Source organism: Puma concolor, chromosome D1 (assembly GCF_028749965.1).
Source record: "Puma concolor isolate L17-30 chromosome D1, mPumCon1.1.hap2, whole genome shotgun sequence".
Taxonomy (NCBI): domain Eukaryota; kingdom Metazoa; phylum Chordata; class Mammalia; order Carnivora; family Felidae; genus Puma; species Puma concolor.
The window spans coordinates 14,892,402-14,964,490 of NC_141676.1; the positions used below are offsets into that span (position 1 = coordinate 14,892,402).

Below are 72,089 nucleotides of genomic sequence, written 5' to 3' on the forward strand. Positions count from 1 at the left end.
TGGTGCCACAACTTGACCTCGAAAACTTGGGATGGTATGTTTTGCACTTTTGGTGGTGCCCTGAAGAATTGGCTCACTAGCTTGATTTTGTTTCATCTACCTTAGAGACTTCTAGAGGCTGGAAAGACCTGCAGGGCAGATTTTATCAAAAGCATTTGGGGGCGCCTGGGTGGCTCAGTCGGTTGAGCGTCCGGCTTCAGCTCAGGTCATGATCTCGCAGTCTGTGAGTTCCAGCCCCGCATCGGGCTCTGTGCTGACAGCTCAGAGCCTGGAGCCTGCTTCGGATTCTGTGTCCCCCTCTCTCTCTGCCCCTCTCCCACTCATGCTCTGTCTCTGCCTCAGAAATAAATAAACATTGAAAAAAAAAAGCATTTGAGCAAATGTACTGGCTACAACTGCCTGAGGCAAAGTATAAGATAAGGAAAGCAGTACATCGACTGAAAAATTGAGGAAGAATGAGGTTTGGAAAGTAGATACATGTGAGAATAAGGGCTATGAGAACCACCTATGTATATACCAGGGAATCTAGAAAACCATCCGTAGATGCTCAGGGCTGGATGGGTGCTGAGAAATGTTCAAGAAGACACTAAAATATTCACCACTCATGAAAGCAAGAAGTGAAGGCTAAGGCAGAGTTTTAAACAGCCTGGCAAAGTACAGGCATACTTCAGGTATTGTTGACTCAAGTCCAGATCACCGCAATAAAGTGAATATTGCAACAAAGTGAGTCAGTGGCTATTTTGGTTTCCCAGGGCACATAAACATAAATTCAAGAATTGTTATGAAGCTCCATGATCAATGCTGTTTGGTATTGACGAAGAGGTAAACATTGAGACCTTGAAACCAATAGAATGCCCAGAAATAGGCCTAATTATGTGACTTTTTACAAAGTGTCAAGTAATAAAATGGGGAAAGTATAAGATTTTCCACAAATTATACTGGATCAATTGTATATCCACATGAGAAAAAAAATTAATCTTAACCACATACCATGCACAAAAATTAACTCAAAATGAGACAGAGACCTACATGTCAAAGTTAAATATTCATAGTTAAATCCATAGAAATTCCAGAAGAAACCATTTTGACCTAAGCAGTACACCAATATTTATTAGATACAAAATAATAAACATTAATCATAAGAAAAAAATTAAAAATTAGTATTCATCAAAGTTTTAAAACTGCTGCTATTCAAGTAACACCATTTTTTAAATGAACAATCTAAGGACTAGGAGAAAATTTTGTATATATACATAACATATGTATGACAAAGACCTGTACTATATATAAAGAACAATTGTAACAGTGATAAGGAAACCAGATCCCTTATTTTTGAATTATGCAAAGGACTTGAACAAAATTACACAAAACAAGTGTTAAAAAGGTCAATAATATGAAAAAAAAATCTCATCATTAGCCATCAGGAAAAGAAAATTAAAACCACAGCCATACATCACCACACGTCTCCTAGAATGACTCGAAGGAAATACTAACAGTACCAAGTGACAAAGATGTGGAGCAACTAGGACTCTCCACTCGTGTTCTGCTGTCTCGCCACAATTTCAATGTTGCCTAGTATTCTGTACTGACCAGACCATGAGTCCCTAAGATAACTCATTGGGAGCCTTGTAGAGTTTTTATTCACTTCCGTAGCTTCCTGATACATGTGAAAACCAGCTTTTGGAGTCTTGACTTTAAAGGGGTGCATGATCTTATGCCCTCATCGATCTAGCTCTCCAGCAATCCTTAGCAGGTTCCAAAAAAGTTTTATTATTGCCAAGGAGACAGAAGTTCTCTCTGTGACGTGAGTCAAAGGATTAATTACATCACAAGCCCCCACACTGGAATGATGGCATTTTTCCATTCACAGGACATGTGGCTTTCTTAGACACCAAGTTTCACATAGAGAAGGGAACTCTCACATGGTTAGGTTCCAAGTACAAGGAATGCAATTCCCTATTCACAATTGGATATTTGTCAAACATGCCTCTTTAACATGGCTTTAACACAAGGCCTTTCCATCTGAGGAGATAATTAATTCCTGGGAGAGACAGTAGCAGCTACAAGACAAGGTCCTTGAACCTTTATGGAAACCTCTTTAAATATCCATGCAGTGCAAGTTGAAAATGGTTTCTGTTGATCACATTTTCCAGAGCAAGATTCATTATGGTTGGAATGACCCATTTGAATGTGTTTCCTCCATACTTCTTGCCTCTTGCCTACGGGACCAAAGCCATCTGTAGATCTTTTCTCCAAAGTGTTTCAAAAGAATCCATTCTAAGTTCAAATCCCAGGTCTTCTGTAACAACTTTTTGAGGCTTTGGGCTAGAAGGGAAGCTTTTGGCTTATAAAAACACTTCATTAAAAACTGGTAATTTGATATGGAATTATTTGAAGAGTCTCTTTCCAAGCGTCTCATATCTTTCATATTGAAAGTTACTTATCTAGAGAAGGTTACTTTGAAGATGGGATTATTTCCAAAACTCTCCAAACATCAGGAAGATCTATGTCTGTAAGGTAAGTGTTCAATATTGCTGATGTGTCTTAAAGATTGTTACTTCCCACATGTATTAAACATTGTTTCTGTCCCTTCAAACATAGTAATGGAGTATTTTATCCTCACCCCATTTCTTCAAAAGATACTTCGTAAATATCATTTACCTAAGTTGACAGATGAAAACTTTGAACTTCATGGAATTTAAGCCAATTGTAGAACCCAGCTGTCTGTCACCAGACCACTTACAATTGCAGTGAGGTATCTAGTTTAATAATCTAGATTAATCATGAGAGAGAAAAAATATAAATATACTTCTCACATAGAAAAGACTGAAGTATGAATACAAATGACATATATCATCAGCCATTTAGTCCAAGCATGAGTGGAGAATTCTTCTTGGTAACAAAGGCTATGGATAATGGAGTCTGTATGCCTTCTTTAAAGAAGTAAAATTGGAGTTGATTTTTCCTGAATGCTTGAATAATTAAATTATTGCATAATTATCACTCAACATGTCAACCATTCCATTATCCTAGATGCATAAACGTTGAAAAATAGATGAGAGCCCTCTGTGTGTGCAACACTGTGGTAATATGCTCAAATATATTTCCATAATCAATTCTCCTAAAAATCTGTAAGATGGATATTACTAATCTTGCTTTATAGGTGAGGAAACAAAGATGTGACGTGCTAGAAATATACTCCAGATCAAAGGAGATGCAAGTAGAAGAATCAGGATTCTAATCTGGTCTTTTTGATTTTCAAACCAAAACACTTAACCACATGGCAATCCTTTTCAACATTTTGCAGGTGTTTTGCTTTGGAAGTGGATTATAGTAGGGAGAACTAGGTCTGAGGGAGAAGTCCAGATAAAAAGATTTTTCAGTGAATGTAATACCACATTTGATAATTGGGAATTTACACATGTCAGTGTGTGTGTGTGTGTGTGTGTGTGTGTGTGTGTGTGTGTGTGTGTCTATTAATGAAACCATTTTATGTACCCTTGCCTCCAAAGTAGTAATAAAGCAATTATAATTATTGTGGTCATATAAAGAGGAAATTACTAGTTCAATGTTGTTAATTATAAGAAAATAGGGCACAGGTAAGTATTTTAAGAAAAAAATTAACAAATATAATCTGAACTAATCTTGGCTCTGTCCTTAATTAGAATATTGATATTGGCAGGATCTTTACCTTCTCTATGTTTCTATTACATAATGTATAAGACAAGTATTTAAAAAATAGCAGTAATTATCTTACAAGGTTGTAGTGGGGATTATATCAACAGATGTCTACAAAATATTTAGATCCACTAAACATTTAATTTTAGTTAATATTATTGTTATTATTACCATCTACAATAGTCTCTGAGACTGTTTCCTCATCGCAAAATGTATGAGATAATACCAGCCACACAGGATGTTACCAACATTAAGTAGGATCATATGTACAGAGCACTCGTTACAATGCCACAAATATAGAAATCAGTTATTAAGGTATATAAAATTATTAGCAAATGTAATGTTATTGTATTTAGACAACAAGCATTATGAATTATATTTATAGCAGCTTTGGTATGCTCTCTTACATACCCACCACCAATGCCCTGTTCCTCCTATGTCAACTGTTATAAATAGTCTCCTAACTGGGCTTTCTGTCTCTGGCTTCTGTCTCCTTACTGAACCTCACCCCACTTCATCCAAGGCACAGTAAGATCTTTACTAAAATTGTATCCCTTATTCCCCCTTCCTCAAATTCCTCTCCATTTTTCCACTTGTATTTTCAATTTGTGCCAATGGTCCCCCATTTCCTAAGAATAAAGGGAAAGTTTTTTTTAACTTTGCGTTCACAGACTTTACATCATGTTCCATCTCCCTTTTCTTACTTAGCTGCCACTATGTGTATGATGCACTACTTTCTGTTAGGCTTTGTCATCTCGGGTGATTATGTGCACAAATATGGTCTTCTACCTATTTTTTACAAAAGTTTCTCATGTCTACATGCAACAGAATCTTCACCCAGGAGATAATGTAAGTAGTATTCAAGAACTCAGAACTTATCTCAACAACCTCATAAGAATTCATGACTTGGTAGAATCTAGGAATTTATTATTTACTACAGGAAGAAGCTTAATAAATTCAAGGCTGCATTAATCACAAAGGCTTTTTCTTTTCAGGTAATGTAATTAACCATAATATGAAATAATGGAGAATAAGAACAACGTGACGGAGTTTGTTCTACTGGGGTTCACAGAGAATCCAAAGATGCAGAAAGTCATATTTGTTGTGTTTTTGGCCATCTACATCGTCACTATGGTAGGAAACGTGCTCACTCTGGTCACTATCACTGCCAGCCCATTATTGGGGTCCCCCATGTACTTTTTCTTGGCCTATCTCTCCTTCATTGATGCCTGCTATTCCTCTGTCAATAACCCTAAACTGATCACAGATTCACTCTGTGAAAAGAAGACCATCCTATTCAATGCATGTATGACCCAAATCTTTGGGGAACATTTCTTTGGAGGTGCTGATGTCATCCTGCTTACGGTGATGGCCTATGACCGCTATGTGGCCATCTGCAAGCCATTGTACTACATGACCATCATGAATCGGCGGGTATGTGGCCTGCTAATGGGAGTGGTGTGGGTGGGAGGCTTTCTTCATGCAACCGTACAGATCCTCTTTATCATCCCATTACCCTTCTGTGGTCCTAACATCATAGACCACTTTATGTGTGATCTGAACCCTTTGCTGAAACTTGCCTGCACTGATACGCACACTCTAGGGCTCTTCGTCGCTGCCAACAGTGGTTTCATCTGTGTCTTAAACTTCCTCCTCTTGATAGTCTCCTATGTGGTCATTCTGCGCTCCCTCAGGAACCACAGCTTGGACGCAAGGCGCAAAGCCCTCTCCACCTGTGCCTCCCACATCACGGTGGTCGTTTTATTCTTTGTGCCCTGCATTTTTGCGTACATGAGACCTGTAGCTACTTTACCTATTGATAAAGCAGTGGCAGTGTTCTATACTATGATAACTCCCATGTTAAATCCCTTAATCTATACCTTGAGAAATGACCAGATGAAAAATGCCATTAGGAAATTGTGTAGTAGGAAAGCTATTTCAGGGGAGAAATAAACATGCCTGGACACCCACTTTGTTTCAACTGAGGCAACGGTCAAAAGGACATTTTGGATGATCTCAGAGAGGAATACTTACCAAATAAGGAAAAAAATAAACTACTATTAATTATAGATTCTGCAGTGAGTGGAGCAGAAATGTGTGCAAGAGAAAGCAAACATAAACATGGACTATGCTGCAAACTATATCATATATATTATCATATGTATCATATATATTATCATTAATTATATGAATTATAATCATTATCTTTAAATTACAACATATTCTTATTAATAATTCTGCTCCTTTTTATACTTCAGGGTTGACAGTAATGCCTTGTCTATAAAATTATGGCAAAAAAACTACTATAGGGCTGTAAAAGCAAAGGGCCACTTAACCCCTGAGGGGTAACAAAAATTACCCCAAGTTTCCAATTTCCTTGTAGACTTCAGAGCCATTTTGAATTGTTTGTGTCACCCGTTGTTGAAGTCTAACCCATCGTAAAGAATGATGATTCAAATAAATGAACATTTATTATTTGACAGGAATTTCTATTTATTAAATTAAGTCACTCTCCCTATGGTACTTAACTACTTGCTAAAAATAGTTTCTACACTAAGGTTTAATGTCTGGTGCACAATAGATATTGAATGAATGAATAATGGTATAAAGGAAGATGAATAAAGTCAATAAAATGTTGAACCACTAAATAGTACTGCAGATAAGGGACTTTTTCCTACTTTTATCTGATAAAGACTTTTATCTGATAAATCCTAGCTAGATCTCTTAGAGAAACCACAATTTCTTTTAACTCCTGCTTCGCCTGTGTAATGAGAAAGAATTTGAAACTCTGATTCTCAGTGAAGGAGAAAATAGCTTACCTTGATATTCTCCCTGCTCTCAGCAAGATTTCATTATCTTACGATTGTGGGCTGTTTATGTTATTCTTCTCTGATAATTAGTTTACTTCTTGGTAACATCTCATTATGAAAAGGTGTTTTTAAAAATATGTGGCTCCATTTACACACAAAACAACTTTAGGATAAATATATTCCATTTGATCCTTCCATCCCTCACTCATTAGTCAACAGTAATTTCTTGAGCCCAAAGGTACATCAGACACATTGATAATTGCTGGAACTTCAGTGGTGAATAGAGAGGAACCCAGATCTTGCCTTCACAGGGCTTAGGATCCACTGACAGACATCCAGAAGGGAGCAGAAAATGACAACACCATGTTATAAATGGTAAGAGAGTGGCAGCACAGGGTGCTATGAAAGCATGTTTGGGGGACACACGACAAAGACTTGGGGGTTCGAGGAGACTTCCTAGATGAAAACACAACTAAAATGGGATACAAAGCATGAAAGGAAATCATCAGTGTGAAGAGGCATGTGTTGGGATGAGAGTATTCTAGGAGAGGACCCATAACCAAGGCCACTGGATGAAAAAGAATAAGCAGAAAACCTTATCATTTCAATATGGTTGTGACTATTAATTCATCTATTTATTCAATAATGAATTACTGAGCCCCTCCTGTGTGTCAGGTTATAAGCTGGACACTGCGCTTGTAAAAGTCTAATTAGTAAGATGTGAAACTGGCAAATTAGCGACAGAGAAGATCAAGAAGAACCTTGTGTGTTAAAGTTGAATGTCTGCACACGGGGAAGACATTGCGATGTTCTTCCACATCTTTTCATGGCCTGATAGCTCATTTTTTTGCACTGAATAATACTCCATTGTCTGATGTCACACAGTTTATCTCTTCTAACCTACTGAAGGACATCTTGGCTGCCTCCAATTATTTTGACAGCTATGAATAAAGCTTTATGAATAAAGATCTGTGTGCAAGTTTTTTATGTGGACATAAGTTTTCAACTCCTTTGGGTAAATACCAAAGAGTGAGGTTGCTGGACTGTGCAGTAAGAATATGATGGTTTGGGAAGAAACTGACGAACTGTCTTCCCAAATGGCTGCACCAATTTGCCTTCACACCAGCCATGAATGAGAGTTCCCATTGTTCCACATTCCCATCAGCTGCATTGGTGGCAGTGTCCCACATTTTGGCCAATCTAATAGGTGTATTGTGGGAAAACATACGTGAGTCACCCACTTATCCAAAAGGTGCAGATGAATTAATAAAAGAAAGCTCAGGAAGTTGAAACTAATTGGGCGAAGCCTCACAATTAAAATATGACAGGGTCAGAATCTATGCCATGTTTGACTTGACATAAACCCCAGCCCCATCCGTCATTGTGAATTCTCAGATCAAATTAGTGTGTTTTGGTCAACTTATGTTGAATTCTACTTACAACACTGCTCTTATACAAAGTAAGAGTTTATCCCAGGGGCAATGGGATATTGCCCACATTTTCCGAGAAGGGAGCAATAGGATCATATTTGTCTGTTAGAATGCTGTTTCCCTCATTCTGCAACTCTACAGACTCACATTTTACAGGCAGACCCTTTACAGTTCAGATTCAAATATGAATGTCAGATTTCTGGGTGGGATGGAGTGACTGACAGCAGACACACATTCCCACATGAAAAGGTGGAAAAGATGGAAACAGAGAATCGTCTCCAAAGAGACTGGAGAGCTACGAAGGGAAGAAGAACTAGAAGGAATGAGATGAATAATGGGGGGGAGGTGGTAAACACAGAGCTGAGGTGAACAGCGACAACCACATTTACCCTGAGAATTTTCGTTTCTGGGTACAGGATGGAACTGAGGAACCAAGTGTGTGGTTTTTTTTTTTATTTTTTTATTTTATTTTTGAGAGAGAGAGAAAGAGAGAGACAGAACACTAATATTGGAGGAGAAAAGAGAAAGGAGACAGTGAGTCCCAAGCAGGTGAGTTGAGTGGAACCTGGGGTTCCAACTTACCTATAACAAGATCATGACCTGAGCTGAAGTCAAGGGTCAGATGCTTAACTGACTGAGCCACCCAAGCACCCCAAGGTTCTACATTTTTATACACATTTACAGCTACTGCTGAGACATATAGGAATCAGCAGAGCTTTGGTCAGAGACTAGAGAACCTCAAAGATACACCAGTTTTTCCCTCGATTCGTATGTGAAATTTTGAAACCATATAACACAACCAGGAGAGAAATGGACTTCCTTAAAAAAACGACGTAGTGTGTAATTTTGTTACCTTCTTCATTTACCATAATGTTTTAGAGGTTTATCACGTCGTATTATGGTAATTCCTCTTCATTACCGAATAGTATTCACTGCATGGCTCCGCCATATTTTGTAGACTTATTCACCAGTTGGTGGACATTTGGATTGTGTACAGTCAATGGCTACGATGAATGATGCCGCTGTGAACATTCATGTACAAGTCTTAGTATGGAGATGTATTATCGTTTCTCTTGGACTGATACTTATGAGTTGAATTGCTGGGTTTTATGTTAACTGCATATTAGCATTTTAAAAGTGGTGGCGCTATGTTACATTTTTCATGAGCAATGTCTGAGAGCTCCCTGTTTCTCCACAACCTCACTAACACTTGGCATTGTCTGTCTTTTTAAATTTAGCAAAAATTGTTCAAAATATTCTCTTATGGCTCATAATTTCTGTAGGTCTACACAAAGAGTATCCCACTCATTTTTGATACAATTCTTATTTCCATTCTTTTGTTTGTTTCTTTGTTTGACTTATTGCTTGGCTAGGACGTTCAGTATAATATTGAATAATGTCAATTTAAATTGTTGATACTAAGGGGCCTTTGGGTGGCTCAGTAGTGTCTGGCTTTGGCGCAGGTCTGGATCTCAGGGTTCGTGAGTTTGAGCCCCACATTAGGCTTTGCACTGATGGTGCAGAGCCTGCTTGGGATTCTCTCTCTCTCTCCCTCTCTCTCTCTCTCTCTTCCCCTCCCCCCACTCTCTCTCTCTGAAAATAAATAAACTTAAAAAAATGTGTTAAGTTTAAACTGGTGATACTAAGTGTCACTTCTTCCTGATTTCAAAGGAATAAGTTTTAGTATTTCGCAGTTCAATATGTTGTTTGTTCTAAAAGATTTTAGGTGAGGCACCTTGGTGGCTCAGTTGGTTAAGCATCCAACTTTGGCTCAGGTAATGATCTCATGGTTTGTAGGTTCAAGTCCCACACGGGGCTCTGAGTGGACAGTTCAGAGCCTGCTTTGGATCCTGTCTCCCTCTCTCTGCCACTCCCCAGCTTGCTCGCTCTTTCTCTCTCTCCCAAAATAAATAAACATTACAACAATTGTAGATAATTATTTTAAATATTTATAGGGAACACTTTGGGGATTAAGATTCAATTAGGTTTATTTTCAAGTTTTTATTTCAATCCCAGTTAGTTAACATGCAGTGTAGTAGTAGTTGCAGGTGTAGAGTTTAGTGGTCCAACACTTACATACAACACCCACTACTTTGGCTAAGATCAAGTGTAGTTACAGTTAAGTGGAAACAAATCATCTATGGATGCCATAATGTATGGTTTTGTGCTAGAAATTTACCTCTAAGCATTGGTATACTTTCTTTGATAAATCCTATTTTTATAGTTTTATTTTTAGTTATTCTTTAATTTCTCTTATGATTTATTTTCACTTTTCATTGCAAACATTTTTTAAATTACCATTTGTTTGAGATTGAAAGTTGCCTTTATTTTTTGTTTCCTATTTTAAGTGAATTATCATCAGATAAGTTGCTCTGGTGGTGCAGAGAATTTGACACTTGTGGAGAATAAATCTGTGGCATCAAATTAGGTGAGTTCTTTTAAATAACTTATATTCAGTCACAAGCTGATGAGTGTAGCATTTTTATATATACCCAGAGCTGGCTGCTTATTGGTTTGGATCAAATCCTCTATATCTTTCCGCATGCACACACATTCGGATTTGTAAATGCTTCAACGTTGCAAATTCTATCAATGTTTAAGAATTTGAAGAATTGACAATGGCTCTTATCTGAAAGTCTGTTTGGTTTTATATATATACGTGTATATTTGTATAATATGATAATAGCATATATAAAATTTCTTCAAATGCCAACAGCATTTTGACTACTCTAACATTTTCAGCTTTTATTTTCAATCTTTTCATGGCCTAGGGATTAGGTGTACCTTTTGTAAAAAGTACATATCAGCAGATGATAGAGAGTCACCAAAACATGTTTCAAAATGTTCAAAGCAGGTCAACTCATACTATCCATAAATTAGAAATGGCCTCAATGTCTAGCAACAAGAGAATGGATCAGCTGTCACATGTCCATGCAGTGAGCGACAATAAATTAATGAAAACGACCAGAATATAGATAAAGCATGAAGACTGAATCTCAAAAACTTGATAATGAGAAAAGAGACCCTTAGGAGCACAGTATGCACTGCTCTTTCTCTACAGAATCAAACAGTAGGTAATTTTAGTCAACGTTAGAGGTGAAGGTAGTGATTACTTTCAGAAGGTGAGGATTTCACAGAAGTACAAAGAAGACTTGTGGTGTGGTCTACTGGTAACTTGTGACTGAATCTGATTGCTGATTACATGATACTGCTCATTTGAATGATCTACCTACTCTAAACATGAAAATCATTTTTCTTCTAGTAATGAAATTGGTTTTGCTTTGTTTTGTTGGGAGAGGGAGAGGGAGAGAATCTTAAGCAGTCTCCAGACCCAGCACAGAGCCCAATGCAGGGCTCAATCTCAGGACCATGAGATCATGACTGAACTCATGGCCTGTGCTAAAATCAAGGGTCTGATGCTTAAGTGACCTAGCCACCCAGGTGTCCTTGAAATTGGTCATTTTAAGCACATACCCCTTCAACCTTTCGACTGACAAATGTTTTTGTGATGTCTTTTTAAGAGATAACATCAAATCTTGCAATGTTTTCTTTCTTCCCTTAGTAGCTGCTGTGATAGCAATTCACCCAATTTCTCTTTGCTATAAAAACTCTAATTTTATCTCCCTCATCACTTTTGCCTGCTCTTTATGTTTCTTTGCACAGTTCTCCCAAAACGATTGTACCTCCCGCATCGCACTTGCCCAACCTAAAACTCTTTCAGTACGGTAACTATCTTCCTTTTCCGAAAATTCCACTATCCAGTCCCTTCTCTGTTATCATTGCTGTGTTTCTTAGGCAATCTTAAGTGTAAAACTGTTAAGCATGAGGAAAAGACTTTACACTAAAGTTGAAAAGCTTTATCTGGTCGCAGTAGAAAATCTTTTTCAGAAGACTCTTCTTCATTTAGTGACAAGATGACTTCGTTTAGGTATTGTGCCACAAGGTACTTTTAATTAATAAAAGTGCCGCTATTCTCCCCCTTACTGGGAGAATCTCTCCCTGCAAAGCGTTACATTTGTTGTAAGTAAATGAACTTACATCGACACATCATTATCCCCCACCCCAAATTCAGTTTACATTAGAGTTCGTCCTTGATGTTTTACATTCTGTGGCTTTTGACACGTATAATGACAATATCCAAATGAGGTAACATACAGAACAGTTTCACTACCCTAAAGATCCTTTGTGGCCTACCTATTTACCCCTCTCCCTTCCCTCATCCTTGGCATCCGCTGACTGGTCTTTTTGCCGTTTCCATAGTTTTGCCTTTCCCAGAATGTCATGTATAGGTGGTCCCCACTTACAATGGTTGGACTTCTACTTTTCTAACTTTCCCATGGTGCGAAAGTGATACACATGCAGTAGAAACTGTACTTTGAACTTTGAATTTGAATCTTTTCCTGGGCCAGTGATGTGAATTGTGATATCTTCTCATGATGCTGGACAGGGGCAGAGAACTGCATCTCCCAGTCAACCAATCGATCGCGAGGGTCAACCATAAACACACCTGTAACAGGTCTGTGCCCGTACAATCATTCTGGTTTCTGCTTTCAGTACAGTATTCAACAAGTTACATGAGACATTCAATACTTTATTATAAATAAGCCTTGTATTTGATGACTTTGCCCCTACTGTAGGCTAATGTAAGTGTTCTGACCGCAGTTAAGGTAGGCTAGGCCAAGCTATGAAGTTTGGTAGGTTGGGTGTATTATATGCATTTTTGACTTAAAATTTTTTCAACAGATGATGGGTTTATTGGGACATTACCCCGTTGTAAGTCAAGGAAGACCTGTAGTTGAAATCAAACAAAAGATAGCCACGTTACATTGGCTTCTTTCACTTTGAAATATGCATTTATGTTTCCTGCGTATATCTTCTTATCTTAATAGCTCAGTTTTTAGTGCTGAATTATATTCCATTCTCCATATTTCCAATAGTTGATTTATTCACCTACTTAAGGATATCGTTGTTGCTCCCAACGTCTAGTGATTATGAATAAACCTGCAGTGAGTACCCGTGTGCACCCAAAATGCATTTTGTTTCTTCATGTACTTTGTGGTTAGATCACATCTTATTTATCTTTTGCTATTCTCTCTCTCTCTGTCATTTCAGTAGGAAAAGTCTTAAGTTGTGGATCCAGTGACCAACCATGTACTTACCAATTTTAGGCAAATAGCAGTGAGTCAACACTTAAAGTTTAATAGATATAGTTTCTGAAGTTAATGGCAAATGTTGTTAAACTCTGCCCAGTAGGTGGAATACCAGTACGTGTGTTTCAGCATTCTGAATTCTAGACTCTCATTCTGTCGTCACTACTTATTCTTATTGATTTCAATGGGACATGAGGAGAGCTGACCCCCAGGGACCACTTAAAAGCAGATTCTACTCTAAATATTTATTTGTTTGCACAACTGATTTCTACATGAACTAGAGGCTGTATATACGCATGTTGTACATGAAATTTAAGTTAATTCATTTAATTTTAGATTATAACCTTCTTTTTTGGATTTCAACTTCTGAGCTACCCAAGAATGTCTGTCATTGTGTGGTCTGGCTTCTACCTCTGAAGTTTTAATAAAATTATCATTAAAATATTTTCCATTATAATTCACTAATCAATATACCACTGGTTTATTTGCTTTGACCCAATTGTTTTTTTCACGTAGGTTACCCTACATATACACCATAAAACTAACTTAGTTGCCAATTAATTTTGGCTTGCAAGAATTAATAGTTGCTTAGTGATTACTTTAAACTTTAGTCCCATTGCTTTCATTCATTCCATTCACAAGAGTGATGGTTTACCAAATCTATGAGATAGTCCCCACCTTTTTCATTCACAAAGTTTCTCAAAGTTGCGTAGCCAATAAGCTTCTTCACATTAATTGTGTGTTTCCTTTGCAAATAATGTGTGACACCAAACTTTCCTCATCATGGTTTTCATCTCTGAGTTTCTCAGAGTGTAGATTAAGGGATTGAACATAGGAGCAATGATCGTGTAAAATAGAGCAAATATTTTGTCCTCAGGAAAAGTAGTAGGTGGCCTAAGGTAGATAAAGATTACTGGTCCAAAAAATAAGACGACCACAGTGATATGAGACCAACAGGTGGAGAGGGCTTTGCGTCTTCCCTCAGCTGAGAGATTTCTTAAAGTGAATAAGATAATACCATAAGAAACAAATAAGACAAGAAAGGTAACTAAGGCGACCAGACCTGAAAAGGCAATCACAAGGATACCAGTGACGTAGGTGTCGGTGCAGGCAACTTTTAGCAAAGGAAAAATATCACAAAAGTAGTGATCAATTTCATTAGGACCACAGAAGGGCAAACCAATCGCGGTAGAAAAGAGAGGGAAGGCATGGACGGCCCCACCAGCCCAGGCAGCTACGACTAGCAGATTGCATCTTGTCCTGTTCATGACAATCACGTAGTGGAGAGGTTTGCAGATGGCAGCATAGCGATCAAAGGCCATGGCGGTAAGCACGAAGATCTCGGTGCCTCCAAAGAAGTGCATTGTAAACACCTGTAACATGCAGTTACTATAGGAAATGGTTTTTCTTTCCACCAGCAGGTCAGCAATTAACTTGGGTGTAACAGTAGAGGTATAGCAGATGTCTATTAAGGATAAGTGGCTGAGGAAATAGTACATGGGTTGGTGAAAAAGAGGGCTGCATCGAATGGAGACGAGGATCAGCAGGTTTCCTGCCAACAAGGCGACGTAACAGACTAAGAAGAGGACAAAGCAAAATACTTGTATGTTCTGGTCGTAGGAAAGTCCCAGAAGAATGAATTCTGACATGTTTCTCTGGCTTTTCATATATTTGAGTTTGGTGTATGCTTTCACAAGGACTTCTGTTTCTGAAAGAACGAGAACATAATTGGAGGTGAGAATTAACTGTATGAACACAATAATACAAAATTTATTAAAATACATGCTGACATAAATGGATTTGATAACAATTGATTTCTTGAATTAGGCTAACTTTTTAATGCTGTCTTTTATAAACGTGTCATGAAATAATTTTGTAATGACAATAGTGAGAATAATTATATACTTTACTCAATATTACTAGCAGTTGTCTAAAATATTAAAATGGTTTTTGGAAAATAAAGCATTAATACCATTAATTATATATTTAGATAAAGAACTGCTAATTATATTATTTAGTCTCAATGACCTAAAACAAAAAAAAATCTCCCATATTTCTCAATTCTCGTAACTTACGGATAAAATCAACTTTCCTTCTTTAAAAATTATCTGAGTACATTTCCTTAATTTTCTGGAAATGAATCCCAAAGAGATTCACATTTGTTTAAACATCCAGTTTGACCTCCTGAACGTTAATTTGTGTAAAGCATACTACACATTGTTTTTTGGCCAAACATTGTCAATGGGTCATGTTAAACAAATGGAATTGCACTTACATTAAAAAACACAAAGTGTTTGAACACTATACAGCAAAAGGAAGATGTCAATTAATGACTGGAATTGTGAAAAATACTCAGGAAATCTATTCATTTATCATTTTTATATTTTATGAGTTAAATACAATTTCAAAAATACATACTGTCATATCATCCGCATGGCTCAGTGGGTTGAGCACCCAACTCTTGATTTCAACTAAGGTCATGATCCCAGGGTCATGGGATCAAGCCCCACAGCGGGCTCCATGCAGAGTGTAGAGCCTGCTTAAAATTCTGTCTCTCTTGGGGCGCCTGGGTGGCTCAGTCAATTATGTGTCTGGCTTCAGCTCAGGTCATAATCTCACAGTTCGTGAGTTTGAGCCCTGTATCGGGCTCTGTGCTGACAGCTCAGAGCCTGGAGCCTGCTTCAGATTCTACATGTCTCTCTCTCTCTGCTCCTCCCATATATATATATATATACATACATATATATATATATATATACTACATATACTATATATATATAGTGATATGTATATACATATGGATATATATAGAGAGAGGGAGATTGAAGTTTGTGATAGCAATTGTTAAAGAAAAGATAAGCATGTTAAATTGTCCAAGTATATTTGAGTTATGAATATTCCATGGCTTACATGAAAAATCTCACGTTTTAATTATAATCTGAAGATCAAATGTCAATAAAGGAGGTAATACAGAAAGCAACTTGAAGACAAACTTTGTGGTGAATTAGCACTCAGTGGTATATGTTAATGAAAAATTCAGGAATTTGCATCTTTGTATCTAATATGTATCTTAAACATTCTTTAGTTAGTGCAAAACGAGTGTAGAATAGAGAGAAAGCATTTCCAAGATCTATTTCACCCACTGTTGAGGAAATATGTGCTTCTAGTGGGTTTACAAAAGCTAGCACACCTTCCACCTTAGTCTGGATCTGGAGTGACAGTTCTATCTGGCCCTCAGATGCCTATTTAAAATTAAAAAAAAAAAAAAAACCAGAAAAAGGTTTTGTTGTAATATTACTTAGAAACCATCATCTCTCGGGGTTCCTGGGTGGTTCAGTCGGTTAAGCTTCTGACTTCGGCTGGGGTCATGATCTCACAGTTAGCGAGTTCGAGCCCCACATCAGGGTCTGTGCTGACAGCTCAGAGCCTGGAGCCTGCTTCGGATTTTGTGTCTCCCTCTTTCTCTGCCCCTCCTCTGCTCATGCTCTGTCACTCTCTCAAAAATAATTAAACATTAAAAAAAGAAACTATCATCTCTAGGGACTCACAAATTTAATATCTATGTTATTCATAGTCTTTGAGAAGATTTTAGATGGCCAACGGTTGACAGTTACGGCATTTTTAAAATGGCCGTACTGTAAGACATCCATTCTATTTTAAATTACTAGTCAAAATTCTGCATTCCTAAAAGTATGAATTTTCGGTTTGTTCCTACTTTGCTTTCAGAATCGCTAACAAGGATTCTCCATCCCCCTTGATATAACAAAGTAAAATAATTATTGTGACAGTGTCCGGAAGTTAGCAGTCACTAAGGAGCACTGAAAAGTTTTAGGAGTGTGAGGGGCATTGGCCCACCTTCTACCTGTTGCCTCTGATACTAGGTGGAAAGAATGTTAATTTTCAGATACACTTCTTGATATAAAACAAACTGATTTACAGGCAACCATTATTTCAGTAGACTGTGAGCAATATACATATGGAAATCACTTGACCGATTCAAATCTCTGATTCTAGATAGAAGAAACATATCAAGAGAATCTGAGTAATTTCTCAGGTTTGAAAAGTAATACACTATGAATGTTAAGAGGCAGAAATCCTGTTTCTTCCTCAATCTGGGGCTATGTTCCAAGGCAGAGTGCTGACAGATGCCATGAAGGGCAGCAGTGAAAAGACTGTTTTGATTCCTCATCGGAGTAGAAAAATATATGCAATATGATGGGTTCACAGATGCCCCATGTGTCTTTTGAATACTTCTATAAGTAAAGAGATAGGGAATATTTAAGATAGATATGTATTCTAGAATCCTCTGATTCTAAAACATTTGAAATTCTTTGCCTTCAGCCTTACAAAAATGCAAATTCCTCGTCAAGATTCCTCCTTGTTTTCTGGGGCACCTGAGTGGCTCAGTCAGTTAAGTGTCTGACTTCAGCTCAGGTCGTGATCTCATGGTTTGTGAGTTCGAGCCCCACATCAGGCTCTGTGCTGACAGCTGGGAACCTGGAGCTTGCTTCAGATTCTCTCTTTCTCTCTCTTTCTCCCTCTCTCTCTCTCTCCCTCCTCTACTTGTGCAGGCTCTCTAAATAAATAAGTAAAATTAAAAAAAATGCCTGCTTGTTTTCTAGATCATTATTGGAATTTAACCTATAATAGCTCACAACCCTGCCCATGATGTATGATCAATGCTGTTAGCAGGGGTGAAAGCGAAGAGGGGAAAAAATCAGTTGAGGAGAATTACTATCATCAAACAATATAGCGATACTAAGGAACCCTCTTATGGGAAAACTGAAATCACAATGGGTCAATAAAGGACTTCGGGCAACCACTGAACAAGTGGCCGAAACAGTAGCAACATAGAAAGAGTTGGAATCTCAAACTGACCAGGGCAATCCTTGAGTGAATTCTTTAGTCTCTTTAAGCATCATCACACTCATTTTACAACTGACGTATCATTACAAAATTCAGAATTCTGATGAGGAATACATGAGGTGATATGAAATAGCCCAAGACACGTGTGGTTCAAAACATTTTTCTCTCACTGTCTTTCCTCTCCGAGCGATTAGGTTAGAATCACAGATTGTCATGCACACACATTCGACCAGCAGCAAAACTAAGGAAATGAAGAAGATACATAACATGGATTTGACAAGTAGGATCAGGTAAACGCCGATTTCAACAATCTGTTACTGAAAATAGTTAACATCCTAATCTATTGGTTATCTTAGCATGTTTGTCTAAAAAGTGTACTCAAACGATTACTTTATTTTTTGGTATTATTGAATCCAAATTATGTGTACTTTTTGGATCATGCTGTCCATAAAGGAATAGAAGGTCTTATACGTAACTACAAGTTACTATCATACGTTCAAATCTTCTCTTAGTGTAACAGAATGTAGATAAACTCACCATAGTTGACTCAGATAAAACCAATTTAGGAGGGCAGATGTTTTGAAATAAAAGAAAACAATTTGTTATTGTACATATTCAAGTATAAGCTGGTCTGTTTCTTAATGGTAATATGAAGGATGCCATTAAACAAGAGTTGGGGACACGATGAAATTCACCGCCCACTTGAAAATGCTTTATCTAGCTCTACTCCTGTTCCCCAGAAAGGGAATTTTGCTTGTAGGTAATGCGCAATTGAAACTAAAGGATGCCAAAACATTGTTATCGTAATCTAATTATCCTATGCTGCAAAAGAAGTTATAGACCTCAAATGAAATTATATAGAATAAATACAAAGTACACATAATCGGGGCACCTGGGTGGCTCAGTCAGTTAAGTGTCTGACTCTTGATTTCAGCTCAGGTCATGATCTCAGTGTCGTGAGTTCGAGCCCCGCGTTGGGCTCTGTGCTGTCAGCTTGAGATTCTCCCTCTCTCTCTGCCTCTCCAATGCCCCCACTCCCTCTTTCTCAAAAAACAAAAGAAATAAACAAAATACTTAAAAACACTCTCTCTCTCTCTCTCTTTTTCTTTCCCCCTCCTCTGTCTCACACACACATACGCACACACAATTAGCCTAGCACATGTGTTGTGGGACCCTTCCCAAACCAAGGTGACAAGGGTAATTCACTAACCATGAGATCGAGTGGCTGTCGGGTTAGCTTGGGCATGCATCAGGAAGCATTCCGTCCTCGGACACTCACTCTGCCAGTTCGTCTCTAGCACCGAAATCTGGAATACGTTGCAGAGAGTTTACAAACCCATAATTCGAACACATTCAGGTTAATTCTCTGCAAATATCTGGAAAATTTCAACATGTCTGAAACCCTCTACAGTTTACCAGGGAAGCGGACTTCAAATATTCACTAAGACGAAGTGATGAAGAAGTGGATCTTCAGCCCCCAGAAAAGCAGGAATATTGAAGGCTGATTTAACTTCTTAGTAAGAGCTCGGAAGAAAAAATAGGCAACATGTATTTTTATATTCCTGCAAAAGCTAACACAAGTATTTAGGTCCCAGGAATCGTGCATTTATTTTATGTCTACACCCGAGGACAGTTTGGTTCAGAGGAACAGAATACAAACTGAGGTGGCAAGAATTAATAGGTCTTTGAAAGCTCTGTGTAATTATATTCCCAAAGGCATTTCTAGACACATCTTAGCCCAAGTGCTGCCAAAGCCACCGTCGATAGTAATGTGCTTGGTGCTCTTGGGTATGAACTTTCCATATTTGCCTCTTTGGAAAACAATTTGGCCCGTTTCCCCCACAGGCCCAAAAAGGCTACAGTCAAAGCAATTCGTGAAACCCTGGCTGCCCTGTGTTCTTCCAAATTTCTGAGGAATAGCAGGGAAATTTTAAGCTGTAATAGGGTCAGGTTCCCTTTCTGGAAAATCTGAGATGAGGTAGGACAAGGAGAATCAAAGATGGCCGCTTACAGTCCTTTTGCGGGATCATCAAGATCCTTGGTGTGCGGAGCAGATAGATAAATAAAATCAATGACTTGTGATATCATACTTGGTATGAGGTTACCATTGATGACATACATGTTGAAAAATGGAAGACAAAAGAAAAGATAAGAGTAAACATCTCTTCCTCATAACTTGGCAAGGAGGAAAAACAAACATGATATGGAAAAATCAGAGGAAGGGAGCAAAGAACCACAGAGCTTTTATTGTGTTTAACATCCGGTTCTTTCTGTGCTCACTGACTCTTCACAAGTCATTCAGACTCAGTCTCATCTGCAGGCACTGAAACCAGACAGTCTCTCTCTACCATTCATGTAAAGTTTTCTCACACAAAAAATGTCAGAAAATCAAATTTTATAATGTTTAATCTGTTTCAGATCAAACAACTTAGCCAAACAGTAGCAAAAATACACTGAGAGATGATTGGGCAGATCGGGTTCATCATATTATTCAATGCTTATAATAACACATATTTTGACACAAGTATTATTAGCTTTACTGGTAGATAAAAACACGGAGGGTCCTGGAGGTTAAGTAACTAGCTCAACTAGCCAGGAAAGATCTGAAGCAAGAAAACGTGTTGTTCTAAGTTTAGTGCTTGCTTCCAGGCTTTAAAAGGTTAAGAACCCTGAGTAAATGAAAGATTCTACAACTTTGGCATCAAGGACATCAGGGCCCAGTGATTTCCAACTAGTCCACCTCAACGTTATGCCCAGTGTTGACCGAGCTGTTCTCAAGAGCTAGCCTGTAGCAATCTACAGCAGGAGATAGCCAGTCGTATCTCTAACCTTGCCCTGTACACACCTTCAGACACAGCTACTAATTGCATTTACGTCTGCCACTATTTAGTTCATCTTTCTTTATATAGTAGTTCTCCTGCATAGTCTTAATATTGATGAAGCACAAATCATCTTTTTTTACAGACACTTTTGCTCCACACGTTTAGAAAATTTGCGTCTCCAATTCAAGGTCACAGAGATCTTCTACGTGTTACTCCACATGTCTTGTACCTTTACATTTCATATAACATTCATATTGCATTCATACATCTAGTCTTCCTGAATGACATGACACCACGAGTGTGAATTACATGTAAGACATGGACCCTCGAGCCTGAGGGTGAGGAATCCCAAGCAGAAGAATGGCTGAAGTAAAGCCACAGAGCTGATAGGTTCTAGAATATGTTTGGAGAATGGACGTGGACCCAGTGTACCTGGATGAAAGCTTCTGAGCTTAGGGACACACAGAGAGAAAAGCAAACAAAAGAAAAATAACTCACATGAGGTTCTGGTAGCCATGTGCCTTGCTAAAACTTCACACATGTTAGCCAAAGTAATATTACATCTTTGCGAAGTACAATATCTTTTTAAAAGAGAGACTAATATAATTAGAGCACAATGTCAAGACCCAGAGATAAAAGCTGTCAGGAATCACCCAGCTCTCCCTGACCCTAAAGCCTATCATTGTAATACCACACTTTCTACCAACGTAGTGATTTCTGAGATCGGCAAATTAGACTCAGATAACTTATGGAAGATTTCTAACAAGCAGGAAGGTTGGATTTCATTCCAAGGAAAATGGGATTTCTTACAAACTTTTGGAGAGGGGAGTCATAGGATCAGAGAGATGCTTCAGGACATTTTTAGCTTCCTCACATGCAAGTGGGCACACGTGGAACCAGCTGGATCTTTCAAGGTGCAGATTGTAATCTGATTCCCAGTAACTTGTTTCTTTGACTCATGTGACAGCAGTCATGGGTAATTTAGCCCAAGTGTCCAGGCAAAGCTTATGTACTTTCTACATCACCTCAAATGTTAAATGCCTTTGCTACACAGGATCAAAAGCACGATGAATATCACTCATGTACATGAATTCTGAATGGGCCATTTTAGACCACGCCTTCCGCATGCTGGTTTTCATCTCCATGTTTCTCAGGGTAGAGATGAGACGATTCAGCATGGAGGCAATCACTGTGTAAAACCCCACATGTAGAACATAAGGATAGACACAGGGGGCAAAGGACAAAACTACCACCGTTATGTGAGAGTTGCAGGTGGAGCTTTGCAGTACCCTGAAGAGGAGCGGGTCTTAAGGTTAAAGCACACGAGTAGGTAAGAAGCCAGCAGGGCAACAATATGTCTGCCACCAACATCCCAGAATTAACAATCGCGTAGACACTAACCACACAAATATCTTTGCATACCTGTTTCAAAAGGGGCTTCACATCACAGATGTGGTGATCTACCTGGTTAGGACCCCCGAAAGGTAAGTTGAGTAAATTTGGTTAAAAGCAACACATTAAATAAAGGGTAAAGCTTGAACTTTTCAATCTGGCAATATTTTTGTTTTATTAGTAACTTGACAAACTGATTATCTGTCCAATTTCTCTGTTATAAAAACTCTATTGAATTACATCTTCCTCATAAACTTTTCCACTTTTCTATCCTTCTGTATATAAGGCCTTTATAATCATTGTAATTTTAGTATTGCATTTACATAGGCTAAAACTATTCGTGTATTTTCATTGTCATTCTGTTCATATAATCTGGTTGCACAATCTCTTCCGTTTTGTGATATTTCCTGTTTTCAAAGAAAGCATTTATTTTTGCATCTTATTAGAGATACAAATGAACACATTTCATCAAATTTGTTTCAGGTTTTGCTAGAGAATCCTCATGTTCGTTTCAAAGATGATCTGCCATTTCCACTCATTTCCATGATTTGTATCAGAGGGTTTTTTGATTGAAGTTTGTTTGTTTGAACTCACTTCTTGTGTAAATAAGAAAGACTCTGGATCTTATAAACAGTGTCCGTCCTCCTAATTTCTGGCATTTTATGATTCAGTTCCTGTATGGATTTTTTTAATGGACCAATATGTAGAAAATCAGTGAGTGTGTTTTTAGTATCTTGAGTAATTGATTTCACTCTATGTTTACTAGTTTATTTCTTATCATTAAAAAAAAATTTAAGTGTATTTATTTATTTTGAGAGAGAGAAAGAGAGAGAGTGAGCACAGTGGCGGGGTGGGTTGAGGGGGGGGGCAGAGAGGAGAGACAGAATCCCCAGCAGGCTCCACACCACCAGCCCAGAGCTCAACACGGGGCCCAAACCCATAAACGGCAAGACCACAACAAGAGCTGAGACCAAGAGTCAGACACCAAACTGACTGCACCACTCAGGTGGCCCTTTACTAGTTTATTTTTATTTCCAATGTGAAGTCCAGAGTTAAAACCACAGAATCACTTTAAATCATATTTCATTATGCCCACTTCTTGCTATGTAATTAATTTCTAAATGCCTCTGGAGTTCATTTAGGTGACGATCCTATCATAAACCAAAATTTGGTCTTAAAATCATGGACTTTAACCGTCTCTTTGCCATACAGAATGGCTCATCATGTGGTCTGGCCACCAAACCTGCATTTTCTAACGCAAGATAACTCCAATTTTCTTTTTCACATCACAATTCTCGGCTCCTATAACATTGTCTTAACTATGCATATAACTGATTTTGTGCATATCAACCTGTTAATAACATCTCAAAGCCCGCAAGATGAACTAAGTTTTAAGCTTATATTTTGTATGGATGACTTACTATTTCTTTTTAGTCACTATGAAACTCCACGTCCTATTTCTGTCACTCATAAAATGTTACCAGTGGAAAAATTACTCTGTGAAATGGTTTCCTCTCTCCCCTATCCGTACCTAGCTGCCCCTCTGTTTTGTATAAAAGATATTGAGTTCCAATGTTTGATTCCAGACATTTCTCATGGCGTTTTTCATCTCTGAGTTCCTCAGAGTGTAGATGAAGGGATTGAACATCGGAGCGATGATGGTGTAAAACAGAGCAAATACCTTATCCTCAGGGAAAGTGGTTGGAGGCCGAAGGTAGGCAAAGACCGAAGGCCCAAAAAATAAAACTATCACAGTGATATGCGACCCACAGGTAGAGAGGGCTTTGCGCCTTCCTTTGGCTGAATGATTTCTTAAAGTGAATAATATAATGACATAAGAAAAAAACAAGACCACAAATGCCACTAAGGTAACCATTCCTGAATTGGCAACCAAAAGGACACCGGTGACATAGGTGTCAGCACAGGCAACTTTTAGCAAAGGAAAAATGTCACAAAAATAGTGGTCAATCTCATTAGGACCACAGAAGGGCAACCTGATTACCAGAAAAAATTGAGGAAAGGAGTGCGCGGCCCCACCAGCCCAAGCAGCTAAGACGAGGAGATTGCACCTTGCTCTGTTCATGACAAGCAGGTAGTGGAGAGGTTTGCAGATGGCAGCGTAGCGATCAAAGGCCATGACGGTGAGGATTAAGACTTCAGTCATTCCGAAGAAGTGCATGGTAAAGACCTGTAACATACAGTTACCATAGGAGATGGCTTTTCTTCCCACTAGGAGGTCAGCAATGAATTTGGGTGTAACGCTAGAGGTGAAGCAGATGTCCATACAGGATAAGTGGCTGAGGAAATAGTACATTGGTTGGTGGAAAAGAGGGCTGCATCGAATAGAGATAAGGATCAGAAGGTTTCCTACCAAGAGAGCAGCATAACAGAGTAAGAAGAACACAAAGCAAAATATTTGTGTGCGATGGTCATATGAAAGTCCCAAAAGAATGAATTCTGAGACATTCCTCTGACTCTCCATCTGTTTCAGACTGGCGTATATTATAAACGAATGGGTTAAACACCTGAAAAGAAAGAAAACATGTATCTTTATAAAAACAATTAGCAGCATGGCAACAATAATTAAAATTCACTAAAAAAGTAAATTGACGCCATTGAATGAGTAAAATTAATTTTTCCTGATACATAGATTTACACTTCTTTTTCTTTTATTTTAGTCTAGTCTAGTTTAGTTTAGTTTAGTTTCAGTTTATTCATTTAATATTTCTGAGAGAGAGAGGATGAGAGCACAAGCAAGGGAGGGGAGAGAGGGAGAGGGAGACACAGAATCCGAAGCAGGCTCCAGGCTCTGAGCTGTCCGCACAGAGCCCAACGTGGGGCTTGAACTCACAATCTGTGAGATCATGACCTGAGCGAAAGCCAGACGATAACTGACTGAGCCACCGAGGCACCCCTATTTCTCTCATTTTAGAAATCTATTGTAAATAATTGTATAATGGGGAAAATGATGTTAACTTTTCAACATTAACAATAATGATTATGGAACATTTAAATGTTAGTTTGATGTTAAAAAATTAGCTATTGTTAATTTTGTAAATTAGATAACAAAAAGAGTATAATTTACGTCCTTTAAAAAATTGTGCACATTTTAAAATGCAGGCTTTTATCCATAGAGTCAACTTTTTTTTTTTTTTTTTTTTTTTTTTTTCCCAGAATTATCTGGACAAATTTCCTGTTTGATTTGGGAGTATCCTTGGGAATAAAATTTATTAAAAATATGTCAGTTTGTTTTCTGTAGTTAAGAGTCTGTTTCTTGGTTTTCTCTTTTTCCTCCCCTGTGTTCATCTGTTTTGTTTCTTAAATTCCACATTTGGGGATTAGGGACGGCACTTGCTGTGATGAGCACAGGGTGTTGTATGTAAATGTTGAACTGCTAGATTCTACTCCTGAAACTAACATTACACTGTGTGTCAACTAATTGGAATTTGATAAAAAGCTTGAAAAAAAAAGGGAAGAAATACATCAGCTTGAATTGTTTAATTTGTTTAAAGGATGAACTTCCTTGTCCTGTCAATAAACATACCAGTAGCCCACCTTATACTAAAATAGTTTTAGGTACATTAAAAGCAAAGAATGGTTGAACACTAAGCAGCAAATAGACTGACAATGGATTAAAGTTCTAAGAAATAAAACCAATTTATTAATTTATCCAATTTACAGTTTACAAGTTAAAATTTAAAAAGTGGTTAAAATTAATCTAAATTTGTGATGGCAAGTGATAAATGAAAGATAAAAAGAAATTGCCCAAGCATACGTGCATTGTTCATATTTCATGACTTTTCCTAAGAATTTCACTCTAGGCGATAAAATTCAACAAAGGAAGATGATACAGAATGTAGCTCCAAGACAGATTTGTTTCAAAACTCAGCAACTAGATGTTGTATTAATGAATGGATCAAAGATTCACAAATTTGCATCTTTTGGACAACCTTGAGATATTATTTATGTAGGGGGAAATAGTGTGTAGGATAGAGAGAATGCGCTCCGGGAGCCGTTTTCTCCAGTGCTGAGGACTGAACTGACACTCCATGAGATGCAAACACTATTCCACACTTTCCACCTTTGTCTGACCCGATGTAGCCACCTTATCTTGGCACTCTGGATGACTATTAAAAAAACAGAGACTATAGGGGCACCTGGGTGGCTCAGTTGGTTAAGTGTCTGACTTGGGCTCAGGACACGATCTCACGGTTCATGAGTGTGAGCTCGGGATCTGGCTCTCTGCTGTCAGCGTAGAGCCCACTTCAAATCCTCTGTCCCCCCTCTCTCTGCCCCTCCCCTGCTCGCTCTGTCATTCTCTCTCTCTCAATAATAGATCAACATTTTTAAAAAACCACCAAATGCTACTGTAGCAAAACTATTTAGAAGCCATCATATCCCATGACACACAAATTCAAACTTTTGTCCTTAAGATCAGTTTAGATGGTAAGTGGGTAATTGGTGCAGCATTTAAAATGGTCTATACTATGAGAAACTAATTCTATTTTAAATTATCATTCAACCTCATTTCATCAAGAAGAAAAAAACTCAGTCTCTTCCCACGATGACTTATTATTGCTACAAGGCTTCCTAACCTCTGTATTGTTCTTAACAAACCAAAAATAATTATCAAGTTCATCGTGTTCAATAGTGACCTGTTCTTAAGTAGAGGTTCATAATTTTATGATTTATTGATCAATTTTCTCCTTACCTTATTATAGTTAATGCTGATTCCTAATGTAGGAGATGGCATGCTGTGTACTTGACAGATAGATGTGTTTACCTAAAACAAATTGACTTAAAGTTAATTGTGAGATAAGTCGGTTGGTCAACAACGTAAAATGGATATCACTTGACGTATCCAAACCCCTGATTTTCAATAAAAGAGACTCAGATCAAGATATTCTAAGTAATTTATTAACAGCAGAAAGTAATATTCTATGGAGGACAGATATCTGGATTCCCAGTCAGTCGGGGGCTGTATCCCACGCTTGTGAGCAGAGCAAGACAACGGGGTGTCCCAGAGGCCAGCAGTGAGGGGAAACACTTTGAATCGCGTCCCAATTTTAAAAAGTATGCAAGGTCACAGATTACCAATCACCCAGTCTATGTTTGTGAATATTTGGGGGGATATAAACATGGGGTCCAGCCTTCTTGATTCCAAATCATTTTGAGATAATTTTAGGTCATTTTTAGCAAAATGTGTATTCTTTCAGATAGGATTTTGGCTTGTTTTCTAGATTATCACAAATGTTTCATCCACAATAGCTCTGAAACTCTGATCTGAAATCTGGGGAAAGTGCTATTATAATCACTGCTATTAGCTGAAGTAAAAGGGACATGTGGATGCAGCCCAGTGAGAGGATTATTGTCGTTGAAACACGCAGTAGATTCTTGACCACATCTTCCAATTTGTCAAATAATTGAAATCATAAGTGATGAGAGGAAGAAATATTATGCACTCCTTCTAAAGGTGGTTGGAATCACAGAACAAGAAAGATGTAGAAACATGGAGAAGTATAATTACTGAATGGTGAACTGTTTTGATTCAAATTGTGCTTCTATACAGTAATAATTTGAACGTTAAAAGAAAACCAATTACCTAAATATGTCTACAATATGAAGTGAAATATGCCCTTATATTCGCCTTATTTCACTTTAAATATAGTTATTTAGAATTGAAGCGTAGAGTTTAAAATCTGGGTAATCTGGCCCATGTTCTGTGAGAAGTCGATCACCCCATTTGAGTAAAGACACTATGCAAACATTTTTCTTACTAACTTTATTAATGTCTTCCTTTCTTATAGACCAATAACTTTTAATAAGAACTCATAAGCAGAATTCACTTTCTCCCCTTCCATGTCATTTATGAACATTGAAGTTATTGCTAACCTCTTAAAGCTTCACGGCCCACATTTATAGAATCGATAAACTATTACATAAGGCAAAAATATAATGAGGAATAAAAAATAATATGAAATACGCCAGGGTCATACGTGGTTCAAAACTACACATTATCTTCCGTATACTTTTTCTCTTTTTTTGAGTGAGGAGTTTCTGAAATTGCCATGCATACATATATAACCAGTCTAACAAGGAAACAAGAAACCTGAAACTATCACTATATGTTAATGAGGATGACCATGATAAATTTCAATTTGGAGCAATCTTTTAGTAAAAAGAAACAAATTTACTCTAAACAATTAGTTGTCTTTAGTCATTTCTTTTTTCGGTGTTTAAAACTTTTTATCAAAGTATAGAAAAGTATGTAATATATAAATCTGAATGACCCAAAAAACACAATCCATTAAAGATAAAGTTGGTAAATTGGACTCCATCAACATTAAACCTTCTGGTCTTTGGTCATTTCTTAATGCTAACCATTAGCATGCAATTTTCCTGTACTCTAAAAATCCAGTCAGATTATTACTTTATTAGTTTGGTCGTATTGCATAAAAATGCTGCATTTTGACTGTGCTATTAAAACAACAAGAATTATTGCTCTCAAAGTAGTTTCCACTGTAAGTTCATATTTCCTCCTAATGATACCAGAATATGGCCCGCTATAAAGCTAACTTAATTCAATCAAACAAATCTAGTCCATTTTAGGGTAGCAAAATTTTTGAAAGTTAGAAAATAACTCATCATTGGGATATGCAGTCATAAAAGCTGGGCTATTCCTTCATAAGAATATGGGGGAAATATATAAAAGCACCAGGAAAGGACTCAATACCTTTTGCTGAAACTTGAAGATTTCCTTAACTTCGACTCACCTATTCTTGTTCACCCGTGGAATTCTGCCTGCGAATAATGTACAATAAGACTAAAGTTATTTACATTATTTTTATAGTAATCCAATTATCTTGTGCTTCCACAGAAAATACAGTGTAAGAATGAAATTAAATGGAATAAACTTAAATAGCATAGAACCACCTCGAAGCAGATGGTGGAGCATCTCCAAAGGAAGCGGCATGGTTAATTCACTGATCATTAGATCTCAGGGGCTGTAAGATTAGTTTTAGACCAAATCAGGAGAGCCCCCTCCTGAGGTACTCACTCTACTGATTCTTCTCCAGTGTCTAAAGCTGAAAGAAAAAGGCAGAGATTTATACACCAGTCACGCAAACATGTGTAGGTCAATTCTCCAAAATTATCTTGAGAACCTCAGCATGTCTTAGAACATTTTATACATCTGCAAGGGGAGGGGGTGGAGTTTAAATACTCATTAACCATCAGGGATGTAAGAAATGGACCTTCAGACTACAAAAAAAAGAAAAAGAAAAAAAAGAAAAACATGAAGTATTTTGAAATTCTTACAAAAACAAACACACATTTTAAGTTTTAGAATTTCATTTATTGTATGCCTATCCCTAAAGGAAAGCTGATTTGGAAAAGCAGAATATAACATATGACAACACAAGAATTTATAGGTCTTTGAAAGTCTTAAGAAATTACATTCCCAGAGGCATCCCTGAACACATCTTCACCAAAGGCCTCTGTATTGCTCTCCATGAGACTGGCCCTAGTGCCTGTGGGCATTTGGGCATTTTCTGGATATAACTTTACATCTTATCCTTTTTACATCTATCTTTTTTGTTTTCAAGAGATAAAGAGAGCGAGGGGGTGGGGAGGTGGGGAGTGGGCCGAGGGAGAGGGAGAGAGAGAATCTTAGGCAGGTCCAGGCCTAGTGCAGAGCCTAAAGTGAGGCTTGATCTCATGACCTGAGCCAAAATCAAGAGTTGGACTCTTAACTGAGAAAGGCACCCTAGTACCCCCTTACTTCTTATCTTTGTGTTAGCCTGTGTCCAGCAGTTTCCCTGAAGGTTCCCTAATGCTCTATTCGGACAGAGCAATTCAGAAGCTCTGCCTGCCTTGTGTTCGTCTTACTTTCCAAAGAAAAATAATATAGCGTGGAATAGTATTAAGCTAGTATTGACTAAGAAAAAATTCACTGAAAGTTATAACATAGAAACATTTATTTGGGCAACTGCACTTGTAATTGGGGAGGCACAGATTCTGGTAGGAACCTAAACTGCGTTCCCAGGAAGACAAAGAGAGGCAGAGTTATAGAGGCAAAAGGCTATGAGTGTAATTCTCATTCAGGTCCCTTCTGCAAAACAGAGATTGGAATTAGGGTAACTGGGATTGGTTGGGTTAATATGCAAATGAAGGATTGGAACACTTTTAGAAGCAAAGAATGCTGATGACTCAGGTGTCATGAGGAGGAAGGAAGTTAAGTCCAGGCTAAAGGCTGCCAGCTCTCTGAAAAGTTCAAAAATCTCCATGGTTTCTCCAATGCAGATGTGCCTAAACGCTTCCTTACTTATGGCCTCCTGATCCTATTTGTAAAAAGAGACTATGTTAAGTAGGCTTGCTTGCTCCATTTTGGAATTTTCCTTTTATAGTAGCTTCAGAAAGATCTGACTTGGGGAGGGACACACAGAACCAAACACACGCGGTACCGTCCAATGTGCATCGTTATCCAGAGTAACGTATGTGGGTAGAGCAGACAGATGAATAAAGTTAGTGACCTGTAATATCAGGACTGGAACCCAAAGTATTTGTTGCCAGGGACCAATACTGATGAAATAGATGGTTGGGGACTAGAGACCAGAAGAAAAGGAAAGATTCAAGAAGAAACAATCTATCCTTTATATATATATATATATATATATATATATATATATATATATATATCCTTTATATATATATACATATCTTTATATATATATATGTATATATATTTATATCCTTTATATATATATCTTTATATATATATATCTTTATATATATATATATATATATATATATATATATAATCGTTAAGTGAGAGTATAATAAAATATGAAGGGACATCCAGTCTCAATATATAGCCCAACTTTTATTCTGGTTACCATTTGGCTGAGTCCTGTGTTACTTCATTTCTGCAGGTTAGTTGGCTCAGTCCAAAATGTGCACACTGACACGAGGTGAACCAATTCTCCTCCCTCACACACAATTTCATATATGAAAAATTTCCTTAATACATGTAAAACTTTAGGAGATCAACTTTTATAGGAAATTATCTGGTACAAAACAACAAAAATAGCTAGAACTTACTGAGAGTTTATTTTGTGCTTTAACTTCCTTGTATCGTTTTATCTCACAACTGAACATATTGTGAGATAAATAGAGTTAGTTCTGTGGTTCCAATAAGAACACGAGCTTCCAGAGGTTAAAAAGATTCACTCAAAGAGCTACCATGAACATATGAAAAAGAACGCTGTGCCTTCTGTGTGTGAAAGAAACGGGTTTTTATGTGTTTACTGCTGGCTTCCAGCCTTTTACAGTAGAGTAACCCTGAGGAAATGAGAGATTCTAGCATGTCAGAATGATGGATATCAGAGCTCATGTTTTACTGGTTGTCCATTTCAGTATAAGGCATCTTGTTGACCAAGCTTCACTCAAGCTGGCTTGTGTCACCACACAGAAGGAGGTAGCTGGTCATATCTCTACCCATAACACAAAAACACAGGATCATCCTTATTAGACATGTGTATAAGTGACTCACTTACAACCCCAATCCCTGCATTTGTCTCAGTTCTCTGCTGAGAATTGATTTTGTTCTATTTATCCTTCTTTTCTAATCACCTTCTAAAACCTTCTGTTTTATGGAGTACATGGATTTACTTATAAAACCGAGATTTTAGGGGTGCCTGGGTGGTTCAGTTGCTTAAGTGTCTGACTCCAGCTCAGGTCATGATCTCATAGTTAATGAGTTCGAGCCCCATGTTGGGCTCTGTGCTGACAGCTCAGATCCTGGAGCCTGCTCTAGATTCTGTGTCTCCCTCTTTCTCTGCCCCTCTCCTACTCACGCTGTCCCTCTCTCAAAAATAAATAAAGATTTTAAAAAAGATTTTAAAAAATGAGATTCCAGGTATTTTTGAAGTTATTAAATATTGTTCTACAGACTGGAAAGAGAATTCTAGAAAGAACAACTTATAACTGGATAACTAAGTTATCCAGTGTGTGTATATATATACATATATATATATACACACACTGGATAACATATATATATACACACAAAATATAGCTCAGTATATTTTTGGTGGGCTTACTATATAAAACAGTCATAATTTTTTACCAATAAAATCTTATGAATTCTTGAGAAAAAAACATATGATAAGAAAATGTTTTGGTTTTGTTGTGTAGCATTCTTTCTGATGGGTCAAGTATTTCCTCTGACCCATCCTCAATACCATCAACCTGCCCCCTACTACACACACACACACACACACACACAAACACAGAATTATCACACATACACAGGAACAAATATACACACTACATTTCTATATTAAAAATAATCCAAATATTCTTTGGAGAATTACTATATTAAGCCAGTTCAAACCAAACTATGACTAGACAGACTTGATTTCCTATGAAATAAAATGTTTATCTTTGATAAGCCACAGGTTTTCCTGGATCCATGAAGAACAAAAAAGTAATTCGATGTGTGAAAAGTTCTAAAAATAGAACTATCAAAGGAAGATTTCCTGACATTAGAGCAAACACTATCTCATTTATGTTTTGTCCTGGACTTCTCCTTGGCTCTGGGGCAGGAGTAATTCAATCGAGGAAACTGTGAAAACGATGCAATCGTTCTGCTGAGAAAGGCAAATACTTTCACAGAGAGAAATGTCTATACAAATGGGAACCAAGACCCAGGCTATGTGATTCAGAGGACAAGGAATAAATGAAAATTAAAATAGTAGTACCTCAAAATGCAGAAAATAAGAAAAAAGATATTATAGGGGGCTTACAGTCTGTTGGACTTCATCCCTGATTGCTACAGGGAATGTATGTTGAAGTTTTAACCTTTCTGGCATTACACATTTTATTATTAATGCATGATAGCTCATAACATAAGGGGAAGTGCTGGATATGTGAGAACAATGTATAAAGGCCAATAAAAAGAGAAGATAGTATCTTTGAAAGTAATTCATTACCTGTTAACTTCTTAATTTCCATGGGTTTATTGCTAGAAAACAGATAAAAGAAAATAAATATATACCACTTCTTTGAGTTGGCTCAATCAAACTGGAAAAACACATAAGAAGAAACACTAATATGGGGCACAGGATTATTTTAAAAGGAGGAGATGTACAGCTTCATATCAACAAAAGAACACATCAGAAATGCTTCTGGTCTGTCCATGAGTCAGCAAAATCTTCCGGAATAAGAAAACATCAAGAGTCTGACTTAGAGGTAAGACATGAACACTAAGGCATAGTGGGGGCAACATTATAAGCAGAGAAGAGAGAAGAAATAGTCATAGCGCTGACAGACTTTAGAGTATGTTTGGAGAATGTAGAGAAGTCCAGTGCAGCTGGTTGAAAGCATCCAAGCACAGGGAATAAATGAGGAAGGGTAGAGAAAGAACGAAAATATGTAACGTTTCCAGCAGCCATATGCCCTGCTAAATCTTCACATGTGTTAGTCAAAGTAATATTGCAACTTTCTAAAGTACAATAGTACTCATTTCATAGATATTTGAGAAAAGGGGAGGCATATGGGGCACTTGGGTGGCTCGGTCGGTTAAGCGTTGGACTTCAGCTCAGGTCATAATCTCACAGTTCATGAGTTCCAGGCCCATGTCTGGCTCTGTGCTGACAGCTCAGACCTGGAGCCTGCTTCGGATTCTGTGTCTCCCTCTCTCTCTGCCCCTCCCTCGCTTGCACTACCTCTCTCTCTCTCATTATCTCTCCCTCTCTCTCAAAATTAACTAAATATTTAAAAAGGGGAGAGGATGCATATATGAAGCAAATTAACAAGACACAGAGATAAAAACACACCAGAGTCAATAATCATTCACCTCTCCCTGGCCCCAATATCTTTCATTGTAACACCATGCTTTATACCAATGTAGTAACTTCTGACATTAGCAAGTTTGGCCAGGAGAAATTTTCACAAACAGCGAGAAGTTTGGATTTTGTTCCAAGGAATATAGGGTTCCTTGCATATCTTTGGAGAGAGTAGTGATATGATTGGGCATGTGTTTTAGAAAGGCATTTCTAGCATTCCTCAAACCCATGCAACCATATCTGGAACCAGTTGGAAAGTTTAGAGTGCAGACTACAATCTGAACTGCAGTGACTTCCTTCTTTGGCTCTTCTATGTTAGAGGCCATTTGGTCCAGCTTCCCCCCAAAAGTTATATGTTTTCTGTAACACCTGAAATAATATGCTCTGGGGACACAAAGTCGGAAGTGCAGTTATTACCACCTTTACTGGAAATTTGAATGTGCCATTTTAGACCACACCTTCCGCATGGCGGTTTTCATCTCCGTGTTTCTCAGGGTATAGATGAGAGGATTCAGCATGGGGGCAATCACAGTGTAAAACACGGAGATTTCCTTATCCTTGTTCTCGCTCCCCGCAGGTAGAACATAGATATAGATACAAGGCACAAAGAATAAAACCACCACCATTATGTGAGAGCTGCAGGTGGAGAGAGCTTTGCGTCGCCCTGCGGAGGAACGGGTCCTAAGATTATATAATATGAGTATGTAAGAAGCCACCAGGACAAGAAAAATGAAAACCGCCACCATCCCTGAATTAGCAATCACTAAGATACTAACAACACGAATGTCTCTGCACACCAGTTTCAAAAGAGGCTTCACATCACATACGTAGTGATCTATCTGATTAGGACCACAGAAAGGTAAGTTGAGTACCATGAGCAACAGAGCAATGGAGTGCCAAAAACCCACAGCCCAGGCCATGAAGATCAACATGTTACACCTCTGCCGGTTCATGAGGACCGCGTAGTGCAGGGGCTTGACAATGGCAACATAGCGGTCAAAAGCCATGGACACCAAGATGAATATCTCCACACCCGCCAGCAAGTGGGCAGCGAAGAGCTGGGTCATACAATTGTTATAGGAGATGTTTCTTCTTGCGGCGCCTAAGTCCCTGAGTAGCCTGGGGACCACGGTGGAGGTGTAGCAGAGATCCATGAGGGAAAGGTGACAGAGAAAGTAGTACATCGGCTGTTCGATTAGATGGCTGCAGGTGATTGTGAGCAAGATGATGACGTTGCCCATTAAGACAGCCAGGTAACAGAGCAGCAACCAGAAAAAGAACAGGAGCTCCATTTGCTTATTTCCCCACAGACCCATGAAAACAAATTCTGTGACGTTGTTCTGATTTTCCATGAGGTTGAGGTGAGTCCAGAGTTAAACAGAAAGTTAATTCATCTGAAACGATACAGAACATACATTGTCAATAGCACCTTTTGAGTTTGGGGGTATTTACACACTAAAAAAAGACGCAGGTCATAGAGGATTTGTCACAGGCTCAATCTTTGAAATCCTTTTGGGTTAAGGGAGTCATTAGATTTCAAATGATATTTGTTTAATTTTTTCTTTCTTCAAATTTTTATTTACATTCCAATTAGTTAACATAAGGTATAATGTTAGTTTCGGTTGTAGAATTTAGTGATTCGTCACTTACATACAACCCCTGGTGCTCATCACATTGCGGTCCTTAACACCCATTCACCCATTTAACCCACCCCCACCCACCTCCCCTCCAGTAGCCATCAGTCTGTTTTCTATAATTAAGAGTCTGTTTCCTGATTTGTCTCTCTGATTCCCATTATTTTCATTTGTTTTGTTTCTTAAATTCCAAATATGACTGAAATAATATGGTATGAATCTCAAACTGACTTATTTTGCTTAGGACAATACTCTCTGGCTCCCTCCATGTCATTGCTCTATATACCCCACATCTTCTCTATCCATTCATGAGTCAATGGACATTTGGACTCTTTCCATAATTTGACTATTGTTGATAAAGTGCTATAAACATCAGGGTGCATGTGTCTTTTCAAATTGGCATTTTTATATCCTTAGGGTAAATAGTAGTGCAATTGCTGGGTCTTAGGGTAGTTCTATTTTTTAACTTTTTGAGGAGCCTCCATATTGTTTTCCAGAGTGGCTGTACCAGTAGGGACTGTAAATGGTATTCAATGAAAGCATATTGTCTGTTTGAAACTCTTGTAAGCATTTTGCATTCATTTAATTCATAACAGACCAATGGTTACTATGCTGATACTCATTTTACATGTGGGGAAACAGAAAAATAGGTGGGTTCAGTTAATCCCACCAAATCATTAAGGTATCAAGTAGCAACCAAAGATATAAACCTGTTTCAGATGCCATGCCCATGCTCTTAACAACTCCGCCATATTACCCACTGAGCAAATGGACTTCCAACTGTTTTCCATCTCCTTAAAAGATATGGGTTTTGGGGCGCCTGGGTGGCGCAGTCGGTTAAGCGTCCGACTTCAGCCAGGTCACGATCTCGCGGTCCGTGAGTTCGAGCCCCGCGTCGGGCTCTGGGCTGATGGCTCAGAGCCTGGAGCCTGTTTCCGATTCTGTGTCTCCCTCTCTCTCTGCCCCTCCCCCGTTCATGCTCTGTCTCTCTCTGTCCCAAAAATAAATAAACGTTGAAAAAAAAAAATTAAAAAAAAAAAAAAAAGATATGGGTTTTACCTCTCTCTGCCATTTACCACCTGTATAACTTTAAACAAGTCCCTTCCCTTCTCTATGCTGTATATAATTTATATATAGTGTCCCAATACACACAAACATTGCATGTATCCATTGAAACTGAAGATATATTCTTAAAATAAGAACAAAATCAAGGCTCTTAATCATAGCAGAGAAATATCCTTGATTAGTGGATAATAGTTTCAGTGATTCTCCTTTTTGACAGGTTTGGTCAAGATTTAGAACAAGGAGATACAGGAAATAGGGATTTGGAAACCCTATTTGGGCATCTGGAAATAGGAACACAGGTTCTTGTCATGTAACAGCTTTCCCTTTTTCCTAACCATTCTAAAGACACATATTAGAGATTGTTGTTAACATGTTAGAAACATTGTGGAGAGCTAGGTGTTCTCTGTTGCCATATTGAAGAACCCAGTGTGATTAACGAATGTCCTGAATATTTAACGGTACATTTAGAACAGTGCAACCACTTAGACGCAGTAGACGCAGGAGCAGAGAGTGAATGTGTGGAAACATCACCTTTTACCCATAACCAAGCATCCTCCACAGCAAAATCATGATTTGCCTAAAAGACTATTAATGTCTATGAATTATTTTAATGGTGCCAACGGGGGAAACATATGACGTAACGGACAGATTCTTCATCTGATGATTGTGAAGGTGAGCATCCAGGCTCCCATGTCTTGTTAAGTATTTCTTGTTCACACTGAGCAGTTCGTTCTCCCCGATCCTACTCCTTCAGCTGGTATGTGGAACTAAAACTTCTGGATCCAAGAGCAAAATGAAGTTCATTTAAGAATATGCAATAGAAGGCCTGACAGTTCTAACTCGTCAAGTCCCAAAAATGTTTGGAGAGGAACAAACTGTTGTATAAAAAAATAGGTATCAGAACTTTCATTAGCTCATTGGATTTACCTATGGATTCTTTATTTGGCCACAATGGTATGGGTTGAAGTACTCATGTTAGATATACAGTAAGTACAAGGAAAAACTTAGCGTTGGTATTTATTTGTCTTGCATTCAAAACAGAGCTTAGTCAAATACGTATTTATTTGTAAATTGCGAATATCTAAACCTAACCCTTGTTTGTGGAAGAATATGATCAGTTGAAGGACATATATGGATCTACAGATAATTTTTCATAAAGCTGTCGAATGAACCTGTAGCAAGTTCAGCTGTTGGTTTAGAATGCATCCTGAACAAGACTCAACTTGCATTCTTGTGCAAGAGTCAACATCTCTCAACATTTGGTCCAGTGTTGCTTAGGGTACAAAGATTGAACATCAGTTGGGAAAACACAGGCCCATATAGAAAAATATTTTCCAAAGCAGAATATATATATACATATATATATATAAATATACATACATATATATGTATATATATGTGTGTGTATTTATATATATTATATATTTATATATAAATATTTATATATATAATTTATATATATAATTTCATATGATCAAATTTTTATACAAGATGAATTGTTAAAAATCCTTCTTGTTTTCTCCCAATTTAAATATATATTACATATAAATGAATATATATAGAAAAATATATATATAGAAAGAGACACACATATAATTACATATATATATATATCACCATATGTATGCTTAGATGCACAGGGGGTTTGGAGTAAAGAATTTTTTGAGTCCACTTTTTTACATACCTTTTATTAAAGAATTTCTTTCAAGAATCTCTCCTTAAACTTTAAATTACTTGAGAAATATCTCTGTGAGGAATGTTTGCAAATACACAACCATAGGTTGAAAGGGAAAAAAAGTTTCATAAGGTGATTTGGAAGATGGATTTATGACTAAAGGACATGAGAGTCTGTGGATAATGTAAACATCCACCAAGGACAATCTGAAATGATTTTTCTGGCTTTTAAAAACTACTTATCACATCCATGAGGCACCTGTGTGGCTCAGTTGGTTAAGCATCTGACTCTTGATTTCGACTCAGGTCATGATCTCACAGTTCATGGGTTTGAGCCTTGCATAGGGCTCTGCGCTGACAGTGTGGATCCTGCTTGGGATTCTCTCTCTTGTTCTCTCTCTGCCCTTCCTCACAAAAAACAAATAAATAAATTTAAAAAAATCTATTGTATCCATAATAAAGGAAAAATTGTGAAATAAAAAGTTATGGTCTTACCTAGGTGCTGTAGTTAGACTAAAATGTTTAGACACAAAATACTAAGTAATAATATATTCTAGGCACTTTAGTAAATATTTTTAATTTAAAAACCATTTCATCTACAGTAAGACCTGATCAGCTATTATACTATTGTCCCCGTTTTTGCAAATAAAGAAACTTCAACCCAATGTTATACAAGTACTAAGCGGAAATCTGTATGTAAACCTTTTTCTGTATGATTTAGAAGCTCATACTTTATTCATTTTGCTTAATACTCTCTCACAAATACATATAAAAGCTTTAAAGCCTCAATTTTCCCTCAAATTATCCATATTTTCTCCTGAATATTCTGAATGCCCTCTCTTGCAAGTAACCACAAAGAAAATGCATTCCAGGAGAATTTAAACTTAAAGATAGGAATTTCATAAGATCAAATTTTTATATAAAATGAATTATTGTTAAAAATCCCAATTATTTTCTCCAAGTTTATATATGCATATTTTTATATAAATGAATATATAATATATTATATATTTATATTAATATATATGTGTGTATATACACACACACACACACACATATACTTACTCATCAGGAGGCTCACTTCTGCAACATTTTACATCTCTTTGGAATGTGAAGATGATCCTTCAGGCTGTTTTGTTTTGTTTTGTTTTGTTTTTTACTTTCTGTGCCTGTGCTATAAAACTGCAAACAGATGCGGAAGGCCCCTGACTTTCCTGTGAAGCTTCCAGCCCGATGAACCTTTCAGGAAAGCATTGCTGGGAATACCTTGAGGTGAAAGCACACGAGGGACCCGAGGGAAAAACTCCCGTGGGCATCGTATGGTGGCCAATGTGTGTGTGGTTATAATTTGAGAAACAAAGCCTATATTTTTATAAGGTCATATACATGGGCTTGAGGCTTATTTCATTTATCTCTTGAGAGTTATTACCTGAGTGATTCAATACTTCTGTAATGTTATAGCACTGATGCAATAATATAGGTCTTTGTTTTTCTTCCTCTCCTCTCCTAGAATAACTACCTTGAAGACTGAAGAGTCTGTTGTTTATCATGATACATAATAATTAAATAAATGTAGAATTATTTATCATTCTAAGTATAATCCTTTTGTTTAATTGGATATTACCTACTTAGGATACTGGTTAGAATTTGGAAGTGCCACGATGCACATCTTCTCCCCTTATTTTGGTTTGTTTTTGTTTTGCTTTGTATTACCTCCCTCTCCACGTTGTGTGAGAGAGAAATAGAGTGTCAGTGGAACCTAATGGGAACAGATTGAATAAATCATAGTCTTTAGTTCACAGCAGAAGATCCTCCCAGGTCCATGCAAGGTCCATCTAAGGTTTCGTTTCATAATATATTTTTCCTTTTTGCATTGCTTATCTCCACTTCTGCTCATTCCTTCTGTTCACGCACCATACTCTAACACACTCAACTCCACTAGCCTGAAACATTGCACATTCCTTGGGTTCTCCTACAGTGGTCCACATCATGAAAATTACCTCTTACAAACTGCCCTTAAATTACAGCATTTGTCTTCTCCTTGCTGCATGACCATGACTCATACATGCACTTAGTAATACAGCCTCAGAAGACATGAAACAAAATTAGGTAAGTCCATTAAAAAAAAAAATGAATCCATCTTCACAGTAGAAGATTTCAATGTTCCTTTTTATATTATTGATGAGAAAAGCAGGCAATATGTCGGGAAGGATAGAAAAGATCTGAATAATGCAGTCTAGGGGCACTTGGGTGGCTCAGTCAATTAAGCGACTCTTGATTTCAGCTCAGGTGATGGTCTCATGGTTTGTGAGGTGGAGCCCAGCATTGGGCTCTGTGCTGACAGCGGGGAGCCTGCTTGGGATTCTCTCCCTCCCTCCCTTTCTCTCTGCTCCTCCCTTACTTGCACGCACATACTCCCTCTCTCAAAATAAATAAACATTTTTAAAAAGACAATGCAGTTTAAAAGGATATAGATGTATATATAAAATTATATAAATAACAAAGAATACACATTATTTGCCTTGTGTAAATGGAAGACTTACACAATTAAGTATTAGATCATTTTTAAAAAAGCCTCAATATATTGTGAAGAAGCGACATTACACAAAAGACTGAACACAACCGAAGATAGATCTAGATCTGTGTTATTATTTTTGTGTGAATTGTTCAAAGATGTCTCTGTCAAATACCTAGCTAACCACTAAGCTAATAGAAGATATAGTGCAGGGCGCCTAGATGATTCTGTTCGACTCTTGATCTAGCTCAGGTCTTGATCTCAGGGTCATGAGTTTAAGCTCTGAAATGGGTTCACACTGGGTGTGAAGCCTACTTAAAAGAGACAGAGAGAGAGAGAGAGAGAGAGAGAGAGAGAAGTTTTCATAACCACACATAGCAAAGAATATAGATTTTAGAAAAATAATTTAGACAAATCACTCAACAAACATCCACATCCCACAAAATATTTCTCTCAGAAAGTCAGAGCAATACCAAGATGCTCACTCTCACTCCTTATATTCAACATTTTACTAAAGATTACCAGAGAGGGATGCATGGGTAGCTCAGTTAGTTAAACATCCAACTTTTGCTCTCAGCTCAGGTCTCGATCACAGGGTCACGAGTTCAAGTTATGCATTCGGCTCCATGCAGTGTGAGGAAAAAAAACATGTCACTTGCAAATATGTCCTCCAATCCCATATGCTGCCGTTTAGTTTTGGTGATTGTTTCCTTTACTGTGCAGAAACTTTCTTTCTTGGTGAAATCCCAAAAGTTATGTTTGCTTTCATTTCCCTTGCTTCCAGAAACATGTCTAGTAACAAGTTGCTCTGGCCAAGGCCAAAGAGGTTGCTGCCTGTGTTTCTTTCTATGATTTTGATGGTTTCTTGTCTCCCATTTAGGTCTTCCATCCATTTTGAATTTATTTTCGCGTATGGTATAAAAAAGCAGTCCAGTTTCATTCTTCTGCATGTCACTTCCCAGTTTTCCCAACACCATTGGCTGAAGAGAATGTCTTTTTTCCACTGGATATTCTTTCCTGCTCTGTTGAAGATTAGTTGACCATAGAGGTATAGGTCCATTTCTGGTTTTTTTTTTTAATTCTGTTCCATTGAACTATGTATCTGTTTTGGGGGCAGAACCATGCTGTCTTGATGACTACAGCTTTATAACACATCTGATAAATGTCTAGTATCCAAAATTTATAAAGAACTTATCAGACTCAAAGTAAATTACCCAGTTAAGAAATGGGCAGAAGACATGAATAGACACTTTTCCAAAGAAGACATCCACATGACTAACAGACACATGAAAAGATGTTCAACATCACTCATCATTAGGGAAATACAAATCAAAACCACAATAATACACCATCTCACATCTGTCAGAATGGCTAAAATTAACAACACAAGAGACAACAGGTGCTGGTGAGGATGAGGAGAAAAGGGAAGCCTCTGATACTGTCGGTGAGAGGGCAAACTGGTGTAGCCACTCTGGAAAACAGTATGAAGTTCCTGAAAAAACTGAAAATCGAGGGGCGCCTGGGTGGCGCAGTCGGTTAAGCGTCCGACTTCAGCCAGGTCACGATCTCGCGGTCCGTGAGTTCGAGCCCCGCGTCGGGCTCTGGGCTGATGGCTTGGAGCCTGGAGCCTGTTTCCGATTCTGTGTCTCCCTCTCTCTCTGCCTCTCGCCCATTCATGCTCTGTCTCTCTCTGTCCCAAAAATAAATAAACGTTGAAAAAAAAAATTTAAAAAAAAAACTGAAAATCGAACTACTCTATTACCCAGCAATTTCACTATTAAGTGTTTACCCAAAGGATACAAAAATATGAATTCAAAGGTATATATACATCCCAATGTTTATAGTAGCTTCAACAACAATATCCAAACTATGGAGAGGGCCCAAATGTCCATAAATTGATGAGTGGATAAAGAAAATGTGAGACTTGTAATTGTATATATACATACAATGGATGTATGGAATATTAGTCAGCCATCAAAAGGAATTGAATATTGCCATTTGCAATGATGAGGATGGAACTAGAGAGTACTATGCTAAGAACAATAAGTCAATCAGAGAAAGACAGATAGCAAATGATTTCACTCACATGTGGAATTGAAATAAAACAAATGAACATATGGGACGGTAAGGGGAAAGAGGACAGAGGGAAACAAGTCACAAGAAGTTCTTAGCGATAGAGAACAACCTGAGGGTTGGACAGAAGGAGGTAAGTGGGAGTGGGGTTAGATGCATGATGGGTATTAAGGAGGGCCCTTGTTGCGGTGAGCACTGAATGTTGTATGTAAATGATGAATCACTGAATTCTATTCCCGAAGACAATATTGTACTGTATGCTCACTAAATAAAGTTTAAGTTAAAAATAAATAAGTAAATAAATAAATAAATAAATAAAATTTTAAAAATACTTTTACTAGAGAAATTAGATTTAAAAAGTAAATGAAAGGCATCTTATTGAGAAAGGAAAAAATAAAGAAGTTTCAAAACATTTTTTCTCTTTTTATTTATTTTTTTAATATGAAATTTATCATCAAATTGGTTTCCATACAACACCCAGTGCTCATCCCAACAGGTGCCCTCCTCAATGCGCATTACCCACTTTCCCCTCCCTCCCACCCCCCTTCAACCCTCAGTGTATTCTCAGTTTTTAAAAGTCTCTCATGGTTTGCCTCCTTCCCTCTCTGTTTTTTCCCCCTTCCCTCCCCCATGGTCTTCTGTTAAGTTTTTCAGGATCCACATAGGAGTGAAAACACGGAATCTGTCCTTCTCTGTATGACTTATTTCATTTAGCATAACACTCTCCAGTTCCATTCACATTGCTACAAAAGGCCATATTTCATTCTTTCTCATTGCCACGTAGTATTCCATTATGTATATAAACCACAATTTCTTTATCCATTCTTCAGTTGATGGGCATTTAGGCTATTTCCATAAACATTTTTGAAAGAAATTAAAGAAGCTCTATAATAAAAAAATCTCATATTCATGGATTAGTATAATTAAGATAGCAATACCTCTCAAAGTGATCTACAGATTTAGTGCAATTTCTATCAAAATATCAATAGCGCTTGTTGATAGAAAGAGAAAGTTGACCCTAAAATTCTCCATAATTTGTCTCAGAAATAGAGTAAAGAATACTAAGCACATCATTTTATGAAGCAGCATCATCTAAAGGTCCTCACATTACAAGAAAGAAAATGGCAAATAAATATCTTCTACAAACATACGCACAAAGATTTTAAACAACATACTAACAAATGAAATCGGCCATTTTTTAAAAATAATTATAATTTTCTATGACCAAGTAGAGTTTCTCCCAGGAATAAAACATTCAACATTCAAAAATCAATCAATCATTTTCACTGAATTACTAGAAAAAAGGAGAAGAAACACACGACCCTTTTAATAGATGCATATAAAGTGACAAATTCCAGCTTAGGTTTATGATTTTTTTTAAAAATATTTAAACAAATAAAGAATAAAGAGGAACTTGCTCAACCTGATAAAAGCATCTGCAAAAAACCCACAACTTACATCCTACTTTATGGTGAGTACTAAGATTGGAAGCGACAGTCTTCCCACTCCCCATTTCATTTCTGCATTGTACCCTAGGCTCCATCCCTTGCAATAAGGCAAGAAAAAGAAATAAAGGACTCACAGATTAGAAAGAAAAATATTGAAACTGTAAAAATATATGTATGTGCAGATGACACGATTGTATAAGTGGAAAATGTTAAGGCTCTACAAAAAAAAAATCTAATAGATCTGATCAGTTAATTTAGCAAGGTTACCAAATACAATGCCGATCCAAAAGATCAAGTGTGTATTTTTATAATAACAACAATTAGAAATTAAAATTACAAATAAAATGCTATATAAAATCCTACTAGAATCATGACATTTGAAAATTACATTTTCAAAATATATTCAAGACCCATATAGGAAACTCAGAAGACACTACTAATGTGTGAAAGTAAATACATAAATAAATAAATAAATAAATAAACAAACAATGATAATGGATTCAAAGACTTGATATATTTACTACATTAATTTCATAATTTCAATACAATTCCAGTAAACTCCCGACAGAATGCTTGGAAAAACTGGCAATCCTATCCTGAAATTGTATTCTATTGTATAGAAATATACAATATTAAAGGAATCTGGAATAACAAATCAATCTCAATAAAAAGAACACAGGTAGAGAGCTGATTCTATCTAAATAAAAAAAAGCCTTATTAAGCTCCTGTAAACAACATTGTGGTATTGATATATACACATATAGATCCTTGAAGCAAAATACACTGTCCATAAATACACCTCAATGGGTGAATTTTTTACAAAAGTATTAAGTAATTTAGTGAGGGAAAGAACAGACTCCTTCTTTTTTCCAAAAAAAACTATGCTGGGTCAATTGGATATCCATCTGAGAAAAAACCAACCTCCACTACTACCTCCCACCACACACAAACATTAACTCAAAATGAGTCAGAGATCTAGGTGTGGAAGGCTAAACACATAAAAATACTAGAAAACTTATTTTTAGCCTTGGAGTAGATCAATAGTTCTTAAATATCACACGATAAGCACTATAAGAAAAACTGAAAGTTGAAACATTAATATTTTAACTCTTCTACTGGTCAGATGTTATCTTACTAAAAATGAAAAGGCGGGGCGCCTGGTGGCTCAGTCCGTTGAGTGTCCAACTTCGGCTCAGGTCATGATCTCACAGCTTCCGAGTTTGAGCCCCGCGTCGAGCTCTGTGCTGACAGCTCGGAGCCTGGAGCCTGCTTTGGATTCTGTGTCTCCCTCTCTCTCTGCCCCTAACCCACTCGCATCTGTCTCTGTCTCTCTCAAAAATAAATATTAAAATTTTTTTTAAATGAAAAGGCAACCCATGGACTAGGAGAAAACTATATAAATATATTATGTATAAATATTTTATATTATGTACAACTTATATACATGGCATTATATATAAGTTATATATAAATATATATATAATTTTTAATATATAATTTATAGTCAAGTTGGCTAGCATACAGTATATACAATGTGCTCTTGGTTTCAGGTGTAGATTCCATGATTCATCGCTTACATACACCACCCAGCGCTCATCCCAACATGTGCCCTCCTCAATGCCCATCACCCATTTTCCCCTCTCCTGCCCCCCCCCCCATCAGCCCTCAGTTTGTTCTCTGTATTTAAGAGTCTCTTATGGGAAGGAGGCAAACTATAAATATATATTTTATATTTATTACATATATATATATATATATATATATATACACATAAATAGGTATGAAGAAAGATCTATATCTAGAATGTATAAAGAATTTTTAGGGGCGCCTGGGTGGCGCAGTCGGTTAAGCGTCCGACTTCAGCCAGGTCACGATCTCGCAGTCCGTGAGTTCGAGCCCCGCCTCAAGGCTCTGGGCTGATGGCTCAGCGCCTGGAGCCTGTTTCCGATTCTGTGTCTCCCTCTCTCTCTGCCCCTCCCCCGTTCATGCTCTGTCTCTCTCTGTCCCAAAAATAAATAAAAGTTGAAAAAAAAATTAAAAAAAAAAAAAGAATTTTTATAGTCATAAAAAGCCTACAACTGCCATTTTTAAATTGTACAAAGGACTTGAAGATAAATTTTTTTAAAAATACACAAATGGTCAATAATATGAAAAAAAATGCTCAACCTCATTAGTCATCAGGGAAAGCAAATTAAAACCACAATAATATAACAATACAAACCTCCTAGACTGACTAAAAGGAAAATAATTAACAATAGCAAGTGACAAGAATGTGGAACAATTCTGGTGGTTAAAATTAGAACTTTCTGCCTGTGTTTTGATATCACTCCACAATTTTAATGTTGCCTAGTATTCCTTACTGACCAGACCATAAATCCCAGCGATTACTAACTGGGAGACTTAGAATTTCTGTTTACTTTCCATAGCCCTCTGGTGAATATGACCAACAACTTTTGGAGTCAAGTTCTTTCATGGCTGCCATTCCATTGATTTTATGCCCTCACTGCTCTAGCACTCAAGCAATCAGGAACAGGTTTACAGAAAAGTGTTAATATTGTTAAGAAGGCAGAAGTTCTGTCTGTGACACGGGTCAACAGATTAACTCCATCACAGGTCCCCACTCTGGAATTATGTCATTTTCCTATTCCCATGACATCCAGCTTTCTTGGAAATCCGGATTCACATAGAGAAAGGGAATTCTCGTAAGTTCAGGTTCCAAACACAGGGAATGCAATTCCCTATTCAAAATCGGACACTTCTCAAACATGTCTCTTCAGCATACCTACTTCTAAGTCAAAGCCTTTCCGTCAGAGGGGATAATTAATTCCAGAGAGAGAAAGCAGCAGTTAAAAGACAAGGTCCTTGAGCCTTTATGGAAACCTCTTTAAATATCCATGCAGTGCAAGGTGAAAATATTTTGGAGAAGTTACATCTTCAGAGCAAGTTTCATTATGGTAGGAATGACTCATTTGAAAGTGTTTCCTCCACACTTCTTACCTCTTGCCTCTAGGACCAGAGCCATCTGTAGGTCATTTCTCCACAGTGTGTCAAAAGAATTCACTCTAAATTTAAATCCCAGGCTTTCTATGAACAATTTTGGGGCTTTAAGCTAGAAGGAAAGATTTGGACTAATAGAAACACTTTCTGCACAGCTATTGATTTGTTACTGAATTACCTAAGTAGTCTCAGTCTGAGTGTGCCATAACTTTCATAGTGTAAGTTTCTTATCCAAGAAGAGGTCAGTTAGAAGATGGGATTATTTCTGAAAACCCCCAAACATCATTAAGATCATCTAAGAGTACAAGGTAAGTTTTTCAACAGCGTTGAAGCATCTTAAAGAGGGTTACCTTCTCTATATAGTAATCACTATGTTTCAACACTTTTAAGTATAGTAATATTTTATCCTCTCCCAAGTTCTTCAGAAGATAGTTAATAAGTGTCATTGGCCTAATTTGGCAAATGAACAATCTGAGGCTCATAGAGATTATGAAATGTTGTAGGACCCAGCTCTCTGATCAACCAGGCACTTGGTATTGCATGAGACCTCTCCCTTAACATCCAAGACAAATCATGAGCATGAAAATCAAGTGTAAATACACTCCAAACACAGAAAAGACATACATATGAGTAATACATTAAATAGATCATCCGTCATTTAGCCCAAGCATGAACAGGGACAGCCCTTCCTTAGATTAACTGCTACAGATAATGTGGGTCTCTGTGCCTTCCTGAAAAGTAAAATTAGAGATTAATCTTCCTGAGCTTGTTGCATGGTCAAATGTTTTTCTGTATTTCACTCAAAACGCCAATTCTCCCTATCTCCTAGGTGCAGGCACAGTCACAGTCACAAAAATTGGTGTAAGTTTTTTGTGTGCCCACAGTAATGTGGTGGCTATGTTCATGTATGTTTCCTCAATCAATTCTCATAACACCCGGGACATGGATATTATCATTCTCACTTTATACCTGAGGAAACAAGGATGTAGGGTGCCAAGAAATGTTCCTGGGATAAAAGAAGTTGCAAGTGGAAAAGGCAAGATTCCAATATGGTCTCTCTAGTTCTACAACCAATACATTACACGTAACGACTGTGGTAGTCATTTTCAACATTTAGCAGAGTCTGGGGACCCATGCGTGCAAGCAGATTGGGAAGGGAGGAAATGGGGCTGTGGAAGAGGCCAAGATCAAAGGGATATTCAATGAAAGCAGCACCACATTTTTGTTAATATTTAGTGATTCTGATGTATTTAGTGATTTTGATGTGTTGATACTTGGTGATCATGTGTGTGTGCATGTGTGTGTGTGTCTGTTGATGAAATTGCTTCATGAACACTTGCTTCTGAAGTGGTATTAAAGTCATTATAATTATTATGGTCATATCAAAAAGAGATAACGAGTTCAGCATTGTTTGTAATAACATAACAATGTAGGGAATGGATTAAAATTTTGGAAGAAAAAAGTCGACAAGTATAATGTGATATAATCTTGGCTCTGCCCTTTATTCTCTGTTTGATCTTGGACAGGACCCTTAACTTCTCTATATTGTATTGCCTACTGTATACAGTAAGTATAAAATAATAGTGGTACTCATATATAGATAGATAGATAGATAGATAGATAGATAGATAGATAGTTTGTTTTTTAGAGAAAGAAAGAGAGCACAAGCAGTAGAGGGTGAGATAGGGAAACGCAAGCAAGGCTCCCTGTGGAACCTGACACGGGGCTGGATCTCACAACTGCGAGACCATGACCTGAGATGGAACCAAGGGCTCCACTTAATGAATTGAGCCATCAAGGCGCTCCATCATCTCATGGGTTTGTAGTGAGGATGAAACAACCACATTTCTACAAAACCAGAACACAACAAGTATCCAGTAGTTTTAGTTAATAGTATCATTATTATTACTGTTAACATCAGTCTCTGAGATTGTTTCTACATTTGCAAAATGGATGAAATAATGTAAATCACACAGGTTACTACCATGCCATGCATATAGCAATAAATCATTAAAAATATACTTATTATCTATTATAATATTACTGGCATTTGGTAACATGCATTGTCAATTACTTTATAGTAACTCCTAGAGCCCTTTATAATATTCTCTTAAGAAATACCCTGTTACACTTTTTGTCAACTATTATAAATAGTTTGGATATGGGGCTTTCTTTCTCTGACTTCCATCCCCTTACTGACCCTCAGCCAACTTCATCCAAGACGCACAAAGGTCTTTACGAGAGTTGTATCCAAGATTCACCCTTCCTCCAACTCCTCTTCGCCCTCTCATTCATATTCTCAATTACCTTCCATGGTTCTCCATTTCCTAAGGATAAAGGAAAAATTCCTAGCGTTGCATTCATAGCCTTTACATCCATTTCCTACCACTTTTTTCACACTTAGCTGCAATATGACAATTTCAAGATAGGCCCTAAGTCTTTTCAGATGAGGAAGTGTACATAGATGATCTCCTGCCTGTGTGTTTGCAAAGTTTTTCATGTCAATGCTCTTAACAGAATCTTCACCCAGGAGATAATTTAAGTCATCGTCAAGAACTCAGATCTTTCTATCTCAAACAAACCTCGTGAGAATCCACAACTCTATAGAATCTAGGCATTTGTTATTTACTAGATGAAGAGCCTCAATAAATTCAAGGTTGCATTAATCAAAAAAGCTTTTTCTTTTCAGGTAATGCAATCAACCATAATATGAAATAATGGACAATAGGAACAACGTGACGGAGTTTGTTCTACTGGGGCTCACAGAGAATCCAAAGATGCAGAAAATCATATTTGTTATGTTTTTGGTCATCTACATCGTCTCTGTGGTAGGAAATGGGCTCACCGTGGTCACTATCACTGCCAGCCCATTATTGGGGTCCCCCATGTACTTTTTCTTGGCCTATCTCTCCTTCATTGATGCCTGCTATTCCTCTGTCAATACCCCTACACTGATTGTAGATTCACTCCGTGAGAAGAAGACCATCCTATTCAATGTATGTATGACCCAAATCTTTGGGGAACACTTCTTTGGAGGTGCTGATGTCATCCTGCTTACGGTGATGGCCTATGACCGCTATGTAGCCATCTGCAAGCCATTGCACTACACGACCATCATGAATCGGCGGGTGTGTGGCCTGTTAATGGGAGTGGTGTGGGTGGGAGGCTTTCTTCATGCAACCATACAGATCCTCTTTATCATCCCATTACCCTTCTGTGGCCCTAACATCATAGACCACTTTATGTGTGATCTGAACCCTTTGCTCAATCTTGCCTGCACTGATACGCACACTCTAGGGCTCTTCGTTGCTGCCAACAGTGGATTCATCTGTCTGTTAAACTTCCTCCTCTTGATGGTCTCCTATGTGGTCATTCTGCGCTCCCTAAGAAACCACAGCTTGGAGGCAAGGCGCAAAGCCCTCTCCACCTGTGCCTCCCACATCACGGTGGTCGTCTTATTCTTTGTGCCCTGCATATTTGTGTACATGAGACCCGCAGCTACTTTATCTATTGATAAAGCAGTGGCAGTGTTCTACACTACGATAACTCCCATGTTAAATCCCTTAATCTATACCTTGAGAAATGACCAGATGAAAAATGCCATTAGGAAATTGTGTAGTAGGAAAGCTATTTCAGGGGAGAAATAAATATGCGCGAAGCACAACATTGATTCAATTGAAGCAAGGATCGAAAAGACATTTTGGATGATCTCAGCAAGGAATACCTATAAGATATAGAAGGAAAAAAATGACTGGTATGAATCATAGATTCTACATTGCAAAGAGCAGAAATGGGTGCAAGAAAAAGACAAAAAAAACTAACCCAGGATCACTCTTTGCATATTTGGACAATTCTACCAAATTGGGGCTTAGTTTTCCTAGCTTCATTCATGTATATGGATTCATAAGCTTTCATTCTAATTAAGAAATTAAAAATTAAATTCTAATGTAAAATTATATTGGTATTGAGCATCAATCTCTAGGACAATCCAAAGAAATAGGCACTGTTATTATCCCCACTTTATAGGTGAGGAAACGGAAGGGGGAAGTATCAAAGTAGGTATATGAGAGTCATTAATCAGAAGCTACCTGATTTATAAGACCGTGCTCTTACACGCTCTGATACAGCACCAGGCAAAGATGATAGAAAGATAATTATAATAGCTACCATGAACTAAAGGCTATGCCGGATGCCACATATATAATATATAATATGTAAAATATGGTATACGTACACATGTCATATTATTATATACACATATTATATATCATAATTATATATAGTTATTTATACTATTGTATATGATATTTATATTAATTCATTAACTATAACTAAATTCTAAGAACTTTTCATTAATAACTTAACTCAATTTTATAGAAAACTATAACATAGTTTATGATAATTAGTTCACTGTAATATTGCGGTATGTACCCATTTAACCTCTAAGATCTAAGTGAAGAATATTATGCCATGTGTCCAAATTTCCCTGCAGACTTCAGAATCATTTTGCATTGTTCATGTCACCCATCTTATGCTGATAAGCCATAGAAAATGCAATGACTCAAATAAAAGAATATTGTAATGTCAGACAGGAATTTTTATTTTTTAATATACGTTTATACTCCATAAAGTACTTACCTGATAACTCAGAATACCTTATACAAGTAGAATAATGTATAGTGCGTGATAAGTAGTGAATAAAAAATAAAAGTATAAAAGAAGGTGAACAAAGTCAATAAAATGTAGAGAAAAAAATACTGGTGGGTAGGGAATTTTTTTTCCTCCTTTTATCTCATTCCGACTCAGAATTCTGGCTAGATCTCTTAGAGAAACCACAATTTGTTTTTTACTTCTGCTTAAACTGGGTAATGAGAAAAAATTGAACCTGAGATGCTCAGTGCGAGAATAGCTTACCTTGATATTCCCCCTGCTCTCAGCAAGATTTCATCATCTTATGAATGTGAGCTGTTTCTGTTATTTTTCTCTGTCAGTTAGATTACTTTTTGATAACATTTCATTATGAAAAGGTGTTTTTAAACATACGTGGCTCCCCCACACAGAAAACAACTTCAGGATAAATATATCCCATTTATTCCTTCCATCCCTCCCTCATTAATCAACAGACATTTCTTGAGCCCAAAGAATAGATCAGACAGATTGATAATTTCTGGGGCTTCAGTGGTGAATAGAGAGGAACCCGGGTCTTTCTGCACAGAGCTTAGGCTCCACTGAGAGGCACCCGGAGGGGAGCAGAAAATGACGACACCGTGTTATAAATGGTAAGATAGTGGCAACACAGGGTGCTATGAAAGCATGTTGGAGGGACACATGACAAAGACTCAGGGGTTCAGGAAAGTTCCCAAGATGAAAGGACATAAAAAATGAAACTTCAAGCTTGAAACCAGGTTTGCAGAATGAACATGTATGCATCAGGGGGAGTGGGAGCATTCCTACCAGAGAGAATATATAACCAGGGCCAGAAGGTGAAAATCAGTGTGCATGTGGTTGTTAATTCATCTGTTCATTCAACAATTGTTTATTGAGCTCTCACCACGTGCCAGGCGATGTGCTGGACAATGAGCTTAAAAATGGTCAGCAGCGTGACATGAACCTGGATAGACAGGAACAGGGAAGATGAAGACTGGTCTCAGAATCATGTTCAATCTTACCGCTAAATACCACGGGGCAAATACGGAAAGACCTTTTAAGCCAGTGAGTGATGCACTTTAATATGAGTTTGAGATAACTATATGGGTTGTCAGTGTAGGAGGTATAATCCATGAAGAGCATATTACACTCCAAAATAACAACTTGAGTTTTCCAATTTTTAAAGACATAAATCTGTGGAATACATGTGGGAACGGATACTAAAAATATAGGATAGGGGCTCTTGGGTGGCTCAGTGGGGAAGCATCCAACACTTGATTTTGGCTAAGGTGACCCAGGGTCGTGGAATCCAGCCCCGCGCTGGACCCCATGCTGGGCTCCACACTGGGTGTGAGGCTTACTTAGGGTTCTCTCTCTCTCTCTCTCTCTCTCATTCTGCCTCTCTCCCCTGCTCCCACTCTTTAAAAAAAAAAAAAAAGGATAGGATAATCATGGGAGAAACAAAATTCAATGAAGCCAAATTTATTTGTTTGTTTGTTTGTTTGTTTATAGAGAGAGCAGTAGAGGGAGAGAGAGAATCTTAAGCAGCCTCCACACCTGAAGCACAGAGCCCCACTCAGGACAAGACACAGGACTTGATCTCACAAACTGTGAGATCATGACCCGAGCCAAAATCAAGAGCTGGATGTTTAACTGACTGAGCCACCCAGGCACTCCAAACCAAATTCATCGATATGGGTTCACTAAGTAGAGATTCTTCATTTATTTTTTTTTATTTTTTTAATGTTTTTATTTATTTTTGAGAGAGAGAGAGAGAGAAAGAGAGACCAAGCACGAGCGGGGAAGGGGCAGAGACAGGGAGACACAGAATTCGAAGCAGGCTCCAGGCTCTGAGCTGACAGCAGAAAGCCTGATGTGGGGCTCGAACCCATGAACCGTAAGATCATGACCCGAGCTGAAGTCGGACTCTCAACCAACTGAGCCACCCAGGCACCCCGAGATTCTTCATTTAATGTTGCAGCTGGGGGACTGAGGAAAAGCTAACAGCTTTTCAGCTTGTTAGCTAAAACATGAACCAAAGGTAAGCAAATTAGAAACCCACACCTGCTTTAGTTTAATGTGGAGGGAGGGATTTAAAGGTATAAAAAAAGGGGCGTCTGGGTGGCTCAGTCAGTTAAGGGTCTGACTCTTGATATCGATTCAGGTCATGATCTCGCGGTTCATGAAATCGAGCCCCAAGTGGGGCTTTGCGCTGACTGTGCAGAGCCTGCTTGGGGTTCTCTCTCTCCCATTCTCTCTGCCCCACCCCATGCTCTCTCTCTCTCTCTCAAAATAAAATAAAGGTATAGGGAAGTTGTAGGGTTAGAATGGATTTGTCATTTAAGATACTTAACCATCCTGGGAGTGCCCAGAAGATACATCTTTGATCATGACCATAAGAAATAAATTTGTCAGGTGAGTCCCAGCACCCTTGAAAAGCTCTGCAACACTGCTTTCTGTAGGCCAAAACTCTCATGGGAGCTAGGGTCACTGAACTGGGAAATCCCAGTGCAGTGGGAGTTATGTGATCCCAGGTAACAGTGGCCAAGTGGTAACACTCAACCTTTTTATTTTTTTTTAATTTTTTTAATTAATTAATTTATTTATTTATTTATTCCAAGAGAGACACAGAAAGAGCATGAGAGAGAGAGGAGCAGAGACAGGGAGAGACCGAATCTCAAACAGTCTCCATGCTGCCAGCACAAGAGCCCAATACGGGGCTCGAACTCACGAACTGTGAGGTCATGACGTGAGCCAAGATCAAAACTTGGATGCTTAACTGACCGAACCATCCAGGTGCCCCAATACTCAGCCTTCTTAAAAGCAAGGTGGGTGTGCTCCCCATAAATGACAGCAGAATCAAAATAGCAGTCAGAATAATCAATACAAGCCAACTTAAAGTGTTCACTAGTTCATGATGGTGTTCCTAGAAGCGAAATCGAGAGGAAGCCTATTCAAGTCTTACTTGATCCGTGTTAGCAAAAAAAGTTCTAGGTTAAGTAAACAAAAGTGTAACTTAATCATGCAGACAGAGATTCATGGTCTGGCAATCAATTTCCAGACCGGAACCAGTTTATAGACTCAAAATTCCTTGAATCAAGGGGAGATTGGATCCCTTGCAGAAGAACCCCAGGACATTGCCAAAAATGTGTGTGTGTGTGTGTGTGTGTATACACTTTTTTTTGCCAAAAATGTATATATTAATCCTTCCCTCAGTCTTCTCCAATAGGGGCCTATGGTCTTTTATTAACCTAATTGTGCACTGGATAAAAGGAATAAGCAGACCTATTTTATTATTGTTGTTAACTGCTTATTGTGCCTAATTTATAAATTAAACTTTATCACAGGTATGTATGTATAGAAAAAAACATAGTATGTATAGGGTTCAGTACTATCCAGTTCCAGGCATCCACTGGGGATCTTGAAACATATTCCCCCAAAATAAAGAGACTGCTGTATATGTGATCTGACCCAAGCAGGAACCGAAGGCAAAATTACATGAAAAAAATGGCCAAATGTTACGGTCCCCACTTTTGCTACAATGCCTTCTCTCTCCCAGCCTACACCCAAGGCCTTATGGGGGGGGGGGGAGCAGGGAGTTCACTGTGATCAATTGACAGAAGGAAAAAAGACTTGGGCCTTATACAGATAATTGGGCTATTAGATAATTCGACTTGGACTATTATACAGATAATTCTGCAGCAATATGTGGGCACAGCTCAAAAGTGAATAGATGCAGCACTACAGCCCCATTATGGAAAATCCCTAAAGGTCAATGGCATCGGGAAATTCTTTCAGTGAGTAGAACTTCAAGCAGTGTACCTGGTTCTTCACTTTCATGGAAGGAGAAATGGTCAGATGTGCAATGTATACTTATTTATGGGTTTTAGCCAATGGTTTGGCTAAATGGGCAGGGACTTATAAGAAACATTATTAGAAAATTGGTAACAAGAAAATTTGAGGAAGAGGCATGTTTACATACCTTTATGAATGAGTAAAAACACATGAAGATATTTATGTCCCTTGTGAATGCTCACCAAACACTGACCAGCAAGGGAGGATTTTTAATAATCAAGTGGATGGGATGACGCATTTTGTGGATACCAGTCAGCCTCTTTCCCCAGCCACTCCCATCATCTCCCAATGGGCTCATGAACAAAGTGGCCATGGTGGCAGGGATGGAGGTTATATATGAGCTCAACAATATAGACTTCTACCCACCAAAGCTAGCCTGGCCATGACCACTGATAAGTGTCCACCAGCAACAGAAACAACATTGAGTCTTCAATATGGCACCATTACTCAGCATGATCAGCCTGGTTTCAGGTTGATTACACTGGATTGCTTCCATCATGGAAGGGTAATAATTTGTTCTTACTGGGATAGGCACTTGTTTGGATATGTATTTGCCTTCCCTGCATGCAATGCTTCTGCCACAACTACCATCCATGCACTTAAAGAAATTTTTATCCACCATCATAGTTTTAGATACAGCATTGCTTCTTATCCGTGATTTCACTTCACAGCAAATGAAGTGTCACAATGGACTCATGTTCATGGAATTCACTGGTCTTGCCATATTTGCCATTATCTTGAGGCAATTGTCCTGATAAAATGGTGGGATGACCCTTTACAGAATTAGTTATAGTACCAGCTGGGTGGCAATACCTTGCAGGGATGGAGCAAGAGTCTTCAGTTCTCTGGAAGGCCGTGTGTGTTCTGAATCAGCACCCATTATATGCTGCTGTTCCTCCCATAGCCAGGTCCTGTAATCAAAGGATAGAAATGGGAGAGGCACCACATATTGTTATCCTTAGTGATTCACTAGCAAAAATTGTGCTTCCTTTTTATAATGCCATTTTTGTATTTCTTAGTTTCTATCACAGTATTTAACTTACTGAATATCAAGAAGAAAATAATCACCCCAAAACTCTACCTTCCCTTCTTGTGGAGAGTTTAGTGCATTTTCAGTTGTATGCAGGACAGTTGTATAATGTTAGGTGGAATTGTGACCTTGTGTTGTATTTATTTAGAGATTAAGTATGGCTTAAGGTGATATGTATAGGTGCTAGGTTGATAAACAATGGACTTGTGTTGGCTAATTTTATACGTTAACTTGCCTGGGCCACAGGGTGCACAAATATTTTTTTGACTATTGCTTTGTGTCATGAGTATGAGGTTTTTCTGGCTGGGATTAACACTTGAATTGATAGACTGAATAAAGCAGATTGCTCTCACTGATGTAGGGTCCTCATCCAACCAAATGAAGACCTGAAAATTACAAATGGCTGATCTCCCCTGAGTAAGAGGGAAGTTTCCTGCCCATGAGCCTTTGAACTGAACCATTATCTCTTCCTGTCTGATGGCTGGCACACTGACACATTACTCTTCCTCATTCTACAGCAGCCTTCTGCCTCTGGACCCTAACTGGGACATCAGTTCTTACTGGTTTATAGCAGTTTCTGGTCTTTAGGCTCAGAATGGGACATTGGCTGTACAGCTTTTGCACTTTCCAGCCTCCATATACACAAAAGCCAATTCTTGATAATAAATCTCTTCACATGTATGTGTGTGTGCGTGTGTGTGTGTGTGTGTGTGTGTATATACTCTGAAAGATACCATATTTTTTCATGGATCAGGAGATTCAATAATTGTTTAGATGTCGATAATATCTAAAACAATACATATTTAATATAACCCCTATAAAACCTCAATGATAATTTTACAGGTAGAGAAAACTCAGTTGAAAGGTTCATATGGAAACTCAAGTGATCTTTAGCTTAAAAAAATTCTTGAAAAGAGAAAGCTGTATGTCTCACATCTCCTGATTTTAAAGCTTATTATAAAGCTATAATAATCAAAACAGTGTGGTACTGGCATAAAGACAGGCACATAGACAAATGGAATCGATTTGAGAGCCCAGAAATACACCATCATAAATATGGTGAAAAGACAAGGGTGCCAAGATCATCCAAGGGGAAAAAGAGTTTTTTCAACAAACGGTTTTGGAAAAACTAGATATTCATGTGGAAAAGAATGAAGGTTGACCTTTAACATATACCATATGCAAAATAAACTCAAAATGGATCAAGACCTAAATATAAGAGCTAAAACTATAAAATGTTTAGAAGAAAATATAAATGAAAAAAAAAGCTTCAGGACATTAGCTTACACATTAAGTTCTTGAATATGACACCAAAACACAGGCCCAGAAGAAATCAATTAATTAATTAAACTGCCTCAAAATTAAACATTTCTACATATCAAAGGTCAATATCAACAGAGTAAAACGGCAACTCGTGGAATTCTGACACCTCAGTATCAACAAAGGACTTGAATAAATATTTCTCAAAACATATCTCTATGCAAATGGGTAAAGAGCACATGAAAAGATACTCAGCATCAGTAAACACTTGTGTACACACTGTTCATAAGAATATAAAAATTGTGGGGCGCCTGGGTGGCTCAGGTCATGATCTTACAGCTCGTGAGTTCAAGCCCCACGTTGGGCTCTGTGCTGACAGCTCGGAGCCTGGAACCTGCTTTGGATTCTGCTTTGGATCCTTCTGTCTCTGCCCCTGATCCACTCACATTCTGTCTCTGTCTCTCTCAAAAATAAATAAACATTAAACAAATTTAAAAAAGTGGATGTAAAAATGGTGCAGCCGCTGTGAATCACACTATGACTTTCTTCAGAAAGTTAAAAATAGACTGACCATGTGATCCAGGATTTCTACTTCTGGGTTATAGCAGAAGAATTGAAAGTGGGGACTGGAAGAGATATTTGTACACTCATGTCCATTGCAGCATTATTCATGATAGCCAAAATATGGAAGCAGTCCAAGTGTCCATCAACGTATGAATAAATAAAATGTGACATACATCCAATGGAATGTTACCCAGTATTGAAAAGGAAGAAATTTCTGAGCAATGCTAAAACACAGATAAACTTTGATGATGTTTTAAATGAAATAAGCTGTTTATTTTTAATAAACTTTATATTTTATAACAGGTTTACATTTACACGGGAATTATGGAAATGATACAGAGAATTCCCATATACCGTGCACTCAGTTTCTCCTGTTGTCATCTTACATGGTATGGTACATTTGTCACAACTAATTAACTTGATGTGAACACATGATTTTTAACTAATATCCATACTTTATTCAGGGTACAGTAAAACCTTGGCTTGTGAGCATAATTCATTCCCAGGAGCATGCTTATAATCCAAAGCACTTGTATATCAAAGCAAATTTCCCCGTAAGAAATAATGGAAACTCAGATGATTCATTCCACAAACCAAAAACTATCCTTATAAAAATGATTACGATACTGTAATATAGTACCAAATAATAAAGAAAATACAACATATAAGAAAAATAAACAAATTAACCTGCATTCACCTTAGAAAATCTTCGTGGCTGGTGTGAGGGTAATAAGAGAGTGGAGAATTATTACACGGAATGACTTTCACTATCAGTAACAAAACCACTGCTATCTATTGGCTCAATGGAATCTTCTTCTGCATCTTTTGCTAGCATGGATGTTAACTGTAGTACAATATTAATAAGCACTTGTCATATACTGTAGTTGCTATAACTGTCAAAAAGACAGCAGAGGAAAGGGTCTGTATCTGCAGGCAGCCTGACCTGGAAGGAAGCAAAGGATTCCTCAGCTTACTCTTGTATGGAAAAGCAAAGGACTGTCCATAGATGCTTTGAAGTGATAAAAAATACACTAGTTCCAGTTGTGGGCACCTTCCAACCTCCTGAAAAATCACTGATTTCTACCAAACACCATGGCCTGAGACCAAGCATCTGAGCATAGGAGATGATCACCCACAATCCCACAGTGAGAGACAGAGAGAGAGAGAGAAGAACCATTGGCTCAGTTGTGATCATGTGATGTTAGGCATGATGTGGTACTTCTATTGCAAGACATCGCTCATTTATCAAGTTAAAATTTTATTAGAAATATTTGCTTGTCTTGCAGAACACTCACAGAACAAGTTACTCGCAATCCAAGGTTTTACCGTACTTTGTTTTTAACTAATGCCATTTTTCTTCTCCAGAACCCCATCCAGCATGCCACCTTACACTCCATTGTCAATGTCTTCTTCAGCACTTCCAGACAGTGACAGTTCCTCCAACTGTTCTCTTATTTATTTATTTCAAGTATAACTAACATACAGTTTCATACTTTATTATATATTAGTTTCAGGTGTGTAATACAACGATTCAACAGTTCTACACCTTCCTCAGTGCTGATCATGATAAGTGCATGCTTAACTTTTCTTTCTTTCTTTCTTTCTTTTTTTTTTTTTTTTTTTTTTTTGGTGAACTTGACGTTTTGAGAACTAGCCAGACATTTTATATAAAAACTTTCATTTGGGGTTTGTCTGATATTTTACTCAAGATTAGACTGGTGTTGTGGGTTATGGGGAGAGAGGTCACAGAGGAAAAGTGCCATGTTCATCACTTCGTACAAGTGAGTATATACTTTCAATGGGACTCATCACTGTTGATGTTAACCTTGATCACCTAGTTGAGCTTGTGTTTGTCACATTTCTTCTCCTTATAAATTTACCTCCCCACCCTGCCCCATTCCACAATGTGCCTTTTGGAAGGATTGAGAGTTATCCTATGACTCTTTGAGCACAGGGTACCTACATAATCATTAGGAATTCTTTTTTATGGGAGATTTGTCTATTACCCCCTATTTATTAGCTATTTATTTCATTGCTACATCAATATGAACTCATGAATTTGTAATACTATGAGTTATATTTCAATTCAGTGTCATTTATCTTGTTGCTCAATTTTTTTTCCTGCTTTTGGCACTAGGGGCTATTTCAGTTTGCTCCTGTGTCCCCTTGGCATATTGTCATCACAGCGTGAGTGTACGTGTGTGTGCATTAGCACTTTCTTACTTTCTAGCATTACAAGGTATTCCAGTTCATCTTGTACATTCCCCACCCCATACCTAGAGTCAGCCATTTCTTTAAGAAGTCCCAATTCATTTTCTTGGATAATGGAATCAGGAACCACATCTTGGACACTGGATTATAGATAATATTTTTTTTCTTATTCCAGTCAAAAGATGACATTTATGATTCAAATAAACAGCTTTAACTACAAGAATATATCACCTTTTTTCTCATAATCTAATTATATTAAATATTAAGTTCTTTATCACATCTAGTTCATGCTTCTTAATTAAAAGGGAAGGGACACTTTAGGGAATGACCTTCCCCAGACTCTATCATCATTAATATTTAAATACTACCATAGGAAAAGGAAAAGAGAAGCATTTCCCAGTCAAAATTCCGTGTGACCGTGGATTTCAGAAAGTGTGGGATAAATCGGAGACCGATTTTGTCTTCTAGCATGCAGGTAAGAACCTGAATCTCAGTGACATTGAAGAGATCCTGGTTCCAGATAATCAGACAGAACTTTAGAAACAATTTTTTTTGTTCTTTTTAATTCTCATTTGAGTAAAGAGTGGCCAAATTACCTTGTGAAGAAAACAGAACAACTGAACGTCCTAACCTTTACATAAGCTCTTATCAAAACCAGTAAGATTTGTGTTGGGAATTAACTTAGTTGTATTTAATACTCAGGGACAATTAATCTGATCAATGCCACAGTATGCATCTAATACATAAAAGCCATTTGTGGGAAGGAAAGAAAGTTTGGTGAATTTTCTGGAAGTACTTTACAATCTAAACTGAGAAGATGGAAATAAAATAAATGCACAGCAGCTCCTGACATAGAGATAGTCAATTGGAAATAACATTTTTTGAGTGTTCCAGTAAATGCTCCATGGAGATGATGGCTTTATTTTGGATGGAGTAGGCTTCCCTTTTCAGTGGTAACTGAGTATTGAATAGGACCAAACACTATTGGGTTGTATCAGTAGGAAATTCTCTTAATTATTCCATTCACTCAAAGAATACTTATATTAACTAGATACATTTTTTCTAGGTGCTTAAATCCAGCAGCGAACAGATAAAAATCACCTACCTTATGTTGCTTCATTCTAATGTAAGTCACTCTTATTTTTATGTGAACTATACAAATGTTTCAGTCTCTATCAGGTAGATGATAGATAGATGATAGATAGATAGATGATAGAGGATGATGATAGATATATACATATATAGATGATAGATAATGGATGATGATTATGATGATGATATAGATAGATGATAAATAAGTAGATGATAGATAGATACATGATTGATAGATAGATATAGATAAATATAGATATAGATAGATGATAGATGATATAGATGGATGGATGGATAGATAGATAGATAGATAGATAGATAGGTAGATAGATAGATAGACATAGGTATAGATAGGGTAGATAGATGATAGATAGATGATAGATAGATAGATAGATAGATAGATAGATAATATATAGGTGTTTTTTTATAATACTTAATCGTTAGAAACCACAAACAAGTTTTCATTACTGTTTGCTGAAGTGTTTGACCAGGAGCATATCTGGCAAACTCCTAAGACTTCAGGAGCACATGTAGCGAATGGCAGTGTGGTGGTGCATGATGGGGTAAAGAGCCTTAAGTCCAAAACTGTCCCCATAGCCGAATCACCCTCTTACTGAGACTCCTCAATCTTACTCTAGCTCTAAGAATCTTGCTGTTCCCACAGCCTACATCAGAAGACAGTGTTATGAATGAGTCATATGCCAATGTGAATAACAAACCATCTACTAAGGTGTTTAAAAGCTTTATTTTTAATGCAACATGATTATAACATATTCTCACTCACCAAAGACAATATTTTAAAAGGAAGGTCATCCCCCTAACTGTGTTACCAAGAATGCAATTTCCCCACCCTGAGGCCACATATATTATGCTATTTTGGTACTCTCTCAAATACAATTAGTTGATATGAGTCTATGCGTGTGTGATATTGTTAATAAAAATATTACTGTCCTCAGCAGACAGTCCTGAGCTCTTTTACTTTACAGCATATTTTAGAAATCATTGCATATTGTGTTGACAATTTCATTTTTTATCAGCGATTGCATAAAATACCATTCCCTGATTCATTTGGCTCCATTGTGAGGGGCATTGAAGTTGTTTCTCACTGTCTGCCAACATGGAAAAGGCTGCTATGATTATCTTTGTACCCATGAGTGGGATTATCTGCAGCAAACAGAATCACCAGACCTATGTGTAGGTGCAGTTGAAATTAGCATCCATGTTGAAAATCACTCCCTGAGAGATTGCACCCACTTAAACTCCTACCAAAAATGTGTGGGGTTGTTTCCCATATCGTTTTCAGCACTGCTTGTTAAAAGACATTTATCAAAAAGGTCATTTTGTTAATCTGATAGTTGAAAAGATATATAACTGGAATTTAAATTTGAATCTATTTAACTATGAGTGACATTGAATATCTTTTCCCATGCTTAATTATTTTTAATAAGAAGAGTTCCTTTTGAAATCAGCTCTTTTCCCCATTATTCATTTGTGCTGTGTTTTTAAAGATTGACCTCTGAAACCCATTTATATTTGAGAAAACTATGCTTTGTCCCGAATATATGTTGTAAATATACTTAAACGATTTGGCACCTTCTAATTACCTTTTAATTGTGCTACTATTTGGAAGATATATGTGATGAGAATAGAAAAGGATTTTTCCATTGTTTGGTATATATAAGGAAATATTTGTTTCCTTCCTGTTTCTATCTTCTCTTACTGAAGTTTGGGTATGGGACACTCAAGAATATAGATTCCAAGAATTCTTTTGAAAAGTTTCAACTATGATTTGAAGCTTCCTTAGCTAATTTTCCAAATCCCTGGTGCTTAAGATAACATGACATTTGAAAAAATATCTTGATTTATGCCAAATGTTCTCTATTTATCCTTAATTTCAGTCTCAATCTCTCCTGTGTTTCAAGAAAATTGGGCAGCCTGAGTGGCTAAGTCGGTTAAGTGTCTGACTCTTGATCTCGACTCAGGTCATGATTTCACACTTCGTGAGTTTGAGCTCTGCGTCCTGCTCTGCACTGACAGCACAGAGCCTGCTTGGGATTCTGTCTCTCCCTTTCTCTTTGCCCGCCCCCCCCACCTCAAAATAAGTCTTAAAAAAACTTTAAAAAATAATAATTAAAAAAAGAATATATGCTAAAAGACCCATAAAAATTCTGAATGAAGGGACAACATAATATAGTATAATTATTGTATAACTGTAAAAGCACAAAGTTTAACGATAGATACCAAATTTAGAACTGTAAGCAACTAGAAATTATTGAGAGGTAAAGTAACAGGAAATAAATTTAGTCAAGGTAACAAATTAAAATAAGTTTCACAATTGAGTGGACCAATTGAATGATCACTGCTAAGACTGTCCCTCTCTCTCTCTCTCTCTCTCTCTCTCTCTCTCTCCTCTCTCTCTCTCTCTCTCTCTCTCTGTGTGTGTGTGTGTGTGTGTGTGTGTGTGTTTAGGTTTTTGTTAAGGAAAACACTCTCAGTGTTTCTACATCATTCCTTCAATGTTCAGAATGTTTACTAGAAGAGACTTTATAACTGAACTACCAGGTTCAAGTAATAGGAAAGTACAGCATGTAAATCACGCATGAGTTGTCTCCATTTTGCAACATTCTATTCTCATAGGTCCTTGTTGTAAAGTAAAGAAAGACATTCAGCTCAAAAAGATACCCTCTCATAACAAATCCCCTAAATTAATGTTTATTATGCCTGAAGAATCAGGTACTCTTTCATTATCGACATATTTCATCGTTTCCATAAGCAGTCAGGTGAATAGATTGTGAATATTGTGATTTCCACTTTATTCAAAAGAAAACGAGGGATTACCCATTGGTAAGTGAACCTTCCATGATCAAGCATATAGATTTGACCTCCAAATGGAGAATTCATTTCATACTTTTTTCTTTGCAGATCATTTCTAAACTGCGCTTTCTCCAGTTTGCCTGAAATTATGCAGCAAAATAACAGCGTAACTGAGTTTATACTATTAGGATTGACCCAAGATCCTATGAGACAGAAAGTGGTATTTGTAATCTTCTTCATTTTTTATGTGGGAACCGTGGCAGGGAATTTGCTTATTATTGTGACCATCAAGTCCAGCCGGACACTTGAGAGCCCCATGTACTTTTTCCTATTTTATTTGTCCCTTGCTGATTCCTGTTTTTCAACTTCCACAGCCCCCAGACTAATTGTGGATGCACTCTCTGCAAAAAAAATCATCTCTTACAATGAATGTATGACTCAAGTCTTTTCACTACATTTATTTGGCTGCATGGAGATCTTTGTCCTCATCCTCATGGCCGTTGATCGCTACGTGGCCATCTGTAAGCCCTTACGTTACCCAACCATCATGAGCCGGCAGGTCTGCACCATCCTGATTGTTCTTGCATGGATAGGGTCTTTTATACATTCTATAGCCCAGATTATCCTGGCCTTGAGATTGCCTTTCTGTGGACCCAATTTGATTGATCATTACTGCTGTGATTTGCAGCCCTTGCTGAAACTTGCTTGCATGGACACTTACGTGATCAACACGCTGTTGGTGTCTAACAGCGGGGCCATTTGCTCAAGCAGTTTTGTGATACTGATGATCTCATACATTGTCATCTTGCATTCGCTGAGAAACCACAGTGCAGAAGGGAGGAAAAAAGCTCTCTCTACTTGCACTTCCCACATCATTGTAGTAGTCTTATTCTTTGGTCCATGTATATTTATTTATACACGCCCCCCAACCACTTTCCCCATGGATAAGTTGGTGGCCGTATTTTATACTATTGGGACACCATTTCTCAACCCACTCATCTACACACTGAGAAATGTAGAAGTGAAAAATGCCATGAGAAAGCTATGGCATCTCAAAATTACCTCAGAAAACAAAAAATGAATTGAGGGTTTTGGTTGATTATTTAATATGTACAGATAGCAAAGCTGATAGTGTATGTTCCGACTTCCCCAGTGCTCTCTAATATAATCCATCTGATTTCCTTACTTTTTTCAGTGCTTCTGCCCACAAGCTAGTAGCTTCCTTCATATTGCCATCCTGGTTCTTTCTTTTCCTGAGAGCTCAATTCTAACATTGCCAATTGTGAAATATTCCCCACATCTCAGTCTACACTCTGGTTTGATAAGAAAAAAGATATTGACACAATCACAACTGTTCAAACAGTGAGCATCCATAAAGTATAGCCTGTTCTCTATGACTTGTAATTCTGACTATAGCACATTTCAGATAGGATATCCTGTTTTGTCTTGAACACTTTCAGAGCAAAGGAATTAACTTTGTGTGTCAAGAAGTTCTTTTAATTCTATCATTAGTTTCACTTTTAAAAGTTCCACGTTAGTGAACCAAAGCCATATATATATATATATATATATATATATATATATATATATATAATAATTTTTCTTGTTGTTTTTTGACTATTAAGATAACGGAGGCATTATGTGTGAGATTTTTTAAATGTAGTGTTACAAAGGCCTTGAGATATTCTGCTAGTTTGTATGATTGGTATATAGGAATTTCAACAAGAGAAATCTATAACCCTAAGAGGGAAAGAAGTAAAATAATGTATGTTGTCAAGATGGAATAAGTATTTCAAAATACACAAGAGATACAACATATTTTTTGGGATTGAAGTACAGAAAGGTAGAGCCTAGCTTGAAGGAAAAAAATGGATGATATTATTTCATTTAAAGTTGTATTGTGTCAATGGAATAAAAGAAAGTATCAGAGGCATTCAGAAATACTCACTAGACTTGTCTCTAGTTAATAGAGGTAGAGAGAGCCCACTTTTGCAGCAGGAAGCCTCTTTAATTCCTTACTTGTTCTCCCCTATTAAAGGAGTAGTAGGGATTCTCAAGTTAGGGCTGCCAATAGAATTTCGATGCCCATAGTGGGCAGAGCAGATTAGCAGATGTGCCTTGATTACTCGCATGCCAAAGTTTATATAATGAAGCTTTAAGATTCATTGATTACAGAGAATACAATAATTCAAAGGGATACATGCACCCCAAATTTTATAGCAGCATTATCTTCAATAACCAAACTATGGAAACAACCCAATTGTCTATCGACCGATGAATGGGTAAAGAAGATCTGGTACACATACACAACGGACTATTATTCAGCCATCAAAAAGAATGAAATCTTGCCATTTGCAAAAACATGAATGAAACTAGAGAGTATTATGCTAAGTGAAATAGGTCAGTCAGAGAAAGAGAAATACCATGACTTCACTCATATGTAGAATTCAAGAAATAAAGCAAACCAGCATGGGGGAGAAAGAGAGAGAGAGAGACAGAAGAAAAAAAAAGAAAAAGAAAAAAAAAAAAGAAACAGACTCTTAACTATAGAGAACAGGGTGACGGTTATTAGAGGGGAGGTCAGTGGAGGGAATGTCAATGGGTAAAATAGGTGATGGGGATTCAGGAGGGCACTTGTTGTGATGAGCGCTGAGTGCTGTATGGAAGTGTTGAATCACTATATTGTCCACCTGAAACTAATACCATGCTGTATGTTAAATAACTGGAATTTAAATAAAAACTTTAAAAAACAAACAAATAATACAATTCATTGATTTCAGTGTATTAAAGTGTATCACATCCTTGGTAACTATTACAAGATTCCATTTTATTTTGGGGGCACCTGGGAAGTTTAGTTGGTTGAGCATCCAACTCTTGATTTCAGCTCAGGTCATGATAACACGGTTCGTGGGCTGAACCTCACCTTGGGCTCTGTGTTGACTGTACAGAGCCTGCTTGGGACTCTCTCTCTGCCCTTCCCCCAGAAGGCGCTTTCTCTCTCCTCTCTCTCTCTCTCAAAATAAATACATAAACTTAAAAAAATTCCGTTTCACTTTTAACGCTGTTCATTATTTAACTGGGAACCCTTTCCAACACTAATATTTTATTCCTGTCAAAGATTATTTTAAAACAAATTCAGTAAAACAACAAGTTTTCAGTGTTCTCACTGCTTTTTGCTTTCTGGGATATTATGAAGCTTCATGACTGCACTAGTGGTCCCAAAATTGGCATGTTGACATGCAAAGATTATATATATTTAAGTGGTACAAGTTGATTTTTTGATACACATATAATGTGAAAAGGTCACCACAATCAAACTAATTAGCACATCTGTGTTTTCTATATAGTTACCATTGTGTGTGTGTGTGTGTGTGTGTGTGTGTGTGTGTGTGTGTGTGTGTAAGAAGATTTAGTGTAAGATCTATCCTTTTTGCAATTTCAAGTATACATTATGGTATTGTTAACTACAGTAACCATGAAATATAGTAGATCTGTGGAATTTATTCATTCTGCATAACTGAAACCTTGTACCCTTTGGCCAACATCTCCCCATTTCTCCCAATGCCATTCTACTCTCTGCTTCTGTGAATTGAACTATATCATTTCCACACATAAGTGAGATCATGCAGTATTTCTCTGTCTGTGTCTTTCTTGTTTCGCTTAGCATCAAGGCCTCCAGCTCCATCCTTGTTATGCAAATGGTAGAATTTTCCCCTTTTTAAAGTCTGAATAATATATATCACACATTTTCTATATTGATTCATCACTCAGGGATGAGGTTGTACCACACCTTGGCTATTGTGAATAATGGTGCAATGAACCTAGGAATGCAGATAGCCCTTCACAATCATGATTTCAGATCCTGTGGATATATACCCAACGTGGAATTGATGGATGGTAGTTCTATTTTTAATATTTTGAGGAACCTCCATTCTATTTTCCATAATGGCTGTACCAATCTACACACCCATCAATGGCCCACAGGGGATCCCTTTTCACCACATCATCAGCAACATTTCTTATCTCTTGTCTTTTTGATAATAGTCATTCTAAGAGATATCAAATGATATATATTATGATTCTGATTTGCATTTCCCTGATGACTTGTGATGTCGAACACATTTTGATGTGCATGTCTTTGGAAAAATATCTATTCAAACCCTCTGAAATCAGGGAACGTGAAGGTCCATGGGAAATCGCCACAACTTCTATTCAATGTACCTGTGAACCTAAAACTGCTATAAAAAAATAAAGCCTATTACTTAAAAAAGAAGATGTTAAAAGAAGGTAAAATTGAATAATAGATGAAAATCATCTACTCAATTAGCTCAAAATAATATAGAAAAGAAATAAAATAAATTATAAAGGGGACAAAAAAGTAAACTCCAATAAGATGAACTTATTCCAAAAAAATTAACAATTACATTAAATGCAAATACATTGCTCTTGAAAGACAGAGTTGTCAGGATAGACAGAATAGTCTTTAGCAAAGAAAAGTAATGGACTAATGACACACACCTCAATATGATGAATCTAAGAACAAAGAGACCATACACTATGAGTAAATGCTATGATTCAATTTACATGAAGCTATAGAATAGGTACAAAACACTAAACATTGAAACAGAGTGATATAGGGGGGTGGGAGGGAGGGGAGGGTGGGTGATGGTTATTGAGGAGGGCACCTGTTGGGATGAGCACTGGGTGTTGTATGGAAACCAATTTGACAATAAATTTCATATAAAAAAAAAAGAAACAGTAATACAAATAAGGACAGTAGTTACATCTGGGTGAATTAACTGAAGAAGAACATGACAGAAATTTCTGGATTAATAAAAGTATTCTAGATCTTTAATTTGTTTTTTTTTAATGTTTATTTATTTCCGAGGCAGAGAGAGACAGAGCATGAGTGGGGGAGGGGCAGAGAGATAGAGGGAGAGCTAGAATCTAAAGCAGGCTCCAGGCTCTGGGCTGTCAGCACAGAGCCTGATGTGGGGCTTGAACTCATAAACTGTGAGATCATGATCTGAGCCGAAGTCGGTTGCTCAACCGACTGAGCCACCCAGGCACCCAAATCTTGAATTTGTTAATGGCTATGTGAGTACATACATTTACCAAAACTTATCAGACTATATACTTAAAAGGTCTTCATTTCATTGTATGTAAAATTCATCTCATGAATAGAATTGTATTACCAAAAAAAAAAAAAAAAATCAATATCTCTAAGTCCTACATCCCCCCACCCAAAGTGCCTATCAAATCTAGTGAAAATTTCTACAGAATAAAAGCCGAACAGTGATGGTTATTAAGAATTTAATTCCCATGAGTGGAAGATATAAAATATTTTATTAGAAATTAATACATAATAGTGACTTTGAAAGATGCATTGGCTTCACCAAACTAAAAACCTTTTGTACTGAAAATTATGTCATCAACAAAGTGAAAGCCAACCCACAGAGTAGAAGAAAATACTTGTGTCTGATAAGAAATTTGTTTTCAGACTATATAAATAACTCCTACCCCTTAATAATAAAAAGATAATAACTCAGCTTAAAACTTGGTAAAATATCTGAATAAACATATCGCCACAGAAAATATACAAATGGCCGAAGGCACCTGAAAAGATGTTTAACACCTTTGGTTAATAGGAAACGCAAACCTCAGCCATAATGCGATACCACTTTATACCCACTAGGACATCTAGAATCAAAGAAGACAGAAAATAACAAGTGTTAGCAAGGATGTGGAGAAACTGGAGTTCTCATAAATTGCCAGTAGGATTGTAAACTGGTGCAGCCACTTTGCAAAGCAACTTGGCGGTTCCTTAAAAGTTTTAAACATGTATCAACAACGATCTAGCAATTCTACTTTTAGGAGACATTAAACATATATCCACACAGAAACTTGTACGCCAGTGTCCATAGGAGCACTATTCCTAAAAGCTGAAATTGAAAAACATTCTACATGTCAATCAACGGATGGATGAATTATATATTCATAAGATGGAGTTTTATTCATCAACAAAGAGGAAAGAAATACTGATACTTGCCACAGGGTGGATGACACTTATGCTAAGAACATTATGCTAAGTGAAAGAAACAAGTTACAAAAGATAACAAAGCATATAATTCCTTTTATATGCAATGTCTAGACAAGCAGATCTATAGTGGAAGTGGATTAGTGCTTTCTGGGGACTGCTGATGATGGTGAGGGAGAGGAGTAAGAAGTGACTGTGAATGGGACAAAACTGCTTTTCAGGTGGCAGAGATGTTGTAAAATTAGATAGTGTTGATTGTCTCACAGTCTTCTATATTAACAGCTATTAAATTATATACTTTAAATAAGTGAATTGTATACTATGTGGATTATACCTCAATAAAGCTATTAAAAACAGATACTATTATTACAAATTTATTTCCCATAAATAGAAGGTATATAAATGACCTATTAAAAATCAGTGCATAACAATGACTTTGGATCTCTATTATGATTAAGTGTTTAAATGGTGAGCACCGTATTTGATCTTTTAATTTGTATAATTCATACAGAATGACTCTGAGAAATTGTATTATTGGGAAATCAATAGCATGTGGAATACGAAAAGACCAGATGGGGCACCCAGGTTTTTCAGCCAGTTGAGCGTCCAACTTCAGCTCAGGTCATGATATCATGGTTCGTGAGTTCAAGCCCCACATTGGGCTCACTGCTGTCAGCACGGAGCCTGCTTCAGATCCTCTGTCCCCCTCTGCCTGTGCTCCTCCCCCACTCATGCTCTCTCTCTCTCTCTCTCTCTCTCTCTTTCTCTCTCTCTCAAAGGGGTGTAGGTGGGAGCCAAACATTATAGTCAGAAGATCTTGACAGGTTCAGCTTTACTGAACAGCTCCAAATTTCTGCCTTCATGAAAATGAGATATTGCTCTCCCTTTGAATATCTCCATTTGCAAAGGTGGATGGATCTTTATGGGCATTATGCTAAGTAAGTCAAACATAGGGACACCTGGGTGGCTCGGTCAGTTAAGCATCTGACTCAGCTCAGGTCATGATCTTGCTGTTAGTGAGTTCGAGCCCCTCATCAGGCTCTCTGTTGTCAGCACAGAACCCACTTCAGATCATCTGTCCTCTCCTCTCTCTCTGTCCCTCCCCAGGTAATTCTCTCTCTCTCTCTCTCTCTCTCTCTCTCTCTCTCTCTCAAAATAAATAAATAAATAATGACTTAA

At 37.5% G+C, this 72,089-nt stretch overlaps 6 protein-coding genes across 6 annotated transcripts; 3 read left to right on the plus strand and 3 right to left on the minus strand.

Annotated features, from left to right (window-relative positions):
- Positions 1–4,669: 4,669 nt before the first annotated feature.
- On the plus strand, positions 4,670–5,631 carry LOC147576493 (olfactory receptor 4C46-like). The gene has a single exon (XM_086679385.1). It carries the CDS (start codon positions 4,702–4,704, stop codon positions 5,629–5,631), a length of 930 nt encoding a protein of 309 aa, XP_086535511.1. The 5' UTR covers positions 4,670–4,701.
- Positions 5,632–13,799: 8,168 nt separating this feature from the next.
- LOC147576494 (olfactory receptor 4P4-like) lies at positions 13,800–14,735 on the minus strand. Its single transcript, XM_086679386.1, has one exon. It carries the CDS (start codon positions 14,733–14,735, stop codon positions 13,800–13,802), a length of 936 nt encoding a protein of 311 aa, XP_086535512.1.
- An 8,944-nt stretch (positions 14,736–23,679) lies between these two features.
- Positions 23,680–24,630, minus strand: LOC147576495 (olfactory receptor 4P4-like). Its single transcript, XM_086676395.1, has one exon. It carries the CDS (start codon positions 24,628–24,630, stop codon positions 23,680–23,682), a length of 951 nt encoding a protein of 316 aa, XP_086532521.1.
- A 9,786-nt stretch (positions 24,631–34,416) lies between these two features.
- On the minus strand, positions 34,417–35,346 carry LOC147576496 (olfactory receptor 4P4-like). The gene has a single exon (XM_086679387.1). It carries the CDS (start codon positions 35,344–35,346, stop codon positions 34,417–34,419), a length of 930 nt encoding a protein of 309 aa, XP_086535513.1.
- Positions 35,347–50,085: 14,739 nt separating this feature from the next.
- On the plus strand, positions 50,086–51,047 carry LOC112865250 (olfactory receptor 4C46-like). The gene has a single exon (XM_025928288.2). The coding sequence runs from the start codon at positions 50,118–50,120 to the stop codon at positions 51,045–51,047; it is 930 nt and encodes a 309-aa protein (XP_025784073.2). The 5' UTR covers positions 50,086–50,117.
- Positions 51,048–65,021: 13,974 nt separating this feature from the next.
- Positions 65,022–65,954, plus strand: LOC112865249 (olfactory receptor 4C11). Its single transcript, XM_025928287.1, has one exon. The coding sequence runs from the start codon at positions 65,022–65,024 to the stop codon at positions 65,952–65,954; it is 933 nt and encodes a 310-aa protein (XP_025784072.1).
- Positions 65,955–72,089: the final 6,135 nt, after the last annotated feature.

Coding starts and splice junctions, on each gene's coding strand:
- LOC147576493 (XM_086679385.1), top strand. CDS start 4,702: ATGGAGAATAAGAACAACGTGACGGAGTTTGTTCTACTGGGGTTCACA.
- LOC147576494 (XM_086679386.1), bottom strand. CDS start 14,735: ATGAAAAGCCAGAGAAACATGTCAGAATTCATTCTTCTGGGACTTTCC.
- LOC147576495 (XM_086676395.1), bottom strand. CDS start 24,630: ATGGAGAGTCAGAGGAATGTCTCAGAATTCATTCTTTTGGGACTTTCA.
- LOC147576496 (XM_086679387.1), bottom strand. CDS start 35,346: ATGGAAAATCAGAACAACGTCACAGAATTTGTTTTCATGGGTCTGTGG.
- LOC112865250 (XM_025928288.2), top strand. CDS start 50,118: ATGGACAATAGGAACAACGTGACGGAGTTTGTTCTACTGGGGCTCACA.
- LOC112865249 (XM_025928287.1), top strand. CDS start 65,022: ATGCAGCAAAATAACAGCGTAACTGAGTTTATACTATTAGGATTGACC.